At 53.2% G+C, this 55,443-nt stretch overlaps 1 protein-coding gene across 2 annotated transcripts; it reads right to left on the bottom strand.

Moving 5' to 3' along the window:
• Positions 1-2,276: 2,276 nt before the first annotated feature.
• Positions 2,277-36,519, bottom strand: GRAP (GRB2 related adaptor protein). Of its 2 annotated transcripts, none has more exons than XM_050967315.1 (5): positions 36,256-36,519; positions 27,107-27,204; positions 21,856-21,978; positions 5,304-5,580; positions 2,277-2,948 (listed from the first exon to the last, which is right to left on the bottom strand). In XM_050967315.1, exons 1-5 carry the CDS (start codon positions 36,331-36,333, stop codon positions 2,763-2,765), a joined length of 762 nt encoding a protein of 253 aa, XP_050823272.1. In that variant the 5' UTR covers positions 36,334-36,519; the 3' UTR covers positions 2,277-2,762. The 2 variants fall into 2 exon arrangements, with proteins under 2 accessions (XP_050823272.1, XP_050823271.1); XM_050967314.1 differs by having other exon boundaries at positions 5,412-5,580; positions 36,256-36,514.
• Between the last annotated feature and the right edge of the window lie 18,924 nt (positions 36,520-55,443).

The raw sequence follows: 55,443 nt of genomic DNA, 5'->3' as shown, positions 1-55,443 counted from the left end.
AGCCAGGTTTGGAGCCAGTTGGAGGGGAGGGGGGAAGTAGATGATATTTCACATTGTAGCACGATGCTGCGTCCAGGGTCCTGTGGCTTAGAAGCTCGGTGCCATCACAATGTCAGTGCAGCTGACAAGCCAAGGCAGTCTGCAGGTTTGGCTCAGATGCTTTCTGTGGCCCACACTTGTCATTCTTGGTTGCTAAGGAGGCCTGCTTCAAGCCTTCTTCAGCCAAGGCTTAGTTCAATAGCCTTTAACTTAAGTGCCCATGAATGAAGTAGCCTTTTAGTCCCAGGCTACCCTCTGGGTTTCAATTGATCAGCAAGTGAAAGACCAAGGCATTACTGCCAGTTTTCAGCCTGAGTTCAGCCCAACATAAAATTGCCAACCTGACATGGACTGCGCTGCAGCCTATTTTGTCTGGTGCCCCCTGCTGCCAGCATTGACCACGGCCTGATGCCTCAGAAGATGATCCCCCATAATGCACCTGACTGATCCAACCTGTGCCCATGGGGTGAAATTTCTGTGGTGCCCTGAAACACTTGGACTTAGGATGCCCCTTGGAAGCTCTGAAGCTAGCTACAAAACATTTTGCTTATACACAGAAGCGGCTAATCCTTTTTTGAAGCCAGTTAAACCAGCAGTTCTCAAACTTTTGTACTGGTGACCCCTTTCACACAGCAAGTCTCTGAGTCCAACGCCCCCCCTTTATAAATTAAAAACACTTTTTAATATATTTAACACCATTATAAATGCTGGAGGCAAAGCGGGGTTTAGGGTGGAGGCTGCCAGCTCGTGACCCCTCCATGTTATAACCTCGCAACCCCCTGAAGTATCCCGACCCCTAGTTTGAGAGCCCCTGAGTTAAAGCATTTGCCTGAATGACACCCTGCAGCAGTGAGTTCCATAGATTCATTACATGTTTCTTAGGCGAGTATTTCCAGGTTGAGCCCTTATCTTTCTTCAGCTCAGTTTGCTGGCCACTGTTGTGTCCACTTTTCCCTGAGGCTCAGGTGAGTATAGAGGTAGCACGTTTTACAAATCCCTCTTATCGTGGAGGCGTCTACGGTGCTATATGCTTTGTTCAGGCCACGGCCTTAAGTTTAGATCATTAATAGCATCTTCCTGAGCTCCCAGCTTGTGGTGAGTTGGAGGAGAACAAAAAGGGCCTCTTCCCCCTCTGATCCCCTTCTCTAACAGGTTTCACCAGTCTTTGCTTTTTAAATACACCAGTTCTTCTCAGGGAGCCAGCCTCCCTTCCCACTTGGAGTTTGACCTGGCAGGATTCCCAAGGGTGACGCTGGCTTTTAAAGGTGGCCAAAACAGCCTCCCCGCCCGCCCAATACACAATCCAAGCGCCGTTTCTAATCACTGGGCCGAATCCACACCTGGCATGAGGGCGTAACTCCACTGCTTTGACAAGGTGGGATCTGGCCCAGAATTTAGCCATCTCTTGATAATGGGACGACACTAGCTCTGGGTGGACACAGAGACATTTGCATAAACAATGAATTAAATCTCTCCACCCCGGGTGAGCGGAGGAACCCAGCTGGCAGCGTGTCAGAGTCAGCTCATAACCAGGTGCAGTAAAAGACGCACGGCCTCTTTGATCGTTTTGTGAAGCCCTATTAAAGGTGCCAGGAATGCGCGGTCCCCTCCCATGGCCTCCTCGTTAATCATTGTGGATTGCACTCGTGCTGATGGCTCAGGATAACTCCAGTGCAGAAAGCGTCCAAGCAGGTCCTCGCGGCTCCAAGCTGAGAAAGACGGGAGAAATGCCCACGTACAAAGATACGTCTGCTGAAATGGCAGCTGGGGGCAAACCCCTGTGAGAGTAGAAGTAAAACACCTCGCAGTTTCAGGATGCAGGGAGGGCAGGATGGAGGGAGAATGCCCAGGGACCCAGCAAGGGGGACGGGACAGCTGCCTCGAGGGCCCTGGTGCTCCAGAGTAGAGAGGAGGTTTGGACAAGGGGCAGGTTTGGGGCTGGTTGGGCATGGTGGCACCATGCCTACCTTTGCCCACCTACAGAGGTCAGTGTGCTTTGTATGAGAAACCCCACTGGAAAGCCCCTGGCCCTGGGCCTTCCTGTCTGAGATCTGGGAAGGGAAAGAGGCTGATTCTAGAAGGAGGCAGGCCAGTCAAAGGAAATACTTGTTGGAAGGGTTATTCTTAATCCTCTTGGCTCGACAGCTGCCTGGGGTGGCCAGGTCACCTGGCTGCTCACAAGCCCAGAAGCTGGGAAAAGCCAAGCTCCCTGTGCCTTGCCCTCAGAGAGCAGAGAGTGGGATTAGGATGCTTTATTGCGTGCTTGGCACTTAGCAGGAAGGTGTGAGGACAAAGGTCCCTGCCCCAAAGGGCTTGCAGTGCAGCTAGACAGAGGACGATGAGGAAGGGATACACCACGTAAGCAAAGTGATGGCACAATCAGGATTGCTAGGAGCCCCGTTAAGTTCACTCTGGTCACGTCCTTTTTATGCGCCGGGCTGAGTAAATCACCTCCTCTTCAGCGCACTGAAAACCCGATGTGCAAATGCCTAGCGCAGGCTGCTTCTGCAGCGCAGGGGGTTTCACCAGAGCACACAGTTCCCAGAGCTTCAGGTCTGTCCAGTGCAGCATCCCTCAGTCTGGCTTTAAGCCTGGGAAAGGTCCTTGGTGCTCTGGTAACTTGTCCCCTAAAAGCTCTATGGCATCAGGTGAAGGGGATTGCAGTTTATCTTGTAATGGGCAGCCAGGGAGCTCTGGCGTCCAGGCAGACACTGACTAGCAGGTCACATGTGAATGGGGTGGACGTAGTTCCGTGGAAACAGGCCGATTCGCCCACAGATCTTCCCTCTCCACCAGTTGGGGTCGGGGCAGTCCAGCACCTCGATGATGTCCCCTCTGTAGAAGGCCAGCTGGGACGGATCGTGGGAGGAGAAGTCAAACTGAGCCTGGACGAACTTCGGCTTCTTCACCTGCAGTGAAACCAAGCGAAAGAGGAGTCAGGAGGGAAAGACAGAGGAGGCATCAAAGCTACACAGGCAAATGCTGCTTCCCCCCTCTGCCCTCAACGGCTGACACAGGACACTGGGAGCCTCCTGGCAAGGAATGGGCAGGGGTGGAGGTGGGCGTGTGAAAGCTTTTGCCAAAGGGACCGTGCCCTGGCTGATGAGTACAAACACGGACGTGTCCATGACCCACCATCGCCTCCTTCCCCCGACTGACAATGTGGGGGCCTAGCCTCAGTTGGGGTAAATCCGCAGAACTCTTCAGAAGCCAAAGATTTGGGTTGATTTACTGAAAATATGCAAAGTCTGCGTCCCGAGCCGAATGTTCCCCTGTATCCAGCGATTCTGATCTGTTTGCTCTGGCTCTCCATCCCTGCAACATTAGCTGCCCACTTACAATCCATCGACTTCCATCGCATTTCCTTACCAGCCCGGGGCCTTGTTTATCTGAGCGGCCTCCTAGAAACCCTCGCAGGGCATCTGCCCCTTCAGAGGCAAAAGCAAGTCGTGCCCCCGGAAGCAGAGCTGCCTGTGCCCGATAAAAGCGGACCTAGGACCAGCGCTGTTCTGGTTGGTGGTGGACTGAGTATATTGCCGGTTCCCACCCCAGCCCTGAGTGGTGTGCTAGGCATTAGCCGTCAGCTAGCGTTGTTCAGATACACCGAATCCAGCCCCTTGTCAGGCTTCCTCTCCCATTTGCTTTGTTTTCTATTTCTCTGCCATCAGCACATTTAAGGAGAGCTCTGCATGTCTCGGGCTGCACCCCGCTCCTGCCATTGGCTTCACAACGCAAGCTGTGGGCCCAGAGCCAGGCTTTGCAGCTGGGTGGGAGGAGAGAGATTGGCAGAACACCCAGGGCTCTGCAAACCTGGCAGCATGCAAAGCTTTCACCTAGAACTGGGGGAGGAGAGAGAGGCAGGAACCCCTCCCCAGCAATGGGTTCAGCCTGAGTAACTAGAATATAGACATAAGAATGGCCACACTGGGTCAGACCAATGGTCCATCTAGCCCGGTGGTTGGTGGCAGATGCTTCAGAGGGAATGAACAGAACAGGGCAATTATCGAGTGATCCATCACCTGTTGCCCATTCCCAGCTTCTGGCAGTCAGAGGCTTAGGGACACTCAGAGCTTGGGTTTGCACCGCTGATAGCCACAGCTGGATCTATCCTCCATGAACATACCTAATGCTTTTTTGAACCCAGTTACACGTTTGGCCTTCACAGCACCCCGTGGCAACGGGTTCTACAGGTTGGCTGTGCGTTATGTGAAGAAATACTTCCTTTTGTTTGTTTTCAACCTGCTGCCTATTCATTTCATTGAGTAAATCCTGGTTCTTGTGTTATGTGAAGGGGTAAATAACGCTCCCTCATTCACTTTCTCCATGATTTTATAGACCTCTATCATATCCCCGCTTAGTCGCCTCTTTTCTAAAATGAAGAGTCCTAGTCTTTCTAATCTCTTCTCATTGGAAACTGTTCCATACCCCTAATCACTTTTGTTGCCCTTCTCTGTACTTTTCCCAATTCCAATATATTATTTTGGAGATGGGGTGACCAGAACTGCACACAGCATTCAAGGTGGGGGAGTACCAGGGATTTATATGTTGGCATTAGGATATTGTCTGTTTTATTTTCTATCCCTTTCCTAATTCTTCCTAATATTGTTCGCTTTTTTGACTGCCGCTGCACATTGAGCAGCTGTTTTCAGAGAACTATCCACAGTGACTTTCTTGAGTGGTAACAGCTAACTTAGATCCCATCCTTTTGTATGGCTAGTTGGGATTCTGTTCTCCAATGTGCATTACTTTTGTATTTATCAATATTGAATTTCATCTGCCATTTTGTTGCCCACTCACCCAGTTTTGTGAGATCCCTTTGTAACTCTTCACTGTCAGCTTTGGACTAAACTATCTTGAGTAATTTTGTATTGTGGGTAAACTTTGCCACCTCACTGTTTACCCCCTTTTCCAGATCATTTATGAATACCTTGACCAGCACTGATCCCAGACTAGATCCTTGGGGGAAGCCCACTGTTTACTGTGAAAACTGACCATGTATTCCTATCTTTGGTTTCCTGTCTTTTAACCAGTTACTGATCCATGAGAGGACCTTCCCTCTTATCCCATGACTCCTTACTCTGCATAAGAGCCTTTGGTGTGGGACCTTGTCAAAGGTTTTCTGACAGTCCAAGTGCACTTTATCCCCTAGATTGCCATTGTCCACATGTTGGTTGACACCCTCAAAGAATTCTAACAGCCTGTGGCTGTGTCCTCTGTGCCGGATATACCACGCATATTGTGAAGTGGCTGCACTGGGGCCTTGCCTTGCGATTTTGCTGGTGCGCAGTGGGCATGCTGGGCTGGGTGCTGCCCTCTCCTTCTTTCACAACCCTCTTGGAGTGACCTGTGTGGGCAGCCGAACAGCCCTGTACCTCATGGTTCTGCTCGTCGTCTCTAAGGAAGATCTGTTGCTTTTTGGCGATGGTTGTGGTTCTGTAGAAATCCACCAGTTCATTCAAGGAGTTGAACTTTTCTTCCCAGAGGAAATATTTGCCATTCCTTTCTCGGAGTACCTTGAAATGCTGGACGTGCTCCCCATAGCTGTGGACACATTCAGAGAAGAGAGTGGTTATTCTGAAAGGTGGGCTTTAAAGCAGGGGTGTCACAACTCCCCTCCTCTCCCCCTAGAACCAGCCTGTTGGGATATTTATCCAGCCCCTCTGGCAGGACCTGATTCTGCAGCATCTGAGCTTTTATTTCTGGCCTGTCTGTTGCAAAAGCCAGTGCCCTGGTTTATAACAATCGGAGCTGTGGTTCCAGAACACACGGCTCTGCAAGCTAGTCCCTAAGGCCACAATCCCCTGCGCAGACCCCTGCTCAACTTTACACACACGATGGGACCACTCGCACACACAACGCTCGGCGTGTGCCCAAGTGTCTGCAGAACGGGGGCCCAAGCGTGCAAGCCGAACCTGGTGGGGAGGAACGATAGGTTCCAAAACCCGGGCTTCAGATCACCCGCTTGGCGTCCTGCCTGCATTTGAATCTTCCCGTCACTTGCACAATGCTAATAACTAATAACCTGCCCTTCACCAGCTTCTTTCATCTGAGGCGCGCCGGGTGCTTTGTACCTGTTAATTAATTAATTAAACCTTACAACACCCCTAGGAGTAGAGGAGTGTTTTTCTAGCTATTTAATGGGTCAGGAAACTCAGGCAGGGTGAACATAAGTGGCTTGCCCACAGCCAGTCAGTAGCAGAGAAGGCAACACAGCCCAGATGTGGTGTCCATTCCTTCCATTGCAGTCCCCTCTGTTTGCAAGGGGAGAGATTGGTTCATGCTAACAGAGGACTGGTCAGTATCGACTTCACCGAGGTGCAGACAAGCCCATATCTGTTGTGAACTACAGGACAACAGGCTTGTTTCCCATGCGCCCTAGTAGTGATAAAGCAGAGTACGGCCAAAGATAACACATCTGGGCAAGTGTGTTACAAACACACTGATGGGGTTGTTGATAGACCAGAGGGTTGTATCAGCGCTTTTATGCCACCCAGCTTGTAATTATTCCTCATGCTTAATTCCTATGGATTGATGTTGCAGGCCAACGACGGCTGTGCGAGGTGCTGGGCATGACGATCTCAGCAAATATTCACTTCCCACCGTCAGCTAGATCTGCCCAGTGAGATTAAATGTATCTGCGGATAGAAGCAGGGGTGTATTCAAAAGTGGCAACACACGGCTTGATTTGCCTGAACTGGGACAAGCTTGTTTTTGTTTCGACACGAGCCCAGTGTCTACTCAGGGCTGTATGTACTGACACAGCTAAGGGGGAATGGAAAACGTGGGATTTATTGTGCTGTGACGGGACATTTGCATTAATACTACTGATGGGCTGATAGATGTTGTCAGCAATAAGTGATCAGAACTGGGCTCTACCTGTCTGTCTACTCTCTGCCTTCCATTAAGGCAGAGTTAACGTTGATCGTCAGTGTCTCAGAAGGCCAAGCAGGCCTAGGCTGCAACCTCTAAACACCCGGGAATAAAGAGTTAAGGTCCATACCTAGTGTAAACCGTGTAAGTCAATGTAAACCAGGGTAACTGAGATTGGAACCTGGGCTCCGGGTTGCTCAGGTGTGTAGGAGAAAAAAACCACAAAAGGTTTTATAAATCCAAGCTAACGCCTCACACTGCCCGGGGAAATGATCGGTGCCGTCGATGGAGTGCAGGTGTAATGTGCTCCCTGGGTGGTAGGGTGACCATATTCCCAAAGGGAAAACAGGGCACCCCCAGGCACTCGCCTGAGCACCCCCTTCCCCCCTGCCAGGCTGTTGCTGGGTGCTGAAACCTATCTTTTCCCCACCCCCAGCCGCGCCTCCCCTGCTGCTTAGGGCTGGCATGGCCCTTTGCCCCTCCTGCACATTCCTCCGCACCACACCCCACTTTTGTCAAAAGTGGGTATTTGTCCCTTTTGCTCTTGCCAACTGATCACCTTGGCAGGAGAAAATGGGACAAATGCCCTCTTTTGCCAAAAAAAGAAAAGTTGGGATGGCTGGGACAGGGCTTGAAAAAGGGACTGTCCTGGCCACAATGGGACGTGTGGTCACCCTATCCCTGAGAGATGTTCTGCTAAGCTACCAGCCAGCTGCAGTCTTTGCTCACCCTTGCGCAGCGGGCCAGCACAGTGCCTACACAATATGGCCTATCTTGCTGACTAATACGGTCTCATTGTGTCCTGGGGCTCCCACCCCTGTCTGTGTCCATCTGGTGTCTCAGACTTAGGCTGGAGGCTCTTGGGGCAGGGACTGCCTTTTTGTACTCTTTGTACAGCACCTAGCACAATAGGGGTCTGGCCCACAACTAGCGTTCCTAGGAGCGACACCACTATAAATAATCATAAAGCATCAGAGCAGCCAGTTGCACTTAAGAACTGAAGGGAAGAAAGGAACGCACCTTCCCAGAAACTATATGCAGCCTGGACAGCTGAAAGTCAGAAAAGAACAGCCCTGTTATGCCGCAGAGTCTGTGCTGCGGATCAGAACCCTGCCCTGGTGGCTAAAGCCCATAAAACAGAATAGCCACCTGGATGCCATGGGTAACACAATGTCTTTTTATGAAATGAGTCTCTGATTTTCTGTCCCGGGAGGCTGACGTCCCCAGGCATCTGGGATCACATCTCCCTTTTACAGCCCCGCTAAACGGGGAAGCTTTCGGCACAGGGGCGTGGAGCTGAGCATGTCTGGCCCTGCTTCCCTTTCCTGTAATGACGGCAGGGCTCAGAGACACAGTCAGAGCGTGGCCTGGATTTGCCGTGGAATTAAATACAGGAGCAGTACAGTCCCTTTGTGACTGTAAAAATCTCCCCCTGGATTCTCAGTTACTCCATGGGGCAGGACCAGAGGGCAGGGGATTAAGAGGGCTTTAAGCCACCATTACACTGCTGGTATTGTGGGGTAGGTTAGATTGGCTTTGGGGTGGCTCTAACTTGTGCTCAGCTTCCCATGGACCCTAGGAAGCAGAAAATTGCCATAGTGCAATGTGCTCCCACAGCCCTGAAAATCCAGCTCCAAATCCTTTATCCTTTGATTGCTAGCTCTGCAGTGGGACAAAGCAAAGCCCTGGCTCGGAACACCCGAACTTCTGGGAGATCTGGATCCGGAGCCAAATGCATCTCTAATCTTAAGGCTGGCTGTCAAATCCCTCCCTCTTTTTTGGCAAGGGTTTCTCCTGGCTTTGTTTCAGGGGGATAGAAAATCTCCAGATTTCGTCAGCACTGTCCCCAGGTCCCCCGGGGCCAGGGCAGGCAGATCCCTGGAATAACAAGGCTGGTGACTGAGCTGAACCAGGGAGTGGCTCTTTGTGGCCAGGAGACTTGGCGGGTCTGGGCATGCTGTGGAAAACGCTGGAGACCAGTTGTAAGGCAGGGGCAGCAAAGAGTTAACAGCTGCCTGAGCCTGGATTTGCTGCAGGTGTTCACCACAACAGGGGTGTGGCCTGGACTGCAGGTCACAGGAGGGAGGGCAGGCCAGGCCAGCCTGGCTCATTTGAGGAGGGTGGAGTTTGCTGAGGAAGGGCTAGTGTGAAGTGTTGTGCTGTTGAGGTTACAATACTGTGTGAGTGAAGGAAATGTTAAAACACAGAGACCCGTATAGCAAAATCCTTCCTTAGGGAGAGCGAGAGACATGTCAAAGCTACTCACAGTTCACACAGGACAAAGGCATTGTTACAAAGCGGTGTTCTAGGCAGACACAATGACTCAATATATCAGGTGCACACACACAGAGCTGGGTCTAGAGCCGTGGTTCTCAGCCAGGGGTCTGGGACCCCTGGGGAGCTGTGAGCAGGTTTTGGGGGGCCACCAAGCAGGGCCAATGTTAGACTCACTGGGGCCCAGGACAGAAAGCCCCACCGCCTGGGGCCAAAGCCTGAGCAATGTAGGTTCGCGGGACCCAGGCAATTGCCTGCTTGCTGCCTCCTAATGCTGGCCCTCGCTTTTATAGGCAGAAAACCAGTTGTTGTGGCACAAGGGGCCCATGGAGCTTTCATAGCTTGTTGCAGGGGGCTCCGAAAGAAACAGGTAGAGCGCAGATCGTTCAGTTGCAAAATACAGGCTGCTACTGTCTGAGCTGAAGGAGCTCTCCTCTGAAGTGGCATTATTAGGTCATTTATCCACGGTGGGTGTAGCCACTAGAGGGCGATATCACTCTCACACACACAAAGCCAGCCACTAAGTGACTGGCTCTCCCAAGGTGTGAGTCATAGGGAGTGAGCGACAAACTAGCTGCGCAGGGCTAGCTGAGGAGAGCATTCGCCCCTGAGTGCCTCCCTGTAGTGGCGGATGGCTGGTGACGGAGAGCTGACCACTAAGGGAGTTTGGCTAAGTCAGGAGACAAATTAAAACGCCACAAGGAGCCGTGTGAGTCTATCTGCTAGAGCCAGAAATGGAAACAGCAAGAGGTTAGCATTTGGGTTAGTGAAATGGAGATGCCCCAAATGCAAAGTGGAGATTAAAGGAGAAAGCCAGGGTTGGGCATTCACTAGCCCCCGACGCTATTTGCTGTGACTCAGACACAGCCAGAGATTCCTGCCGTCCCACAAGGCTGAAAAGAGACAGCAAGAAGCCAAGATCGACTGCTCTAGTCAGCTGGGTAGCTCCTGCCTCCTAAGAGTTGGTCTGTTCAGGCCCTCTGCACTATGGGAGGGTTCCACACGAGCCCCCAAGGTTTAATTGGATGGGCCATGAGGAGTATCAGGAAGATTTATGGATGGGGATGCTGGGCTTGGTCCTGGCTGGGGCTCACTGAATTCCAGCTGGGACATGGGAACAGAACTGGGGGTTTCTCTTGTGCCCCCTGCCCAAGGATCTCCAAGTGCTTTGCGAACAGCAAACTGAGCTTCGATGGACTGTTATGTATAAAAGTCAGCTGGGTCCATTTAAGTCTCCTCTGCATGACTGGGGTCCCTGCTGCTAACACACTTGGCGCTACTCGGCCTCTTGCATCAATACACCCACCTTCCCGCCCAGCAATGCCAGAAGGGCTGGTGGGGAGTTGAGAGGGGCAGCAGAGAAGCCTGCGGAGAAAGGTGCTCACTGTCCCATTACAACAACCCAGAGTGTAGCACGTGGCGGAAAGGCTCCTGTTTCTACCCCAGATTCCCCCAGCCCATCCCCAGAATGAAGGAACCTGCCATGTGTCAGGTACTTTCCAAAGCGAGCGGGAAAGGTGGCCTCCCAACAGAGCCTGCGAGCTACCACCCTGCCCCAAGCACTTGGGCCTGGGAGCAGAGCTTTGGAAGAGGCATTGATCCTGCCCAGTCCTGCTGTGGGGCATTCTATGAATATGTTGAACAGCACTGGTCCCAGTACAGATCTGTGGGGAATGCCGCTAGTGAATAATAACTATTTATTCCTACCCTTTGTCTCCTATCTTTTAACCAGTTACTGATCCGTGATAGGACTTTCCCTCTTATCCCATGACGGGTTACTTTGCTTAAGAGCCTTTGGTGAGGGACCTCGTCAAAGGCTTTCTGCCAGTCTAAGTACACTATATCCCCTGGATTGCCTTTGTCCACATGTTGGTTGACACCTTCAAAGATTTCTAATAGATTGGTGAGGCATTATTTCCCTTAACAAAAGCTGTGTTGACTATTCCCCAACATATGGTGTCAACTGTAATTTCAACCAATTTGCCTGGTACTGAAGTTATGTTTACTGGCCTGTAATTGCCAGGATCTCATTGAGAGCCTTAAAAAAAATCAGCGTCACATTAGATATTTGCCTCTCATCTGGTCCAGAGGCTGATTTAAGCCATAGGTTACATACCACAGTTAATAGTTGTGCAATTTCATATTTGAGTTCCTTCAGAACACTTCGGGGAATACCATCTGGTCCTGGTGACTTATTACAGTTTAATTTATCTGTTTATCCCAAAATCTCCTCTATGGACACCTCAGTCTGGGACAGTTCCTCAATTTTGTCACCTACAAAGAATGGCTCAGGTGTGGAAATCTCCCTCACATTCTTTGCAGTGAAGCCTGATGCAAATAATTCATTTTGCTTCTCCACAATGACCTTGTCTTCTTTGAGTGCTCCTTTAGCACCTTGATCGCCCAGTGACCATGCTGCGACTGCTGCCCGTTCTCCACCTACACTCTGTCACTTCTATCATCTGTGCTCTTGCGATTAGGGGATGGACACGCAGGGGGTGTGAGACATCTGTTCAGTATGGAGGGCTATGCCTAGTGCTTCTCTCAAATCCCCGTGTATCACCTGGAGTGCAACAACTGTGTCTGCTGCATAAAGGGCTGCAGCATGAAGGATGGGCTTTTCCAAAGCACTCTGTGTTGGCCTAACCCCTGCCCTCACTGAAGTCAATGGGAGTTTTACCCTTGGCTTCCATGGGTTCAGAGTTGGGCTAATGCTGACAGCTGTCAAAAATCCCAGGGACCGTGCCAACTAGGCTGGAGTTTGCTGATGCAATCAGAGTTGTCCTGAGCAGATCTCTCTGTGATGCTGAGAGGTGGTGTAGACTGTCTAGTTATCTTCCTCCCCAGCAGTGAAAAACATATGTGGACTGATCAGATAACTGCCTCCACGGGCCAGCTGTGAGGTCTGCGCTCCTTTACTAGCTACCAGGCACCATTTCCCTTCTTGATCAACACATTTTTTTTAAATGGGTAGATGGTACAGGAGAGAACAAAACACCAGTGTAGTTCCTAGCAGCGTCTCCGCCAGACACGCCCAGTGGAGCTGTGCATAAATACCCCTAGAAAAATAACAGCAAAATACCATGTCCCATGGCAGGCTGGGACAACAGAATGATGCAAAGTGTTTGGGAAGCATTGCAAGTATCAATCCCAGCAGCTGCACACAGCTGTCTCGTGGAACAGGGCATTCTTGATATCCTGGCGTGGTCTGCCATGTCATTCACGGGGCATGCAGCTCTCTATAGGGAAATAAAAAGACAGTATCCCTGCCCCAAGAAGCGAATCATCTAAATCAGACACAGCACAGCCAGGACAGAGACTAAACAAAGGAGGGTGTGTGTGTGGATCTTGGGAAAGGGTGGGGGAGATCATGTAATGAGCATATTGTATTGTAATGCCTGCAACCCAGGTCAGTTCCTGTTATGTTTTCAGCTCCTAGTAATATAATTAATTGTTAGGTGCTGACAATGTGCGTGACACAAACCAGACAGCCCCAGCCCCAAAGATCTTGCAGTTTATGTCCACGAGTCTCCAGGGAGACAGGATGCCCTGGGGAAGCCAGAACTAGGTTTGTTTATTGTTAATATCATTGCTGTGAGGGATGTGAGTGAATGGAGGGGAGGCTGGAAAGGAGAATGTGTTCCCGGTGGTGTGGATCAGAGAGGGGCCAGGTGCAGAGGAAGTTGTGGGAGAGCTGGAGGAAATGGGGAATTGATGTTGGTGAATAAAGGAAATGTGTGTGTGGGAGTGATGTGATAAGAGATTGTGTTGGGAGATGTAGGGTGAAGCCTCACCTGATTTAAATTGGGTGGCTCCATTGAAGTCCACCTACATTGAGCTACACCAGCTGAGGAGCTGGCCCATAAGATGCAGGGGGAGAGAACACTGCTGTGAGGACTGAATCTTGAGGGTCTTCATGAGTGCAGGGATCTGCCTGCATGACTCAGATTGCAAAGTAGAGACCAACTTTTGAACTTGCCTAGCCCCACACTAGCACAGTTAGAAACCTCACAGTTAGAACCTTTTTCTGTGGCTCTCTCAAGAACTAAATATTTGAAGTAAATCAATTTGAAAGTTTTAAGGTGATAAAAATGTGAAGTTTAAATTTGATATGTTTACATCCCAGGTGCTTTAACTCATGAACATTGGCACCCACAAAATTAATGAAGACAGAAATCTTAAACTTGTCTGGGTTTTCACTGATAAAACAACCCCTCAGGCATTTTTTTCACATTACATTAAAAAAAAACAGAAAAAACCCTGATTTATTTGCTATCATGAATTTTTCCTTTTTGTTTTCTTATTGATTTTTTTGCGAGTGTCTGCTCTGAGTTGATTACTGGAAAGTTAAACAGGGAGGGGGAGTTGTATAATGCAGTATTACAGCTAATCGCTTTGTGTGTGTTAATTAAGAAATAATTGCAAAGGAGAACAGTGATTAAAAAGCAAAACCAAACTGTTGCAACATAACTAAAGCTGCTCGGCCTTTACCTCATGGCCGAGTCCTAACTGTGTGTGAACAGTGAAGGGCTCCCAGCACCTGCTGGGCTCAGGGACACCCTGGCTGGCACACTGCTCCACACCAGGCTGCCATGGCATATACAGATCCCTTTCCGCATTCGCTCGCTTTGCACTGGGCTCTGGGGCAAGGACAGCAAACCAGCTCTGGCAGTGGGACTCTTTAGGGAGGAGGAGCAGAGAGGTGACAAATGTGGGGGTGGGTCTGATCCTTTCCCACTCCACTCATAGCCCCACGTCCTACTGACACCTTCTGTCTCAGCACTTGCTGGGTGGCTGGTCCCCACTGCTGGGAGGCTGGAACATCTAGTGACCTCTCAAATATCTGGTGTTCTCTGGAATATTGGTTTGACTTCTTCTTGCCTTCTCTCCTGTCCACCTTCTCTGGGTAGTGAAGCTAGTGAGGGTCACCAAACCTTGAGTACCCCCTCTTGCTTCTCAATGATGCTCCCAAAATAGTAACATTGCAGAATTCCAATCGCTTGGAAGGGGGATCCAGGCAAAGAGCCAGCGGCAGATGGTGAGGGATTCCCCGTTGGAAAGGGGCAGATATTGTAGCACCGGGTGCTACTGGTGCACAGAATGCAGGACCTGGCACTGCATGTCGTCCCATGGATTTCCAGGGGAGCTAGTCAACCTGCGGGAGGGTGGCCCAACCTGGCCCCAAGGATTTCCAGGCCTGGTTCTTGTCTCATGTCAATTTTACGCTGGTGCCCCTCCATTGATTTGGATGGAGTTATTCCTGATTTACCCCAGAGGGACAGGAGAGTCAGGTTCAGTGACTGTAGACTAACTGGGATCCCAGCCATTGCATTTGGTTCACCGTGGCTGTTTGCAGCCTAGCAGAGTATCAGAGAAGGTCAGGCTGGATTCTGAGAGAGGAGCTCTCTCTGCCCATGGCGACAGATGTTTCATGGACATTTGATGGCCTCTGCCTTCATGGCGTTTGAGTCTGGGTGGGTGCAGGGAGGGGCAAGATGAGGCCGTGGCACGAGTGGGAACACAGCCCATGTTCTCAGGTATAAGGGTTGCATATAGTAGGACAGGTGCCAAATGCAGACCTTTGCTCAGATCATATGTTAATTGGAATCCCTGAGCAATTAGCCTGCTGGCTGGGTCTCCCTCCTTTCTGGGTAGATGGTCAACGGTGAGTTCTGTGCTCCTTTCTTTTGATACATGCATCTCTGCTGGCCTAACGCATTCGTAAGGTGCTGAGATAAATGGTGCCGGGAGCTTGTAATTAATGCGCAATCGTCACTATAATAACACATTAGCAGTGCTGATGTAGGCTGTGGCTTTGGGTGATGCATGCAGAAGTGATCTCAGTGTTTTCTTAGCTACCTGGCTGGCTTTCCATCACCGGCTGAGCCAGAAGGCCGCCTTTGTCACCTCTATGTCAGCAGCGCTCCCCCTAGATTCCAGCGGGGGTCGTGCATGCATGTTCTGGAAAACCATCGGGCCCATAAGTAAATTAGAAATGTCCCCAGGCCTGAGTGGTGAAGAGTGAAGCTGGTTTAGCCAGGGGCTGATCTAGGGACATGTTGGAATCGCTGCCTTTCCAGCATGTTCTTCAAGGGGCCACGTTGTTAAAAGAGAGAGAGAATCCCTGAGTCTTTTCTTCCTGGTCCTAATTTCCCCAAACGCCTTTTTAGCAATTCCTAAAATTAAACCGTAAGCCCCGATCCTACGACTGGATTAGGATGCGCAGATCCCTGCCCCCAGAGCAGGTTCAGATTGCTGGACCAGGGCCACATTAGGCATGGCAGTTCCTTGGAAAGTCAGTTGCATCCCAGGGACAGAGGCTAGTTTGAATGAAGGCAGCAAGAACCCAGACTGAGAGACTCTTTAGAGGAGCAGACGTGTGCTGAGTCTGCCTAGGGGAAGCTGGGTTGATTCTTGCAGGGATGGCTGCTGTGTTTGCTACACGAGAGTGGAATGCATTGACCTAATTAGTGAATTCTCTCCCACGGAGCAGCTTGCAGCGTGTGCCCTGCGTGTTACAGCAGGCGAGATTAAACCAGCCTGACCGGCTGCCCAGTTCGCTAACAGGGAGCCTTTCCCGTGGCCAGGTTGATGGGAACTGTGCTCTAGTTTCTTTCTAGCAGCAGAGCTCAGTGGACTCCTTGGGGTGGACTTTCACACTTGATTGCACCGTTCAGTACTAATCCTAAGCACTGATGTAGCATTTATTGGGAGATCTCAAGCTGCTGTACGAAGGAGGAGAAAGTATCATTCTCCCCATTTTACAGATGGGGAAACTGAGGCACGGGGAGGGGCAGGGCTGTCAGTGCTCACGGCAAGCCCTGGAGTCCCTGGGCAATTAGTCCACTGGCTGGGTCGCTGTCATTTTTGGGTAGATGGTCAGTGGTGAATTCTGTGCTCCTTGTTTTTGGGAGACATCTCTATTGGTCTAAAGCGTTTGCAAGTACTCTTGCAAAATAAAAATGGAAAAGCAAAACCAGCAGGGAAGTTGGCACCGGGCTATCTTTTTGTTCTGTGTTTGTACAGCACCGAGTGCAGTGGGGTCCTGATCCGTGACCGAGGCTCCTAGACTCTGCCATAAATAATAAAAATAAAAATAGGACCTTGGCTTATGAGCCCAGCTGTAGGAATGGCTGCTGCAGCTCTGTGGCCTAAGCTATACGAGGGGTCGCTCTGGATGATCACAATGGTCCTTTCTGGCCTGGAAATCTAAGAATCCACAAATACATCTTCCAGTCGGAGGTATAAAAGAATTCCCCTTGGTTGCAACGGGTTCCCCCTGTTACTTTCCCTGCCGCCAGTGCCTGCCACTGAGCATTAATGCCGAAGTAAGTCATCTGCCTTATCTCTCCGATCTCGAAAGCAACAAGCAGAGCAGCTGCAGAATCAGGCATTGGGTTGGAGCTCTCTCCCCCCAAACCCCGCCTCAGGAGGGGGGTTTGTTGATCCTCACTGAGGCGCCTGCCTTCAAGAACAGCCACATGGTTCAAATACTTTCAGGTCATTTAGCTGGACTCAGTTTTGCTGGAGAGCAGAGCCAGCTGCATGGAACTGGCTCCTCTGGCTTGGGGGCATCCAGTGGCTGGCTGGCATGTGACCAAACAGCAAAATCAGCTCCTGCAATAGCAAAACACCAATCCACACGGGCGGTTTGGAGCCGGCAGCTTACAAAGCTTTACAAAGGCACCGCTGATAAGCTGCTTTGCCAAATGATTTCCTGGGCCTGATTTTTCCCACCTTGTGCTTTGCGCCTCGTTCTGAGTGCCCCCAGTGGGAAACGTGTGGGCAAACCTCAGTGCGTGAGGCAGGGGCAAGGCTGTGCTTTTGCAAAATCAACGGTGCGGCCTACTGACCTGGAAGACCTGGCTTCAGTTCCTCGGCCTGCGCGGTGAGCTTGGGCAAGACTTGGCCCCACACCGTGCCTCAGTTTCCCCATCTGTAAAATGGGGACAACGAGACTGCCCTCCTTTGTGAGGTAGCTGGAGATCTACCAATGAGCAGGGCTAGGTCAGAGCTAGGGATTATTGTTATTAAAACAGCTCAACCTAAAATTCATGTGTGAAGTGTCCCCAGGAAGACAGCACAGCTTGTAGTGTAGGGCAGGCTGAGAAAATCTCTGTATGCTCCTTATAATGGACATGGATAAGCCATTCCCCCAGACTCCAGCCCTGGGGTGGCTAAGCTGTCACAGGCTTCCTGTTTGATGGCCATTGGTCAGTGACTCTACTTTGTAAAGCCAAAGCTTCCACTGGGATTTCCGATCGCAGCAGCAGGTGCTGGCAAAGGAGACGCATCCCCGACAGTGGGATCCAAAGCGAGCTTGCCAGGGGGAACCGGAGCCAGCCAAACACTGGCTGTGGCAACAGAGAAAAGAGCTGATTCACCCCACAGCAATGAGGCTGCGATGGGGATTCCATAAGCTCCCTTGGGCGCCTGGTCAATACGCCTCAGGCATGATAAGGATGTGGGTATGAGAGGGACCACGGGCTAGTGCACAGAACCCCAACCTATGGGGCAGGACACCAGGGCTGGGGGTCCCGGTTTTGCGTGACCTTGGGCAAGTCCCTTCCTAGCTGTTTCCCTTCCCACCTGCTGTCTGCCTGGACAGTAAATGACATGGGCTGTGCTGTGTTTCATCCAGCTGGGAATCAAACTGGGGGCTGGGGGAGGAGGCGAAGAAGGGAAGTTAACAAACACTTGGGGGCTAAATTCACTCTGGGCCCATCCCAGAGCCTCTCCACTGACTCTTCTGGGCTTTGGATCAGGCCCCTGGTGTGTGACCGGGGCACTCCCCCGGGCTGAGATCTGGGATCCTCACAAGCAGCTTCACCAGATTAAGTCCTGCCCTGTCGGGGCAGGACTGAGCCTGCCTCAGCCAGACGTCACGCCAGGTGTGGTTTACAAACAGGACCAACGTTCTGTTAAAAGGAGCTGAAATCAGCGTGTGGGGCCCAGGAACCAGCCCTAGACTGTGGAACTCACTGCCACAAGAGATGAGAACGGCCACAGCCCTCACCTCTGTGGAAGGGATGCCAAACTCATTTCTGACATTCCCACCGCCAAGCACAATGCAAGCAAACAAAAACCGTTAGCTAATCACGCTCTTTCTCCTGCAGGCTGGGAAGGCAGAAAGAAAGAGGTTAGAATCCTAGAAATTGGACCATCGCTTGCTGTTATTTCTCCACTGAAATATTTACAGGGCACTTAGGGACTGTGGTGGCAGCGTCCACATAAACAGATAGACAATGGGAATGTCTAGGGGTGGACGGATCGCTGAGGAGTTCATTCCCCTTCCATCCCATCTTACTGGTAAATGGAGCCAAACATTTATACTCCTGTGAAACTGACATCCCAGGCCAGACGGAGGAAGAGTGGAGGGTTGGAGAAGGGGCAGGGGCCCTTGCAAAGACCTGCTCTCTTCTGCTTCCTCGCCTGCACATGCAGCCCGGGCAGGTTTGCAGAGCTGGGCTGGTGCAAGCGCCTGGGAGCAATTGCTTTTATTACCAGCAAGAGCCTCCTTAAACGCTTAATTAAAGATCCGTGGAGGGAGACACTGCCTGGCTGGAAAGCACCCAGATCGTCCTGGTGAACGGCCAAGCCAGGATGAACAGCGAGCTGAGAGCCGAGTGGTCCATGAGCCAGGCTGGGGTTTGGGAGACAGGGCGTTTAGCTGTACCTTACACTGGAAGGGGCAGAGACTCTTATTGTGTGTTGTTCGTACAGCACCCAGTACACTGGGGCTCTGATCTGACTGGGGCTGCCATTGTCAAGGCTGACGGGCCCAGGGGCAGCTTCGCCCTCTGGAGATGTTTGCAGAGCCATTGCACGGCCGAGCCTGGAGTGACAGGCAAGGCATACAGGGTGACTGACTTTCTCCTGGGGTTGGTGCGCAGTTCCTTTGCTGCTGCGCCTTGCTAGGCGTGTTATCAGTGCCCTGCTCTGGGAGCTACCGGCCGCCAGCTCCCCCACAGCTGCCTGGCGTGCTTCTAGCTGGCATGCAGAGCTGTGTTGGTGCAGAGATAGGATCTGATCACGTGTGGCAGATGGTTTCATACCCCCCTGCCGGTGCCGGGGTGTGCGTGGGAGGATCTGGGGCTGAGGGAAGGCCTGCAGCGAGGGAGGGGACAGGTTTGCAGAGCAAAAAATAAACACACTGAAAACCAGGGCTGGGCCAGCTGGCGTGAGATGAAGTGAGAAGCGGCCCACACCTTCCCTCTGAGTGGGATCTGAGCTGTCCCCTGGAGTCCTGGCTCCCAGTCCCCTGCTCCGACCAGTCACACTGCTTAGTTGTATGACAGTCGTGTCCCCCACCCCACCCTGGCTCCCTGCAGGGGATTCTTTATGGTCCCCCCAGCCCACTACAGGGCCTCTGAGCTGCAGGAGAGCAACAGCTGAACTGGTTTACGACTGGCTAAGATCCAGTGCAATAGGTCAGCTCGTGCCCTCTGGGTGCTGGCCAGAGCCCCCAAGGGGAGGGAAGTATCACTGAAACCCAGTAACTGAGAAGCTGAGATGCAGGGGCGATGGAGGAGCGCCACCCTGTGGCTCCTCTCAGCCACTGCAAGCGGCTGAGCTGGCTGGCTCTGGAGTGGGGGACGGGAAGGCTCTGTAAGGACCCAGAAAGCCAGAGCCCAGTTTCAGTGGGCCGGTCGGTCATGTGAGAACAAGCCGGGGTGCTTTCCCCACCAGCTGTCCTGCCTGGTGGGTCTAGGGCAGGGTGACAGCCCTCATGCGGCAGGGCACAGGGACAGGAAGAATTCTTCTCCCCCTGATCCTACTACGTTGTGCAATGAGCTAGCTGCTGTGCTGAGTTATGGAGGTGCTGGAAGCAGGATGCTATGACCAGCTGAACCGTGGGCTGGCTCTGCTCCCATGGCACCTCTCTTCCAGTGAGATCAGGCAATCTCTGAGCACTAGCCAGCTGCAGTCAAAGTGACAAGGCCCAGCACGGACACCAGAGGCCGGGCTGGCTTTGCTCATGTGCCTGGGAGCCCACTGAAAGCAGCAGCATTGCATGGGAGACCAGAGGGCTGGATAGCACCTGAGATGAGTGCCCCTTTCTCCTGCCTTGCTTGTGGCTTCAGAAGATCACACCTACAGCTTAAAGCCAGGTGCAGGTACCCAGTCCAAAGTGCCTCAGCGCATCAGCCATCAGGTGCTCGATCAGCCACCCTCTGTGCCTCTCCAAGGGGGAGCAAACAACGTGCAGATGGGCACAGGAATGCACCATCGGCCCAGCAGCAACCACAGCGGGCCGGCCCCTTGTTCTACGCCTGGCTCCCGTGAGCATGGCCTCCCTCTCTGCCCTGGAGCGCATCGCTTGACCGCTCTGTGCCACAGCTTCTCCACTGCACACCATGGCCATGACCCTGCCTGTCTCCCAGGGAGGGGGAGCTGGGAGGCCCAGTTCAGCCCTCTCCAGTGCTCGGCTGCAATCGAAATAATTAATGCTAATGAAGGATGTTTGACAAACATCAGTGAGCACAGTTAGTACAGACAGTTCATGGTGGCTAAGTCCATAAATGGCTATTAGCCAGGATGGGTAGGGAATGGTGTCCCTAGCCTCTGTTCATTAGAGGATGGAGATGGATGGCAGGAGAGAGATCACTTGATCATTGCCTGTTAGGTTCACTCCCTCTAGGGCACCTGGCTTTGTCCACTGTTGGTAGACAGATACTGGGCTAGATGGACCTTTGGTCTGACCCGGTACGGCTGTTCTTATGTTCTTATGACTACAGTCAGTATACCAGGCTCACTCAACCGCCACTGGGATGCAGCCACCTCTGGGGTGGGCTGCAGCAGCTGCTCGATGGTGTACAGCAACACTGCACAACCACTTAGCATAGGAAGCCACAAATAATACTGGGGCCAGGAGGGTGGAGTTTAAAGCCCTGGGGAGTCGGGGGTGCAGAGAGTGTTTAAAAGGAGGAAAATAGCCTTGCCCAGCATACCGGAAAGCAAATGTGACCTAAACGGCTGGAGCGTGCCGCCTAGAGAATATGTTGGCGTTGTGTGACCCTGCAGGCCTAAGCCCCAGGGCAGAAGGCAGTGAAGTGCAACGGGTGCTGTTCGGAAACAACAGAGGAAACGCGAGTGCAGAATTTCTGCTCTTTGGCCGGGTTGGCCTCTGTTCAAAAGTCAGGCACTCGCTGCCAGCTCCAAGGAGCCCTGGGCAGGGAAAAACCCTCTCACTGCTCCCAGGGGAGTGAGGTTAGTGAGCCGCCTGTGTCAGATAAACTCAGGCCGTAACCCAACGTGGTACAGGCGATGCTGCCTTGGCGACGCTAGACTGTGCAATGAGTTGGTGAAGCTGGGCAGACAAGACACCTTTAAATGTCAGTCTGGACACAGCGGTAGGGGGAGCCAGCTACGCCTCCATAAGGGAGTCTGAGCGGGTGTCATTTACCCACCGAGGGGCTGGAAGTGAAGGATCTAGCGGGGAAATCAGCTCCTCGGAGGGTATATAACCAGATGTACATTACCGCCAGCCTTTGACGGGTGGGACCATTGGCTCCCTTTAGTGTTCCCAGGTGCCAATTGCACCTGCTTACTGCTGCTCTATTCCATCAGCATTAAACACAGCGGCTTCATGTCCAACCCAGCAGGGCTCCTGCCAGGGGACTGGCTGTGGGCCTCAGCCGTGCGCATCAGAGAAAGGAACCAGCAACTTACTTGACGGAGATGGAGAATTCCCCCGGGGCGCTCTCGCTCTCGCGGATCAGGAAGGCTCCCAAGTGCTTGCGTTTCAAGAGGATTTCTTCGGCCAGATGCCTGGAAATCCTTCCCGCGTACCACCTGGAGGGGGTCACACAAAGAACTGGAGATGAGCAGGAGATGGCAGGCCTGTGATCGCCCCCCCCCACCCCTCCAAACCATCAACAACACAGGCCAGACCCAGATGGGGCAGGAAGGTGTGAGATGATGCTGGGGATTAGGTTATATTGAAGAGGGGGCCTTTAGCTGGACTGTGCAGAAAGAGTTTAATGCCAGCTAGTTAGCCCTCCTGCATAGCCCAGGCCAGAGATTCGTCCCCACTGACTCCCATATGGAGCCCAGTAACCTGGGGAATGGAGGTATGTGACATGGTCATGCAGCAGCTTGGTGGCAGAGCTCGGATTAGCATCCAGGTCTCCTGAGTTGTTGTTCAGTGCTCTACCCACTAGACAAGGCTGCCTCTCGGAGTCCTAATGCTCAGGCACCTGCCAGAACCTTGGCCACAAGCTGGTGTGGAGGCATTGCTCTAAAATGCAACCCTCTGGAGACTCAAAGGGTTGAATGGGACATGGAGACTGAACAACCTTCTTTCACCCCAGAGAGGGTCTCTGACTCTGTTCACCTGTCCCTGAAACGCAGCCACCTCTGGGGTGGAACACAGCACTGTGTGGGAAGGGCAGTGCAGACATGCGTCTCTGGTTGAAATGGTGGGGAAGACGTTAGAGCAGGGTGTGGGTAAAATGATCCCGATTTGTGCTCTTTTGCGTGTAATCTATAATTACAGCCCCATGAGCAGCCTTTCCACCTCCGCGGCACCATCACAATTGCCTGCTGGTGCACATGTGCTGATTTGTAGCCTCCTGGCCACAGCAACGGCAGCTTCCCAGTTGCTATTTGTGCAGCACCCAGCCCCGCTCGGCCCATTGTTTGTCTTTATCTTGTGGTTACGGTGGCTTGAGGCCTGGCCAATGCTGGTGCCTGTCATTGCAGGGCTCAATGACCTGCAGAGCCATGATGCTGGCTTGTCTGGCGAGGAGGGGACACAGGAAGAGGGTGGACAATTAGACAGAGACAGCTTGGCTGTGTCATCCGGCTACGCCTGGCAGGAGCACCCGGTGTGTCTTAGGTTGGATTCCACCTGGAGGGAGGAGACCGTGCGGAGGACAGCCAACGACCGAGCACAGGACGACCGCAAAGGATGTTGCCGTCATGGGGACGACAGGGTGGAGTCAAACATCTTGCTCTGCACAGAGAGCAGTGGGGAAAAGTGTTGCCTCGTGAGTCACTCGGCAGAAAAGACTCAAAGGGTATGTCCACGCTGCGCCCTAAACTTGGGGTCACTCTGGTGTGAGCCCAACCCCTTCTTCCAGCCACATGCAAATCAGTCTGATTTGGGTCCAAGCCCTGTCATTGTGCAGTGTGGACGCAGATCAAGCTGCAGGCCCAAGTCAGGTGTGCGCAGTGCGGTTAGCACAGCGGTGAGACCCGGGACCAGCAATTGTAAAGCCAGGTTTCCAGTGCAGTGTGGACACTCAAGCCCAGGCTTGGAAACAGTGAGCCCCACAAGCCTGGGTCCCCTGGTGGAAAGGCAGCGACCCCCCCCCCCCCACACACACATTCTCCAACCAGAGTCTTTTTTCTCCTGCCGCTTGCCTCCTTAGATCCTGCTTCCTGGTGTGTCAGGGAGGAGAGGGTGTGTCTGGGGATTGATCAAAGAAGGAGAGAAGGGGGGGCTTGTAGTGGTGGGGGAACCCCTTTGAGTCTCTGCCCCTAGCAGGGGGGTGCGAGGGCTGTGCATGCTGAGGGGACGGATCTGTTGTCCCTGAAGCTCTGAAGAGCCGGGCTAAGCCATCCTGAAGGGACGGGCTGAGCTGGGGAGAGCACAGGGGCAGCTGGGGTGGGATTGGTGGGGAGGGCACCGGCGGGTGAGTGGCCCGGGTGGGGACCCTACGTAGCAGTGAGCAGGGAAGAGAAGGCGTCCCTAGCTGGGGCAGTGTATGGGGAAGGGGCACCACCCTGTGCTATTAGCTTTAAACCCAAGTGTGGCTTGGGCCCTCACTGCAGAGATTTGACAGCCACTGACAGCACCTGGGATGATGGGAGCCCCAGCGATTTTGACAGGCAAATGTGCTGCTCACCAGTTAGTTTCACTTCTCTTTCTGGTCTGTTTCACTCCCTGGCTCGGGAGCTAAAACTGTCCCTGAGGTTGAGGCTGCAGACGCTGCGGAGTGGGTTAGATCTAGACAAAAGCCTTTGTCCCGTGGAATGAAAATAGCTTCCTGTCTAAGGGGACGTGGCTGTGGGGCCTCGGGTTTGCAAATCCTGTGTCTGCTCAGTTTTTTAACCAGTCCTAGAACGGGGCCTCGATCGGCCCGAGGGCGTCCCTGCGACTCAAGCAATAGAGAGAGAGTCAGGATGGAGAGAGCAAGAACCGACTTAAGCCCACCCCTCCCAGGGCAGGCCAGGCTCTGGCTGGATCACTGGTGACCCACTGCCATTGGCTGGCCAGGTCCTTTCGATTTTATCGTGCCAGGCCGCAGCACTGACAGGTGACCGTGCCCGGCCTGGGCCTCATCATTGAAACCCACACGCAAAATCCCTACGCCCATCATGGAATGTGGGCGAGGGGTGTGATGGAGGAGGACACGGTGACTTCGCGGAGGATGGGAAGGCCTGGCTGCCTGCAGCTGTGCTGCCTGGCAAATCATCCTGCCATCTCAGCTGGTTACCACCCTGCCCGCTGCCCGGCCAGAGACCGGGAAACTCAGCCACAGAGGGAGGCCGGGCCAGGGGCTGATTGCTTCCTGCATGAAACACCCCCATTGACCACAGCACTGCCCGGGGCGGCCCCTACCAGTGGGAGTTAGGCACCCAGTGAGGATCTGGGCCCCAGCTCAGAGAGGCAGTCGGAGTCTGAGCTGCTCGCAGGCCAATAGGCCGTGCCTCAGAAGAGACGGATGGAGTCTACTGGGAGACTCTCACGTTTCAGCAGGTGCCGGGGTGACACCAGCACTAACGCTGGGCCTGCCAAGCGGCCCTGGGCTGGCGTTATTGAGAGGCACAGCGTCTTCTGTCTTCCCCCAGCTCAGCATACGACTCTCCCTCTCCTCCCCAATGCACTGAGGAATCGTGGCCCCCTGACCCCAGGATGCAAGGAGAGAAGCGTGATCCAGCTTCCCCACAGGGGCAAAGTTGTTTGCTTTTCCTGATCCTGGTCCAGTCTGATCCTGGCTGCTAGACCCAGGCCAGGCCCGCGTGGTGTTGCTGCCCAGCCCCAGTTGGCGTCGTCTGAGAGCCAGAGAGAACCACAGGGTCCCATGAGTGGGGCAGGTCCCCCAGCCCCTGTTACTTCCCTCCCCCTTTATGTCCATCACAGCATAACCCCTGGCTCTGCCGCAGCACGGGAGATGGGCCAGGGAGTGGACTGGGTGCTCGGCTGCTGCCGGATCCTGGTGATTTTGCAAGGCTGTGATCGTGCTCCCGGCTGAGAGAGACGAGCTGTGCAAGCCCGCTGTGCAGAAACACTGACAGCCTCAGCCACATCCTGTCGCTCATCTCCCACGCTGAGCGCTGTGCCCTCTCCTTTCCTGTGGTGGCTGCTTTATCTGGGTGGCACATCCCCCAGGGTTGGCAGTGCAGGGGTGGAAGTGGTTCCCAGGGCCACTATGCATATTGGGGGAGCAGGCGGCCCCCCTGTCTGGGCAGCGTTGCACAGCAGTTTGGGGAGCACTCCTTCAGCGCCTCGGTTCCTCTCGCCCCTTGTCACTCGTGAACATCCATGCACATGAGTGCTGGTGGGCTGGGAAAATCCCAGGGCTCACAGCCGCATGGGGCATCAAGAAGAGCCTTCCCAATTCCTTTACAGCACAACCGACATCCAGTCAGGGAGCGGAAATGACACTGTATTACTCAGGTGCCCAATCTCACGCCTCAGATGAGGACAAACCGATAGTGGAACAGTCCCCGAGGCCAGCACGCACGGGGGTCAGTTGTTCATGGTGCAAGAGGGAGTCACTAGTACAGGTGTGAAAAGCAAAGCTGGGCACAAGCGACTTGCAAACAGAAAAAGGGGCTTAATGCTTCAGATTCGGCCAGCTCGGCTGAACAGTTTAGAGGAAACATCCTCTGGGCCAGACCCCAACTGATCAGTGCTCACACCTGGGCAGTGGGGGGTAAAGGTGCCTCATGCCAGGATGCAAGGAGAGAAGCGTGATCCGGCTCCCCCTTATCCCCGCAGGGGCACAGAGATGTTTGCTTTTCCCGATCCTGGTCCTGCCCTGAGTCCCAGCAACTGCCAGCGGCTTAATTAGCCCCAGGCACAAGTTAGAGTAGCCCCAAGGTTCCTGTAGTTTGCACCAGTAGAGAAGAGCTCCCAAGGAGCTGCTCTATTGGCCAGAATTGCCAGAGTGCAGTGTGCTCCAGTCCCGCCCCAGCCCGTTCCTTACACAGTGGGAGCTAGAAGCAGCTGCATACAGTTGGTGACGGCAGCCCTGGGCCAGCTGAGAATTAACCTGTACTGGGGTAACCCCAACTAGCCTCTTGGAGCAGCTTTCACCCCTCTTTGTGGTGCTGGAGCAGCACGAAGGGCCGTGGATCTCTGGGCTAGTAGGAAGGTGGTGTAAGATGCGGTCGCGTTAGTGGGCGTTGTGTGCCATTGGCGAACGAGTGGTACCTGCCGTTCTGCCAGGGTCTTGGGAAGGGAAACCTCTGTGCCAGGGGATGGGTTCTGGAATCTTTGTGCCAAAGGTGGCACATCGCTTGACGGGTGACTTTTAAAAGGACAGCCCCTCAGAAAGAATACTTCACCTTAGCATAATGTGTTTTCCAAACACAGATCACAAAACGCTTGATGAACGAGAGTGTCATTAACCCTGGGTTAACATTGGGGGCAGGGAAGCTGAAGCACAGAGACATAAGTGACTGGCTTGGTCTCTGCCTCAATTTCCCCTTTTGTGAAATGGGGTTCATGAGTTACTTTACAGGCTTGGCGGGTCACAGCTGCCAATCTGTTTTGAGACCCTCTGAAGGAAGAGGACTTGCACAGAAGTACTGAGTCCTATTGCTTGTTATTTCAGGAGGGGAATATGGTCACTTCATTTTGCACTCAACTGCTACCTTCTGAAGCGGAGTTGGCTGCCTGGTGGCCCAGAGTGGGCCTGCTTTGAACCCTCCAAGGCCTGTGCGAGGTGGAGCTCAGGAAGGTACTTACGGGTGTGGCTTGACTTTAATGTAATTCTTCGGGATGAATCCTTCTGAGCCGTACAGCTCGGCTTTATACCAGTTCTGATCATCTTCCATATTCAGGATCTAAGGACACAAGGGAAGAGAATGAATGTGCTTTTGAAATGTTGATCTCATTCTGAGCTATTCCAAACAAAGAAAATGACTGCGACCTCTCAGTGCTGTCAGCTCCAGGAATCGAATGGGGCAGGATTGGAGCCGGCCCACAATGGAATATTTTTTCATAGGAAAAATGAGGTTTTGTGGAAAACAATATTTTTTGTTTCTTGCAACGATAATTTGATGAGGTTGTTTGTTGGCTGTGCCTGTCTTTAAAACAGGCTTGATCCAAGTTCTGCGGCTGAACTCCCCTGGACTTCGGCACGTTCCGAATCCAGATCCAAATTTTGTTAATCATGTCAATTGCTAGGTCTATGGCTGATGAACTCAAACAGCAATCTCTGTGCTGCTGCCCAGGCAGATACAAGCAGGAGGGAACATTATGGGCAGCCATGAGCGTTGATTTGGGATTTCTAGGAAGCCTGTGCAAATTGCATACCTAGCCCTTTAAAATCCCCCCTGTCTTGTTGGAAGGGAGTATCCTTTTTTCTTTCTTTACAGGAACTCAGAATTATTCAATGGAGTGCCTCCTGCAGGCAGGAAAACCGTTGGAGGACAAGTGGGATTTTTAAAGAGCCAAGACATTAGGTGTGGCCCTGGGGTTACAGGTTGCCAGCGCAGCAAAGTTTGGATACTCCTGCAAGAGACTGGCACAAGTGCCCATGGGGTGCAGCTATTCTATGCCAACACCTCACGTGACAGACAATACCTTACATAGGCATCTGAAGAAGGATAAATAGATCCATAGATGGACAGACAGATGTGGAGTTAATCTGGGCATCTCTATTTTACCCAAAAGGAAATGTCCCCATATAAATAGAAGGGCCGCTGCCCAGTTCAGCTTTCACAATATTTTCCAGTACTCCTACGCAATGGGGAGCTCTGTTCAGTGCAGCTGTGCAAACAGGATTTGAAACCGTTCACATCACGCTGGGTATGACCTTGCTGCTGCTCAGATCGGCTTGACCCTGGGTGCCAGGTTTGTATAGTTTTTGGCGGCGCCCAGAACGGGTCCAAGCAGAGATGGGGGCAAACGCCCTGGGCCCCACACTTTGGGGGCCCCTGTGCTTCACGGGGACACAGGGTCCAGGGCGGTTTTGGAGGTTAGCGGGGAGCCTGGTGTCGGCGGTAGCCAGTGACCTGGCCCCAGCCCGTTCCACTCCGCCCCGCAGGCTCCAAGTGTTGCTCCGTGAGGGGGCGGAAGCCGGAAAGAGGCGGGACGGGGGCTTGGGGAAGGGATGGAATGGGGTCAGGGAGGGGGTGGAGCAGGGGGTGGGCTGGGGCTGGGTAGCTCGCTACCCCCCACTAATCCCCCAGGCTACCCTGGACCTCGCGTCCCCTTGAAGCGCGGGGCCTCACTGGTCTGTCCTATGGATGGGATGGCTCTGAAAATCTAAGCCCAAACATTGGTGGAGCCGGACCCACGTTCCTGAATATTGGTGGAGCCTGGGCCCCACGGGCCCATATAACTCGCCGCCTGTGGGCTTGCCATAGTTTCAAGGCTATGGGAAAGACGACGGGTGTGAACCTGGGGCCATACTCGAGACGACGCCGGGGAGGGGAGTGCTGGCTGGAGCCAAGCCCCGAGCGGCCAGGCACTGTGCAAACGTCGCTTACATGGCTACCCCAAGGCACTAGCTCTGGGCTCCCTCCCCACCCCTGGACCTCTGCTGATGAATCTCAGCCTCCACTTGCAGCCCCCTGCCATTGCACTCCTGGGTTCCCTCCCCACGCATGCAGCTCCTGACCCGCTGCCCCTTTGCCATCCCCATACAGAGCTCTGCAGCTGCCCCACCCGCAGCCCCCTGCTAGCTGAGACATGGCTCCTCCCACAACAGAGGCTGCCACGGGTCGGGCTGAGCTGTAGCAGCCTGAGTCTTGGTTTTGGTACTGATGGCGACCTGTGTTTGCGCCCGCGACCTGCACCATGTCTGCATGCCGGACTCGAGAGGCGAATGGGCATTTTAAACAGCCATGTGCTGAACAAACACAAACCCCCAACCCTGCCGGCAGCGCTCAGACCTGCAGAGGGGGGCCAGGCCCAAGGGCGGATGCCGGGGTCTCTGGGAACAGACCCAGGGCTCCAGACATGCTTCTGAGCAAGGCAAAGGGGTCAGGACCTGGGGGGAGCCTCGTACAATCAAGGCTGTGCCTGAGCAAATGGACCAGGCCAGCCCCCTGTGGATAGGTCAAGGAGCTGAGATCTGGCCCATTCTTCTTCCAGCTGGGGGCACCTGGCTTACAACCAAGGCAGCCGGCTCAGCGCCCCCCTTACTCTCTAGTGACCCCTTCTGGTTGATGTGAGGAGCGGCATTAACGAGTGGCCATGGAGACACAGACCTGCAATGGGTCTGGGGGGTACGAGTCCAGCACCCTGCCATGGTAGCAAACTCACCCACTCCAAGCCTTTAAAAATCACGTGTCGCGCCCCCTCCCGCCCCTGACAAATCCTGAGACTGGCCTTAACACCGTGAGATTTTAAACATCCTGCACGTGGGGCTCTTTGCCTGCTGGTGTTTGTGCTCTTAGCACTCATGTTTTCAACCTTTTCTCAGCAGCCACAAGAGCTAGACGTGTACCGGGTATGTTCTTTCAAACACAGGCTGAGATTCTCACATGCTCCCCTAACTCCAGGAGCTGAGGCTTTAAGAAAACCACCACATATCACAATACTTGTGATCCAGGCACAAGACTTGGCGATGCTGAGGAGGGCACTTTCCTGTGGCACGTTTTCTATTGCTGTTTCCTGCCTCGTCGTAACTGGGAATTCCCCTATGGCCCTCAGGAGCCGATTCAGGAGACTTGCTGACCGTGGGAATCACAGAATCATAGAGATGTCGGGCTGGAAGGGATCTTGAGAGGTCATCAAGTCCAGCCCCCTGTGCTGAGGCAGGACCAAGCAAACCTGTTCTTAAAACCCACCAGTGATCCTACAGCCTCTGTTGGAAACCTGTTCCAGAGCTTGAAAGTTAGAAAGTTTCTCCTACTAACCTAAGTCCCCTTTGTGGCAGATTAAGCCTAATCCTTCTTATCCTACCTTCAGTGGACATATTCCCGTCCTCTTTAACCGCCCTTAACATATTTGAAGACTGTTATCAGGTCTCCCGCTCCCCAGTCTGCTTTTCTCCAGCTGAAACATGCCCAGATTTTTTTTAACCTTTTCCCAGAGATCAGGTTTTGCGAGGGGCGACTGTCTTCTCCTGGGAGGGGGTGGCCCTCTACGCCTGACACCAGCAGCCAGAAACATTGGGCTGAATCTCAGCTGCATTGACAATGCCCTGGTGGATTCTGGGACAGGGAACTGCTTTAGCAATGGCGGAGGAATCCCCTTCTGTCTGGCTGACTGCGTTTTTTCGTGTCTGGATCCGTGGGTGGGGCAAGAGGGGAATTTCCACTCTAGACTCTGATTCATGCATCCCTTCCAAGAACGAGGCGTCGTGCTCAGAGTCCAGAGCTACCGGGGTGGAGCCTATTTCACTGCCATGGGGCTTTCAAAGAAATCGCATCAGTGGGGAAATTCCACCCTTCTCATCGGGGCTACGGGTCCAGGTGGTTCGCTCGTTGCTGAAGCTGGGGAGCTCTCCAGGCAGGGGCTGCAGCAGGCTCAGCCCTTTTGCACACTTCCTCATGAATTTAGCACTCGTGCACATAAGACGCTTGTGACAGCACTGGCTTGAACCAAACATTACGCTTTCCAATGGCTCTGCCAATACCCCAGCCCCTGCCGTCCTGACCCTGGGCTGCCGGTGCCTCTCAGTCCTGATCTGGCATGAACCGGCTGGTATGGCGATGAGCTCTCCTGGCATCAGCAATGGTGATGGTTTGGGGGCTTTGTACAAATAGGGTCAAGGCTGGGACCCGTCGGCCTCCTGTTCCCATCTGACCTCCTCCAGCATTTGAACCTGAGTCTCTAGAAGGGAAAGGCTGGTGCAGTCACACACCAGCCCTCCTGCAGCCGTTCCCGCCCGCTCCCACCAGCCTGAGCCCCAGTCACTGGGCTTGTAGCAGGCTGAGTTTCCTTGGGACCCTCTTCCCTTCTGTCAGGATTGTATCAACCCAGCCACACAGGAGAGACCTGGATGGGAATTGGTGTCTGACGTTATTCCCCAGCCAGCTAGAGGGGCCACTGCGGAGCAGAATCCCCTGCTCCCCTCAGGGCTCCAGAGTTGCATAGCAGGGGAAGTAGCTGTTTGTAGCAAAGCAATGCATAGCTCTTGCCTTGCATGAAGGGGCAGAGTCCTGTCACAGCCCAGCGGGGGGACAAGGACACTGCTCCCCACCTTGAAACCAGACCAGGCTGCGTCTTTCCAACCCAGCGAGGGCTTGACTGAGCAACGTGTGTCTGCAAAAGCCAGCGCTGCCTGCAAAGCGAGCACCTGCCTCTCCGGCAGTGCCCAGGCCCCTCTGCTGTCCTTTTGCGGCCTGGCCCAACGAGAGCCAAGTCACGTCTTAAATGCCTGCTAGCAAATGAGCTGGCTGGCTAATGGCTCGGCCACCAGGTCAGACACCCAATTCGTTAGGGACCATGGATGGCCCTGAGCTGGGTACTGAGCGTTGTCGGGGATGGAGGGTTATGTGGTTACTGCCAGGCGGTGCCCTGGGGACCTGGGTGTGAAGGGAGACACTGATGGAATTGCAGTTGGTACCACAACCTAGTCCCTCCCCGGACCAGCTGCAAGGTCCTCAGCTGGGTCTCTGCTCTCCAGAGGTGCCCAGGGACAGCCGGGGTGGTAGCAGGGCAGATTTGAGGGGCGTCAGCAGGGCTGCATGGGGAACCAGGGCTGGAACAGCAGGGGAGGTAGAGGAATGTGCCACAGCTGCGTGGCCCCATGCCGACACACGTGAGCGGCCATTAGTCTCGTGAGCAGTTCTGCAGGGCCACCCAGGTGAGCAAGGACTGCCAGACGCCCCTGGCGATGGGGCTTGCAGTGAGTTCTCCAGGCACTGCTTTGCAGTTCAGAGGCAGACAGACCTCAGGTGCGCAGGGAACGGCTCCCAAACTGGTCTTCTCTGCTTAGTCCAAGGCAGGATCTGTCCTCTCTCCCTGCCTTTGGGCCCCTGCCTCATGGCTGATCTGACTGAGGAGTCAGCCAGGAGCCCACCAGGCCTAGGGCTAGAGGAGACCTGTGACAGCCTTGCCGAGGCAGCATCTGCTCCGTGCCCCTGTTGCACGGCGGTTCCCAGCTGACTTAGCAACAGCTGAACGCATGGAACTGGCGGGCGGTTGCTTTGTTATTTCCTGTACTGACAGTCGGCGCTGGTGCTACACTCCCAGCCATTTCCCACCTGCTCCCCCGCACAGAGACAGTCCCTTGGCTGCATGGCTCTATCCATAAATGACTCTGGAGAACGCTGGACGAGGAACAGGCAAAGCACCCGGCCTGACACCAAACGACATTGATACAAGGGGTTTCCTTCCCACACGAGGGTTTGTGCTGCAGGCATGTACCCAGAGACCTTGGTTCTATTCCTGCCTTTCTGCAGCCTGGATGACCTTGGGCCAAACACTCCCTGCTGCTGCTTCCTCCTTGGTGAAATGGGGATAATGCCCCCAAAGGCTAAATCCAGGCTGGGACTGGTAAGAGAGTCTACAGAGACAGGGTTAGGATTGGGCAGCTAGGGAACCGCCCCATGGAGAGAAGAAGCAACTTGCCCAACATCACCCAGGAAACGTGGAGCCTTGCTGGGATTTGAACCTGGGCCTCCTGAGTCCCCTTCTACTGCCTGACCCACCCGCCTATCTCTCAGAGGGCAGTGACGCTGACACTAAAAACTGCAGCTGTTAATCTGCTCAGCCATACAGGGCACACAGAGAGGCTATTGCATGGTACGAGTGCTGCCCGGTTTTTATTGCCACAGGTCTGAGATGGCGGCTTTGCTCACAAGGGGCGGAGCAGTGAGCTAGTTTTGCAGGTTATCCTGAGCACGAGGCAGTCGTTTTCGTCAGCACCCTACCCCTTTCTATTCGATCGGCGCTGCTCTTGGAAAATCCTGGGGAACAAACCAAACACCCAACCCGATGGAGTGTGGGTGCAAAATTACATCTGCAAAAAAGGGGGCTAAGCTGAAAATCTATCTATCTATCTATCTATCCTATCTATCCCCATACACCCCCTCTATCTATCTATCCCCATCCACCCCATCTATCTATCTATCTATCCCCATTCATCCCCTCCATCTATCTATCTATCTAGCCCCATCCACCCCCTCTATATATCTATCTAGCCCCATCCACCCCCTCTATCTATCCCCATTCACTCCCTCTATCTATCTATCTATCCCCATCCACTCCCTCTAGCTATCTATCTATCCCCATCCACCCGCTCTATCTATCTATCTATCCCCATCCACCCCTCTATCTATCTATCTATCTATCTATCTATCTATCTATCTATCTATCTGTCTATCTATCTATCCCCATCCACTCCATCTATCCATCTATTTATCTATCTAACCCCATTCGTATCTAGCTCTCTAGTTGTGTTTATATCTCACTCATAACCATGATAGCTACCTCTATAAACTCAGACCAGACCAGCCCTGCTATGTCTCCAGAGACATTATGTGATGTAGGCCGTGCAAATGTTGTTACGGCCATGATTTCGGCATGCTGGCATGATTCAGGAGCGATCGAGCTCGGAGTGGGCCCCATTATTTATCACGTAATAATTTGTCATTTGCAAATGGTACTTTAACAGAACTGGTGTCAACTTTCACATACAAAGTGCCTGGAAATATCACCACGGTATATGGAGAATTTCGCAAGCACAAGCCTGGGGAAGAAAGACTTTTGGCTGCTCCTACAGACTTTCTTCTTAAACAGTAGGTCAGAGCTCTACTGAGATCAAAATGTTGGGGCCGTGTATTAATTCAGATCTAAAGCACAGGAGTAAATAAGTGTTCAGGTGAATCAAACATCTCTTAAGAGATTTACTGCTCCTGTTTGTATACCAGGTATGTCTAGCGGCCCCAACTGAGATCACAGAAATAAGATATGTCGGGCTGGAAGGGACCTTAAGAGCTCATCCAGTCCAATCCCCTGCACTGAGTCAGGACCAGGTAAACCCAGACCATCCCTGGCTGGTGTTTGTCCAACCTGTGCTTAAAAACCTCCAGTGACAGGGATTCCACAACCTCCCTACATAACCGATTCCAGAGCTCAGTTCTCCTTAGCAAGTTTCTGCTGATATCCATCCTTGATCTCCCTTGTGGTGAACAGAGCTGATTCCTTCTTGTCCTGTCCTCGGCGCACACGGAGAGCCCTTGATCACCAGCCCCTTTATGACAACCTTTTACATATTTGAAGACTATCGGCCCCCCCTGCCTTCTCTTCTCTAGACTCATGCCCAATGCATTCAAGCTTTTCTTTCCAATTTGTCCACATCTTTCCTGAAGTGTGGCACTCGGAATTGGATGGCGTAGTCCAGCTGCAGTTCCACTAGTGCCAAGCAGAGCTGGACAATTACAGCCTGTGTCTTACTTACAATGCTGCTGGCAATACACCCCAAAACAACATTTGCCTTTTTTGCCACAGCATCACAGTGTTGACTCATGTTCAATTTGGGATTCCTTATAACCCCAGGTTCTTTTGAGCAGTACTACAACCTAGCCAGCGAGTCCCAGTTTGCAGCAGCGCATTTGATGTGTCCTTCCTAAGTGTAGTCCTTTGCACTTGTCTCTATTGACTTTCATCTTGCTGAATTCAGGCCAGCTCTCCAATTGATCAAGATCGTTTTGAATTCAAATCCTGTCCTCCAAAGTGCTTGCAACCCCTCCCAGCTTGGTGTTGTCCACCAATTTCAGAATTGTCCATTCTAGTCCATCCCCCAAGTCATTAATGAAAATATTGAATGGTACCAGGCCCAGGACAGACCCCTGTGGGACCCCACTTGGCACATTCTCCCAGTTTGACAGTGAACTACTCATAACTACTCACTGGTTTCTCAACAGCTGCACACCCACCTTACAGTCATTTCACCTAGATCCCATTCCCCTAGTTTGCTGTTTGTGATTTCAGGCCCACACGTAAGAGATGGTTTCTGCCCAGAAGAGTTCACAGTAAAAATGAAGGGTGGGAGAAGGGAACTGAGGACCAGAGAGATAGGTTGGTTTGCTCCTGGTTACAGGGGGACCCTTCCACAGAGCTTGCAACCGAACCCACATCTACAGGTCCTACTCCCGTGCCTAGATTGCAAGCCTTCCTCTGTCTCACTTTACTCGAAGGAGCTTAGCTGTGTCGCATGACGCCTCATTCCAAGCTCATCTGCTCTTTGCAATCGGCCCACTGCCAGACCAGGTCTCTTTACAGATGTCCTGGGGATCCTCCTTAACCCACAGACACACACCTGAAAGCTGCACGGGCAGGCTACGGGCTGGGGCTGCTCCCCTGGAGCAGCATTGGGCCCCATCTGTGGAGGACTAAGCTGCTCCAAGGGCCAGATCCTCTCCCCAGTAAAGTCCTCAGGCAGCTTGGCCATGGACATCCGTGCAGCTAGGATCGGTAGTGGCAAGCAATGCCTCCTAGTCCTCCCAGCCCTTCGAGGTGGTTGGGTGCCAGGCCATGGAAGGAACAAGCCCGTCCACATTACAGATGATAGTAGCTTGGGCTGAACACTGCTTTTGGGCCCTGCTGTGTCCTCAGTCAGGGCTTACCTGTCTCTCTGGGCCACTGCATCTAAGGCACAGTTTAACCCCCACCCAGCACGACCTCTCCCTGCTGGTGCAGCCAGTCTCAGGTGCTTTCTAGCTCTCTTCTCGGGCTCGATCCAATCCGAGCTTCTGGGTCAGTGCATTTCAGAGGCATCCTAGAGCCTCATCTGCCCCCAGATCTCCCCACTCCCTAGCCCTCCCCTGCACTGGGATCCTCCAGCAAGAGATGCTGGACTCCTACAAGTGCTCTGAATGGGTATGCTGCGTTTAGGCCATCAGTCTGAGCTCCCAGGGGCAGGTGGCTGTGCCTGGGGGAGCCTGTCTCCCTTGCTGGGGCTCCCTTGATAAGAAAACAGGGGGCAGAGGTACCTTCAGCGTGTCTCCCTTGCGAAAGGGCAGCTCGTCCTTCTCCGTCGCCTGGAAGCTGTACAAAGCCACAGACTCCATCCTGTGCCAGAGCAGCCGGTCTCCCTTCGCTCCCTGGCTCGGCAGGGCTCCTGGCAGCCGTCCCCTGTCTCTCGCCCGCAGCACTGCCCTCGCTGTCGGTGTGAGGCTGGAGAGCAAGGATGCAGCTGCGGAAGGGAGGGGCCAAGCTGGCCCCGAAAGACCTGGGGGCTGTTCTGAGTGATGCTCAGGAAGAGGCGATGAAGCCCTTGGCTTCCTGTTTCTCTGCTCAGGCTTGCAGGCAGGCATTGCTGCTTTGATTTTTTGTTTTCTTTTGTTTGTTAGTTGAGTGAGAGATTCTTCCTCGTGAGAAATCAGGCAGGAAGCCACTTGGCTGTTGTTGGGCAGGCCAGGAAGGGATCCCAGCCTCTGGCGGGAAGAGGAGAAGTTACATGGAAACCGATGCCCCTGGAGATAGGGAGATGGGGAAAATGTTCTGGGGAGGAGAGAATGGGGCTGGGAGTCAGGACTCTTGGGTCCCTTTCCTGACTCTCCTGCTGCCTCAGAGTCTGACTTAAAGCCCATTGAATTCAAGGGAAAGACACAGTCTAATGTGATTGGGCACTGAAGCAGCTCAGTATGCAGCTACCTAAGGACCAGCCATTTGGCTGATCTGTGCCTCAGTTTACTGTTCTGTAAAATCGGGTGATAGCAATGAGCTACAGTCCCTCGAGGGAGGGTGGCTACAAGTTTGTAAAGTGCTTTGAGATCCTCAGACAAAAGCTCTTCGAGATGGGCCAGGTGTTACCAACAATGGGCCACGTCACAGGGTGGCTGGGGCTTTAAGGGGAGATGGGCCCCACTCGGCTCCCCTGGTGGATAAATCAGGTCAATGACTCAATCAGGGAGAGGCCTGGGTATAGGGATTGCAGCGCGAGCGCAAAGCTCCTGCAGGAAAGATCCTGAGACACTGGGGGAGTTGCTCCAAGTAGGCAGGGCTGGGAGTGGCCTGCTAAAGCAAGGGATTGATTTAAACTTTGTACACTGGGGATTTTGACTTTTCTTTTGACTTTTGATGGGAATCAGCCCAGACCCTAAGGATGGGTGTTGGGAACAGAGCAAAACCTGGGTTTGAAGTTGATCTAGGAACCCTGAAGAGAAGGAAACCTACAGTGGGTTGCTGCAGAGCCACCCCTGGCCATGAGGGGACGCTGTTGGAAGTGGTGACCCGTTTACAGACCAATGCAAAGCACATTCAAGAAAAGGGAAAGACTTAATGTTCTGAGAACATAAGTGTCCAGCACCTTCTAGAAGAGAACTTGTTGGAGGCAGAACAAAACATCAATGTCTCACATATTGCGATGCGAAGTACTTTAGAAACGCAGACATTAGTTTCCAGGGTTTTTTTTCATTTCAATGTGTAGCCCTAAGTTTGCATTCAGAAAGTTTTTTACATTCTATTTCCTTAGTTTATTTAACGTTTATTGCCTTGTGAAAAAAGGCCATGAGGTGACATAGGAAACAATAAAAGGTTATTATTACTGATAACAATAATAAGTTATGGCAGCATCTGGAGGACTCAAACTTCTGTACCCAGAAAGATAATGGAAAAAGTAATGAAGCAATCAATTTGCAAACACCTAGAAGATAATAAGGTGATAAATAACAGTCAGCATGGATTTGTCAAGAACAAATCATGTCAAACCGACCTGATAGCTTTCTTTGACAGGATAACAAGCCTTGTAGATAGGGGGGAAGCGGTAGATGTGGTATATCTTGACTTTAGTAAGGCTTTTGATACTGTCTCGCATGACCTTCTCATAAACAAACTAGGGAAATACAACCTAGATGGAGATAGTATAAGATGGGTGCCAAATCGTTGGAAGAGATACTATAAGGTTGGAAAATCATTCCCAGTGAGTAGTTATCAGTGGTTCACAGTCATGCTGGAAGGGCATAACAAGAGGGGTCCTGCAGGGATCAGTTCTGGACCAGTTCTGTTCAATATCTTCATCAATGATTTAGATAATGGCATAGAGAGTACACTTATAAAGTTTGTGGATGATACCAAGCTTGAAGGGATTGCAAGTGCTTTGGAGGATAGGATTAAAATTCAAAATGATCTGGACAAACTGGAGAAATGGTCTGAAGTAAATAGGATGAAATTCAATAAGTACAAATGCAAAGTGCTTCACTTAGGAAGGAACAAATCAGTTGCACATGTACAAAATGGGAAATGACTGCCTAGGAAGGAGTACTGCAGAAAGGGATCTGGGGATCATAGCGGATCACAAGCTAAATATGTGTCAACAGTGTAACCCTGCTGCAAAAAAGAAAAAACATTATTCTGGGCTGTATTAGCAGGAGTATTGTAAGCAAAACACGAGAAGTAATTCTTCTGCTCTACTCTGCGCTGATTAGGCCTTAACTGGAGTATTGTGTCCAGTTCTGGGTGCCACATTTCAGGAAAGATGTGGACAAATTGGAGAAAGTCCAGAGAAGAGCAACAAAAATGATTAAAGGTCTAGAAAACATGACCTAGGAGGGAAGATTGAAAAAAATGGGTTTGTTTAGTCTAGAGAGGAGAAGACTGAGAGGGGGCATGATAACAGTTTTCAAGTACATAAATATTCTCTTAACCTTTAGGACAAGAAGCAATGGTCTTAAATTGCAGCAAGGGAGGTTTAGGTTGGACATTAGGAAAAACTTCCTTACTGTCAGGGTGGTTAAGCACTGGAATAATTTGCCTTGGGAGGTTATAGAATCTCCATCGCTGGAGATTTTTAAGAGCAGGTTAGACAAACACCTGTCAGGGGTGGTCTAGATAATACTTAGTCCTGCCATGAGTGCAGGGGACTGGACTAGATGACCTCTTGAGGTCTCTTCCAGTCCTATGATTTTATGATTCTATGAGATCAGGTCTAGGGGAGTCAGCTTATCAAGGTTTTCCCAGGATCATCCCTTTTTCGAGGCAGCTGAGTGTGTAAGGGTGCTCAGTACACACTATCAGCTGCCCAGTTTTGGGGCTCAGGATCATTCTGGATGTCCCAGAGTGTTGGACATCAGAGGTGGCATGGCAGCCCTAGTCATGCATTAGGTGCTGTACACACACACATGTAATCCAGCGGAGCCTGCTTCCACTGAAGTCAGTGGCAGAACGCTCATTTATGTCAATGGGGCAGGATCAGGCCCATTGTGAGACACAGCCTCTGGCCCAAAGAATTTACAATCTATACAGTTGAAACAAAGGGTGGGGAAATGTTATGAGCTCAGCGTGCCAGGGGGTGACAGGACCGCAGAGGGTATGGGAAATGAGCCCCAATATTAAGAGGACTGCAAACCCAATTCAGCGGCCTTGCTGTGAGAAAGGAGCGAGTCATTCAGCCAGCCATTTATTCTGGGAGTATTTGTTCTTTTTTTCTGCTGGTGGATGAGGCAGGGCAGATGATGGTTTCCTCCCATTTAGCCAATTTCTATTTGGATTTTTCACCTTGGGAAGCAGCTGTGAATGTTTGTCATTTGATCTCTCTTGGCTTGCTCGTGATTGGCTAGACAAACCACATGGTACTTTTTTCTGTTCCCTGATTGGATGAGGGTAACTATATTTGCCCAGCAGAAAAATTCATGCCCAGTGAACCCAGAAGGGGGCAGCAGGAGCAATGTCAGAGTCTTGGGAAATGCTGTCTATGCCCTGCCCTTCTGCACAGGATGTGTGGGGAGCTGGGCCCTGAGCTGAAGCCTGGGCAAGTTGCAGGGGATCGGCTGAGACCCCCCTGAGTGGGTGCACAGAGTTTGGGGGAGACGGGGGTTGCTGGGGTGCTGCTGGCTGAAGAGACACTCAGCCTTGCTGGCAGGCTATCAGGGAGGAAAAAACAATATTTACCTCTTGTTTTCCCCCTGTCTGGCACCATCTCAGGAAGCACTTCCTGCAAACAGTGGGAAAATTTACTCAGGGCCAGAAGAAAAGGGAAGCAAGGGGGATCAGCGAGGCATTGGGCCAGACGATGATGGTGTCCCCTGGGAAAGAGGATGTGACCTGAAGAATGATGAGTCAGGGCGAAAGGTAAATACGCTGTATGCTCCAGCCCCTGCCCTCTGGGCCCCAGGGAATTAAACTGTGCATTTCCCTGGCTCCTGCTGCTTGAGGAACTCAGAGCCTGGACACCAGATGCCCTGAGGGTTAGGGCAGGGTTACAGTTCCCATTTTGCAGATAGGGAAACCGAGGCACTGAGCGACTGAGTGGCTTGCCCAAGGCTTCAGAGAGAACCAGGGGCCGAGCTTGGGTTTTTCTGCTCCCCACCCCTGTGCCGAATCATGCCCACTCTTCTATGCTTCCTCATCTGGCTGCTGCTCATGTCACCCCTGGCATCACCCCAGCAATGGGCAGCCCCGGGCTGGAATCGCAGGGCAGGTGCGGATGGTGGGGCGTTGGCAAGGCTAGAGGGGAGAGGAGGAAGCTTGCACTGCCTTGTGTGTGCCTTCGCTCTCCTGGGTTGGGAATCTCCTGGCAGCTTAACTAGAAGGCTTTTTTGGGGGTTAACCCTCACCTAGAGGCCACAAAGATCCCTTGTTCTAGCTTAGGTGGAGCTTAAACTCCTGGTTTTAGCACCAATCCCTTTGCTCTACCCTAGACTAGGCTTTAGCTCATCCACAGGCTTTGCTGGGACCGGAGTCCCCAGCTCCTCTCTGGCGGCCTTCAGCTAAGTGCGGTTCAAGGCTATAATGCAGTTGTCCTGCTGCTCTTATCAGGCGTGACCAGGGGTCAAAGGAAGCACCTGGAGCAGGCCGAGAGGATGAGGGGCAGGCAGGGTGTAATATGGGGCGAGGGAGGCCAAGGTGACCCTAATCACACCCCACAGTCCTTTGTCACCAAAATCCGGCAGCAGGGGGACGGGCAGTGTTTGTGGCAGGTCTGGGCCAAGCGGAAAAGACAACGAGGAGAGAAGCACGTGGGCAAAAACGTTCCTGGGTCCAAGGGACGGATACCGGAACTCCGGCAGCTTGTTGTGAACCACTGGGAAGGTCACGTTAGCAGAGGTTGCTCGTATACTCGGCTCTTTATCTGGGGAGGAGAAAGTAGAAGAGTCAGAGCCGAGCTGCTCAGCCTGGGAGGAGAAGGGGGTGTGCAGAGTTGCCCTATGGGCCCCCCAGGTTAGCCAATATTTGGGGTCTTGCTGGGTTGTTTCCTTTAGGAGGACAAATTGAAGATGGAGTCAGGTCTCTTCTTGGGTCCAGTCCTGTTTGTTTACAAAGGATGGCCACCCAGTCCCGCTTCTCAGAACACACCGACCACGGCCAGCAGTTTCCTGGCTCAGCCCCCACGCCTGCCCCTGCTGGGCCTTCCGGGAGACTGGCTTAAAAATCATGAGATATTAAAAAACAATGAATGTCATTTGCCTTCCACTTCAGGGCCTGGAGGGATCACAGCTTCATGCTTCCCTCTGCAACCCCGAAGGCTGGGAACGTACTTTTGAAAAGCTGAGATTCTCACGGTGTCTCACAGCTCCAGCCACGGAGGCTGTGAGAAAAGCACCACATATTGTGAGACTCATGGTACAACCGTGGGAGTTGGCAGTGCCACATTATCTTAGGGCCTGGCCTTCCTGTCCCACCCCTGTAACACCGCAGACTTACGCCTGATCTACACCAGTGCATGAATGTGGCTCGCGGAGGGTGGCATTTAGGGCTCTAATGGGCTAGCCAGCGTGCTGCTGAATGATGTCAGCGCACTGTAGGGTTGTGTTGTCTGCACAGCCTTGGCCAGGATGTGCCAGGGTTGGCTGGTCTGGACCTGTCCTGGTGTTGTTCTAATCCCCAGCGGGTCACGGCAGGTCGGTGCCAGGCTCAGATGCATCCAGCAAATGTGCTTGTTTGTAGTGAAACCACTTCCTGAGGCAGCCAGGGGCATTGCAGGCGACAGACTGAACCCCGGGATGTGGGGCCTGCAATCGCTCTGAATCTTGGGCTGGGCTTTCACACTGTCACCAGATCCAGCTCGCTTGATACCATGTAGAACACTGCTGGGCTGGGCTGTTTACAAGCTGTACACCCTACACGCGGGACTCGGAGACACGGGAGGCTGCTACCCTCTGCTGGTTGTTGGTCTGCAGTGCAGCATCGTTGGTTCGCTGGGAGGCAGAGAGGCTGCTGAACCAAATCTGCCTTCAGCCAAATCTGGGGGGTTATAGGGTAAAATGCCTGTGCGGGACAGGAGTCTGTAGATGCCGTCCAGTCATCTGATTTTTAGGTCTCCGATTCCTTCCAGTCTTGACAGCCAGGGGCCGTGTTTCAGTGTGCAGATCAGGATCCCGACCGCCGAAGCGTGGCACAGCTAGGGTGACCAGACAGCAAATGTGAAAAATCAGGAGAGGGGGTGGGAGGAGGGTAATAGGAGCCTAGGTAAGAAAAAGACCCAAAAATCAGGACTGTCCCTATAAAATCAGGACATCTGGTCACCCTAGGCACAGCCTTCGCTTCCTTTCTCTCCTCAGTGGGGCAGGTGATGTGCGAAAGGCATTCCCCATTCGCAGCGCCGGCTTCGAGTTCCTTATCGCTGCCACCCGAGTTCTCCACAACAGAGTCGAGGTTGGGGACACCGCTGACAGTTTCAACCGAGTGGTTTTGCCTGCTAAGAGGTTGGCAGCATATTCAAAGTCATCCACCAGAAGAATTTGGGTTTTACCCCATTTCATTTTCAGGCTCGCTTTTCCACTGAACTTTCCAGGGCTTTACGCACCGCAGCCTAATTGTACAGGGGCAGAACCCTCCTGCCAAGAGTGGTGTCTGTAATGAACTCCCCTTAGCCCAGCCAGGGGCCTGGTCTGTAACTGGTGATCCCAGCTGCTCTGATAATACAGATCATTAAAATAACACCACAAAGAGGAGCAGTTCTGATTCCATCCACTAGAGAACAGTGGCACTCAGACACACTAGCCCAGGGGTGCTTTGGCCCGAGGGCCACATCGGCCCTCACGTGAAAGTGTATGGAGGGCCGGGTAGGGAAGGCTGTGCCTCCCCAAGTAGCCTGGCCCCTGCCCCCATCCGCCCCCTCCCACATCCCGCCCCCTGACTGCACCCCTCAGATCTCCCGACCCATCCAATCCCCCCGCTCCTTGTCTCCTGACTTCCCTCTCCTGGGACCACTGCCCCCCTGGGACCCCATCCCCATCCAATCCCCCCTGCTCCCTGTCCCTCGACTGCCCCAACCCCTATCCACATGCCCACTGCCTGACAGGCCCCTCGGGACTCTCATGCCTATCCAACCCCGCCTATCCAATGCCTCCTGTTCCCCGTCCCCTGATGGCCCCCCCCGAACCTCTGCCCCATCCAACATTCCTCTGCTCCCTGTCCCCGGACTGCCCCCCAGAACCCCCTGTCCCTTATCCAACCCCCCCCCGCTGCCCCCTTACCATGCCGCTCAGAGCGGCAGGAGCTCGCATCCCCGTGGTCCAGCCGGAGCCAGCCACGCTGCCCAGAGTGCTGGCAGTACAGCGAGCTGAGGCTGTGGGGGTGGGGGGGCAGCAAGGGAGGGGCCGGGGACTAGTCTCCCTGGCCAGGAACTCAGGGGCCAGGCGCGATGGTCCCATGGGCCACATTCAGCACAGGGGCTGTAGTTTGCCCACCTCTGCACTAGCCAGTTCAGAAGGTCACTAAACAGCCTGGGAATTACCCCACCTGGCTCCCCTTCTCTCTCACTTAGGTTTATAACTAGCATCCGGGAGCAGCCCTGGCACTGCCAGCACATGCAAAGTCCCATTTCAGAAGGAAAAACTGACCCAGGCCAAAGAAAATAGGCAAATGCTGCTGCAGCCTGACTCCCTCGCCCTGTGTCTCTGGCAGGCTCTGGACAAGGGAGTGCGGAGAACCCAATACCCAGACTCTGCTCAGTGAGAGCCAGGGACCAGTTGCCGAGGAGGGTGGTTTTTGGAGGTGGCAGTTATTGGTTTGGTCACCAGGGGGCAGCCAGCATTTGAAAAAAGTGGTGGCTCATACAGGACCAAAGCTGAAAAGTTCTACTCAAGACTCAATCGGGGGTGCCAACCGCCCCCAGCCTGCTATACAAATCCCAACCCCCCTCTCCCCCTTGGGAGGGTGGCCCCCACGCCTAGGGCTGCATCAGAGGGAAAGGAATGAAGTTGATACAATTCCCACGGAGATTCCTAGGAACAGCTTCCAGAGCTTGTCTCTCCCAGGGGAGTGAGGGAGTCCCCCTGAGGGAGTCCTGAGGCCCACCCCACAAGTGCACACTCCCACCCCGGGAATCCTCCAGCTCCTTCCAGTACTGTGACCCCGCACGCGCTCTTTGCAGCTGGCCCCCTCAATCCTTAGAGTGTCCTGTGGGTCTGCACTGAAATGAGGCCGTGAGCCCCAGAGGGCTGTGGGGTGTTCTGGGTGCTCTGATCACTTTTCTGCCCCTCACTAGTCAATCGGTGATGGTAAATCCCCACCCCTGTCCTGGGATGTGAACACTCTGTGCAGTCTCAACAGCTTTCATTTTAGATGGACCAAATCCTGAGGCCATGCCTCAGTCCTCACTCGGGCAAACCTCCCATTGAGATCCGGGTGGCAGGAGCTCTCATGTTGATCTTGACAGAGCCCCTTTAACGGGCTCGGTTGCTCTGTTCGCGTGGCCCTGCGTTGCTGCCCTAAAGCCTAGAAAGTCGGGAAACGTACCCCCTGTCAGCCCAGCCGTGTACATTCCTGCTGCCGGACATCCCAGCCTCGTTTTCATTTCGTTGTCCTGGCCTCTGGTTTCACACGGACACAACGACCCTGGAGACATTGGCTTGTACACGTCATGTGTGGGTTCGCCCTGCCAGTGCCCAAGGAGCAACTCCCAGGGACTTTTTCCTTGGGGATTTCCACCTTCCTCTGCAGCGGGGGATGCGGTTCGCAGGCTGGGGCCATCCGGGAATTTCTCACCCACTCAATTCCCTGCCACTGCAGGGGCCTGGAACACTGGTGGCACCTTAGCCTCACCTGTTCTCTGCTGGTGACTGCTGACAGTGGTCTTCTGAGGACTCCCGTCAGGGGCTCCGTACAGGGGTCTCGGGGGCGAAATGTAACAGCCTGTGCTGCACAGGAGGGCAGACATGGGCGGCGGGAATAATAGGATGGGGAGGCTAAGCCTCCCCAACCCAGGCTGTGGCTCTGCCCATGCTCACCCTGAGACCCCACCCTTGCTCTGCCTCTCCCCCAAAGCCAGCTTGTTTCCTCCCACTGGCTTTTTTGTACTAGCTGGAGATGGAAGAGGCCTCATGCCTCCCCTTGTCCGTCACTCGGTCATGGCTGTCGAGTGTAGTTCTTCTTTAGAGTCATCTGCTGATTCATCTGCCTCCCAGCCATGGGCTGATATTGCTACAGCCTGGGAGAAGAATGCAGTAAAGCAATTTCCAAGACGCAGACAGGAATTGACAATACCAGCAGTCCAGTGCTCTGTACATTGGTCTTGTGGTTTGTTGGTTAAGGGCTCAGGAGATCTGGAGTCATTTTCTGACTGTGTGACAAGAGGCAAGTCACTTCATTGCTTCTTGGAACCCAGGGAGTGATGGTTGAAAGGACATGCTGTTATCCCCATTTTACAGATGGGGAAACTGAGGCACAGGGACTAAGTGACTTGCCGAGGTCACACAGGGACTCTGTGGCAGAGAATTGAAATGAACAGGCATCCCCAGAGTCCCAATCCGGTACCTTAACCACAAGGCCATCCTTCCTCTCTCCCAGAGATGTTGGGATATGTCCAGCTAACAGTAACTGCTGTGAAAGGAAGCCTGAGAAGCAATTAGCAGGGCCATTCTGTGTGCGCCTCCTGGTGTCACATCCCTGTGGGACTGCAGGATGTTTCACATGCTGGAGCATGATAAAAATGGATAGCCTGGCCTATGTGACTGGCTCAGTTTCTGTGCATTTCCCCCTAGTTCCTGTCCCTTAGGGCACGCTGAGCAATCGCTCCCCGGCCAAGTGAGAGTGACCCTGTCCTGCTGGGAGACTTGCTGGGTCTGAGAGTGGACAGAGGGTCTGGGGGGTGGTCTGGGACTTGGGAGGCCAGCGCTCAATTCCCTGCTCAGCCACAGAGCCTCCGTGTCGCCTTGGGAGAATCACTTAGTGCCTCAGTGCCGCAGGAGAGCAGTTGCCCCATGGCGCAATAAGACAGAACCTAACTGGAGAGAGGAGCTGGCAGGTTACAGAGCCCACCTGCCCCAGCTCTCCAGAGATATTTTCAGCTCTCCTGCAACCAGCCCAGGGAGTGGCTCATTCAGCAAAGTTCAGATCAATTAATGCTGACATTTAGCTGGCAGCTCAGAGAGGGGGTGGATGTGTGTGGAGGGGGGTGGGGGACCCTGCTCACATCTAGGGAGAGCTGGGGCACAAGCTGTGACGTTCGGGTCTAGATTTGGCTCAAACTTTGCCACAGTTTGGGAGAAGGGGGGGTGGAGCTAGGGTTCTGGTTTGGACTCATTTCTTACCATAGGTCCTGTTCACACTATGCAGGTGCTCCTTTCGCAAGACTTATTCCTAACTACTACGGTCCCAACGAGATGGGCTCCTGCTCCGCCGTTCTGATGGGTTTGATTTTTACAGAAACTACCCTGGGTCGAGCCCAAGTCAGAAGCATTCATCCAAACTCCCCAGACAACGGCTGTTTGGACACAGGGACCCCGGCTCAGCGGGGGTAATATCCTCACAAGCCCAAGGGCACTTCCGTCTTGTCCGTCTCCCCTCTAGGAGTTTCAGATGCATCTGCCGAAGTGTCTCTTTGGCTGGCTAGCTGGGGAGGGCCAGCGCTTTCAGGGTTAAAACCGTGGCCAGGTTTACACTACAGACCTAGATGGGTACAACTATGAAAAATCCACACCCCGAGCGACGTAGTTACACCAACCTAGCCCTTGTGTAGACAGCGCTACGTCATTGGGAGAGCTTCTCCATCAATAGCGGCCGCCTCTCAGGGAGGTGGATTAATTACGCCGACGGGAGAAGCTGTCCTATGAGTGCAGTAGTGTCTTCACGCAAGTACTACAACAGCGCAGGGTGAAGACAAGTGTGCTACAGCCTCTTGGCTGGGCCTGTACAGTGAATCTTGCTGGAAGTGGTGGGCTGTGCCTTTAAGAGACCAGGCAGTGGCCCACATCAGGAAGTGCTGCTGGTGGAATCAAGGTGGGTGACATGTGGCTGACTCCAGACTCAGGTGCAACCGAGATCTGTTTGTGGAAAGCCTCCCTGGGTCACATCTCTCCTCTGGTACCAAACTGAGGATGCCGCAGTGGGCAGGCGATTGCTGTCTGAGGGTCCTGGCTTATTACAGCTTATGGGTATGTGGCCTCAGAGCGTGAAGGGGCTGCTGGCTGGGGACAGACCCTGAAGCCACTGGCATCTGAGGCTGATCCCAAACTGAACCGAGAGCAGCAGCAAGGCTTGGGCTGTGTTTTCAGCCTCAAGATGAGTCTGACTCGATAACCCCCTGCTCATCTGGAGCCACCCCAAACTTTGTGACCTTTCGGGCCCCCTCTCTACATTGGCTGAGCCAAGACTCTGGATCCCAGCAGTCCTGAACGATGGGAGAGTTTGGGTGCAGCCCAGGCCTGGCCTGGTTCCCCGGTGTCCAAAAAGGGACCCTCCCCAGCCTGGTGAAAATGAGCAAGTGAGAGAGGGTGAGGGAGAGCGAGCAATGGAGGGACGGGGGATGGAGTGAGTGGGGCTTCAGGGAAGGGGCAGGGCAAGGGTGTTTGGTTTTGTTCGGTCAGAAAGTTGGCAACCTGTGTGGATCCCATTGAGGTCACGGCCAGGGCTGCAGAAGCTTGTATTGTCACAGGCAGATCAGTCCAATCTGGGCCTTCTCTGTTCTGAGACGGCATTGGTGTGGCTGCATCAAGCCTTTATACTGAACCTCCCAGTGCTGCTCCTGACCCCGAGAGCTGGCATGGCGCTGCAGTGCCCCATGCCCCAACTGCGGCCTCCTGAAGCGCTTTCCACTAGGTAACTCCCCGCTAGCGCCCGAAGGAGAAGTGGCTGAGTTTGCATCCACCCAATGTGAAATGTACAGGGGCCCAGAGATCATAGCCTAGGGCCTGACCCAACCGCCTACGATGTCGTCTGTGTGTGTGTGTGTGTGTGTGTGTGTGTGTAAGTAACAGCAAAGGCGCCGACTTCTGCTCCCGCCGGTGAGTGCTCGACCCTGCCCCTGGCCCTGCCCTGACTCCATCCCTTCCACGAGGCCCTGCTCCTGCCCCGCCCTCATTCCAACACCTTACCCAAAGTCCTTGCCCCAACTCCGCCCCCTCCCTGCCCCTATTCTGACTCCTTGCCCAAATCCCTGCCCCGGCCCCGCCTTTTCCCCACCTCCTCCTCTGAGCGGGTCATGTTCCCACTCCTCCCCTCCCCCGGAGCGGCCAAACAGCTGTTTAGCGGTGGCTGCGCGGGAAATGCGAGGAGGTAGGCGGAGGAGTGGGAACGCAGTGTATTCAGGGGACAGGAGGAGGGGAGGAGTGGAGCTTGGCTGCCGGTGCTTGCAGAGCACCCACTAATTTTTCCCTGTGAGTGCTCCAGTCCTGTTGGTGTATAGGGGTCATTAGTTAGCAGGCTATTTTGGAGGTGAGGGGTCTGGTTGCTTATACGGCTGACGACAGAAGCATTCAGTGTAACTCCATACGTATTTATGCACATATCAGGCCCCTGAAGCGTACATGTGGGCTGTTAGCCCAGCTAATTGCAGAAGCTAATTGGATCATTCGCCTTTTTGCATACTGAGTTGAAGTCCAGCTGCTGCCATCTGCAGTGCAATTGCTCTGGTTAAATGTGTGGTGGTGGGCTGAATCCATCCATCCATTTTTGATGGGTTCCCTGGGCAGACCCTCCACAGGTACAAGCATGCTGCTTTGTCACAGAACCTTGAGGAGGGGAAGGAAAATGAGAGATCTCTCTGTGCCTGGGTTCCCTATCGCGCCCATTCCTCTAGTATTTAAGCACAGTGAAATCCTGGCCCTGTTGAAATCAGCGGGGATTTTGCCATTGACCTGGGTGGGGTCCAGATTTCATCCAGTGTCCTTAGAGCATGATAATAGATTATAACTAATCTTCTACTCTTTAATCCCAGGATTTCAAAGTGCTTTACAAAAGTATTATCTTCTCTTTTCTAGATGGGGAAACTGAGGCATAGAAAGGCAGGCTAAGGCCCAGCTCCTCCAGGCTATTTAGGCGCCTAACCTCATGAGAATGAAAATGAGTTAGGGCTAAAATACCTTGGGGGATCCTGTCCCAGGTCACAAGGTGAGTGAGTGCTGGGGCTTGAAACTGGGTATCCCAACTCCCAGCCCTGTGCTCTAACCGGAGGACGCTGTGCAGAAAGCAGCCAGCTGATACGTAGAACTGGTCACAAGGAGAGCTGGTATTTAGCAGTAATTACATGCTGCTGAAGGCTGTGGACTTGCATGCACGTTCTCAGAGCACGATGACCCGCAGGGACCACAGAGGAGAACGTCTGGCAAAGCTGCACAGATGGCCCTGTAAGTGCAACTGGCTGCCCCAGGCAGATCACGCCGGCTTAGTGTCGAAAAGGGAATCCCTGCTTGACAGGCTGCCCTTGCTGTGGCTTGGGGAGATCCAGCCAGTGTGGGGAGAAGCTGGGGAACAAGCCAGGCTGGAACCTGCTGTGCGACGTGGGAGCATCTTGCTTTACCTGTCAGAGCCACACTCGCTTTATTTCGTGGCCGCCGTGTGGGCATAAACGACAGCAGGGCCTCAGCCAAAGCAGGTTAGTGTGAGGTGTTGACATGGGTTTGCTTTAACTGAGTGCATCCCCTCCACTGAATAATGCTGTAGCCAATCTGGGAGCACTGTCCTTGTGTCTGCACCTGCTTGGAGATCATCAGGAGCCTGGGATAGCACAGTCACAGGTCAAATCCCAGACCATGCTGCAAATCTGGGGTCCGTAACATATCACCTTCAATTCCTGAGTCATCTGTGAACATTTCAAAGTGGTTGATTGCTCAGAGGGCCTAATTCTGTTCCCAGAGGCCCTGGTGTAAATCCACAACACCCCTGCAAAGCGGGCGTGAGTCAGAGGAGTCAGAGGACTCAGGAATCCACAAGACCTGATTGTGCCTCTGATGAACACAGAAGTCTCCAACCATGGCCGGGGTGGAACTGATGCAACATCCTCGCTGCCCAAACCGCCACTGCTTGGGTCTGTGACACTCCTGGATAGGGGGAGGTGGGTGTCAGTGAGGTCAGGGGAGCTCTTGCCTTGCAGAACTTGCTTAGCAGAGTTGCAGAAACATGCCCCAGTCTGCACCCAGATTTCTTGGGCTCTTATGGGAATGAAGAGCTCTATTCCTGAATCCGCCAACTCGGCGCATTACAGGAACGCCACCCCCGCTGTGAAGCTCCAAGCTTATCTGGCTTGGGATAAAGCTGTTGGGCCGGGGGCGGGGGGGAGAGGAGCCGGGGGGTTGATAGATGTTTTGGGTTTTCAGCTCCAAACAAATATGCTTTTAAAAATACCACCAAGGCGCACATCTCAGCAGCCCGGCATTTATGAGCAAGCCTACAGAAACAGAGCAGCGTTCCCAGCCCGGCAGTCCCAGGTAACCCTGCAAAAACAACCCCTCCATTGTCTGGGCCATCTCTAGGGAGGTGCAGGGCCCGGGACAGAAGTGACAAATCCATCACTTCTGGGACTGACTGCGCCAGTCAATCGCACTGGCCCATGAAGCCCCCCAAAGTGCGCGGTCTGAAGCAGTTGCCCTGATTTGCCATACCCAAGGGACAGCTCTGCCCGTAATGCAACCCTATGATAACCGGCCTGTGCGCACATGCAATGGAGTGAAGCGATTTCTGTAAGGAAATTAGATCCCAGAGCTAAGCTTCCAGGGGGCTATTAGAAGCCAGAGGGGGAACTCGAAATAACATTTAAGAAGTACTAGAAGATACGTGACACTGGCCTTTTACCTTGGCTCGCACCTGAGTGTCAACAGCAGCTGCTGGGCATAGAAAGAGATAGGACACGACTGCTTTCCAGAGACCCCTAAATACAACGCAGGCACTTGCCCTCGAGCTGTTCGAGGGCTTGGGGCCAAGGAATCAGGAAACCTGAGCCAGACTGGTTCCATCCAGCAGTTGCCTGCCTGCTAGCCAGGAAGATGCCCTTGCCAGGACTGGGAAGGTGGGGGAGGCAGCACCTTGCAACCAGGGGGCACTGGTTTCGAATGCCCCCTCCTGTGCCCGAGGGAGGGCTCTGAAGACTCGCCCTGGGGGTAGGCGCTACAGTCCAGTGACCCATTGGAAAGGATTGCTGTCCACGCGGTGAGGTGCTGCCAATGGCCATCTTGGAGGTGCCTGCGTGGCAGGATTGCCGCTGGCCTCTCCTGATGGCCAAGGATGGGAGCCACAGCTCTGCTGGGTTCTCAAGGGGACACCGGGACCAGAGAGGCCACTGCCATCTCCGTGAGGCTGTGGCCTCCCTGGGGGACTCCTCCTGGCCATGGCAACTCAGACATTTTGGGCCCTTGGGGGATTCCCAGGAAGCATCACAGTGTCACTCGCCTTCTGAGCCTCCTCCCCGCTCCCCCATCATCTCCCAACCTTGTCCCCAGTTCCCTCTTCTCCCATCACCCCCTTCTCTCTCCCTACCTTGCCCCCTGCCTGGTCCCCTCTCCTCTCTCTGTCATCCCACTCCCCGCCCTCCATACCCAGTGCCCTCTCTCCCATTCTCCCCCATTCTTGAGAGTACCGATCACTGCTTTGTTCCTGCTTTTCCAGTCGGCAGGCTGTGAAATTCCCCCAGAGTCAGGAGCAGAGCTGGGACGTATTCAGGAAGGGGACTCCGAGCTCAGAACTCAGAGCTATTTATTGTCTGCCTGGATTCTCCATCCTTGCTGTGATGGATACACCCACTTCCTGGGGATTTTGGTCCTGTCTGGGTGGGCCTGTTCCTGCACGTGTTTGTTTTTGCCTGTGTGCACCAGACCTGAGGTCATTATTCTAATTACAAGGGCAGCCTGTTCATTACCACCTCAGATCCTTCCATTAAACCGATGTACCGTGCTCTGGAACAAAGGGATCAATGCAGGGAAGCAGCCTCTCTGCTCCCCGGGGGAAGATTAGACATCACATTTCAAGGATAAAAAAATCAAAGATTCATAGAGGTTCGAGGCAGGACATAAAACGCTATGAGCTCATCTAGTCCCAAAGCAATGCAGAACTATTCCCTTCAGGGCTTTCTCCAGTCCAGCTGCAATGGCCTCCAGCATCAGGGTTTCTTACCCTTACTGTAGGGAGGCTATTTCACAGTCTAATCAATTTCACCATTAGGAAACATCTCCTCATCTCCAGGCAAAGTTCCCCTGGGCTTAATTTCCTACCATTATCGGTAGTTAGACCTTCTTGGGCCACCCTAAAATATTCATCTCTTCCGCATCCCTCAGCCACTGGGGACAGTTCTCCGCTCCCCAAGAACGTATTTCTTTTCATATCTCCTCACCAACCTTCCAGACCCTTCCTCCTTGGCCTGTCCCTCCCTGAGACCCAGTCATCCATCATTTGGTGCCAAGAGCCATGTAAGCACCTTGTCAGACAGACGGATTTGACAATGGTGTCCCTAGCCTCTGTTTGTCAGAGGGTGGTGATGGATGGCAGGAGTGAGATCACTTGATCATTACATGTTAGGTTCACTCTGTCTGGGGCATCTGGCATTGGCCACTGTCGGTAGATGGGATACTGGGCTGGATGGACCTTTGATCTCACCCAGTATGGCCGTTCTTATGTTCTTATGGTTCGCCAATGGCATTCAGTAGCACAGTTTGTAAGGAGGAGACCGTCTCATGGACCAATATCCCCATTCCTTGTTGCTTGATTGTCAGAATGGTTCATCCAGCAGCCCGCCAGGACAGGGTCTACAAGGTATTGATGGTCCATAGGCCGCAGTGTGAGAACTGCTGCCCTAGGAGATCCTGAACTGTGCACATAAAACAGGCTGAAGCAAAGAGATACAATACTGTGTGTTGTTACCAGCTGCCTTGTTATGTGCAGCATGGCCTCTCTGTTACTGTCCAGCGTTTCCGAAAGCGTGACCTGTTTTCATCCAGAGAAGACATGTGCCCTGATTCTCACAGGCCAGGCCCAATTTTGATGGGAGCTGCTGTCACCAGCTCCAGAGCCAGAGCTTCCAAGGCCTTTAAAACAGTCCTGAAGTATTTGTGGCGGTTGACACCATGTCTGTGCACCGTGACATGTCTCCCTGGGATGGTGCTGCACCATGTGGCAGTGACCCAGATGTCATGATCACGTCCCAGCAAAGACGTTCTGAATGGTGATAACCTAAGGCCTTGTCTTCGCTGCCTCACTCTGGCACCTCAGGGTAACTAATGCACGTGAGCTCTCCTGAGGTAAAAGCATAGTGAAGACACGGCACTTCAGTTTTATTGTGAGGTAAATGAGGCAAGGTCAGCCACAGACCCACACCTGGGATTGACCTCGCCTCATTTACCTCGCAATAAAACTAGAGAGCCTTGTCTTCAGTATGTTTTACCTCAGGTTAGGTCACAGATATTAGTTACCTTGCTGAAAATACCCTTTTTTAGCAGTGAAGAGAAGGACTCTGTCTCTGGGCCTCCGTAGGGGGTTACTGATTGGCCCTGCCACACGCTGTAGGAGAGGATTGTGTAGCTGTTCCCCTAACAGGATTGGTGGTTGATGCAAGATCTCAGAGATTTGAACCTAGGCAAATGAGACCATTTTGTAGCTGGACGGTGGAGTTCTCATCAAGTGGAGATGAGTGCCATCGAATAATCTGGCACTAGTAGGATCCCCTTCATTCTCAGGACTTGCAGGGACTTGGGAGTAGAGTGACCAGACAGCAAATGTGAAAAATCGGGATGGGGGGTGGGGGGTAATAGGTGTCTTTATAAGAAAAAGACCCAAATATCGGGACTGTCCCTATAAAATCAGGACATCTGGTCACCCTAACTGGGAGCACAGGGATTCCTGTCTCTCAGGATTTGCAGGGACTGGAAGCGGGTTTTTCCCTGCCCATTGGCAAGCCCCCATGGAAATCAGCTGCTTGGAATGGTGAATCATCTGAAGAACTTTCACACAACATTTGGCTTTAGGAGCTAGCAAAACGTACCACCGCTGGAATATTTGACTGATCGACGGAGGCCAAGCCTTCAGAAAATACTGTTTTGTGCTTAGCACAGTGACGAGTTTCTATATTTTGCTCATGCACACGCTGTACTAGGATGGAAGGAAATGTCCTGTTGATGAAAGAATTTGCTCTTGCTGCAAAGTGGTTAAGTTAGCAGAATCACCAACAGTGAGGGCTCCCAGATCTGCCTTTAATTCGTGGTAGATGGTCATCGTAACGGAAAGGGGCTGATTCGTAAAGCAGAAGTGATTGTTAAAGACATTGGCTTGAGCTAGTGTACTGAAAATAGCAGCATGGATGTTCTGGCTTGAGCTGGAGCAGGCTTGAGAGCTGGAACATCCACACGGCTGGTTTTTAGCTCGCCAGCTCAAGCCCCGTTAGCGTGAGTCTGTCTACCAGGTCTGAGACACTCCCTCCCAGCTGCAGTGTAGACATACCCAAAGCGCTTCTGGGACACACCCACTGATACTAATAACTGGCCAGCATCTCTCCTTATGGGTCCCCAAACCACTTTGAAACTCCACTGAGTATCAGGAGCAGGCTGTGAAGTCTGGCAGCTGGACTAGGGATCAGATGGGTTATGCTCCAGTCTGTGTCTCTAGCAGCGTTTTCTCCATACCACAGGAGAGCCAAGTGGTCTGTCTGTGTCCAGTACAGAGCCCCCTGTGAATTGATCACAATCCTGCCCTGGCTCACTTCTGCAAGGGCCTGGCACCACAGATTGACTGTGTGGGCAAATTGCCGAACCTCCCTGGGCCTTTTCATCATTGCCCAGTGCTGTCTCCACAGGAGCCCTGAGCACAGGGGCATTTGAGGGTGGGCCAGCGAAGGAGTTGGGGAGGATCGGGGGGCTGGGAGGAGTTTGAGTCTAGGGCAAACCTGCATCCTGGCTATTTTGCCCCATAAGAGGCACTGAAGCCCCTGAATGAACCAGACGCCAGTGCAGGGATGAATCTGGTGCTCCCTAGGTAACCACATCTGTGGTTTGGGGATAGTTCTCCATCCCCACCTCTGCAGAGGCACTATCTATGTTCAT

The sequence above is a fragment of the Gopherus flavomarginatus genome, chromosome 9 (genome assembly GCF_025201925.1).
Source record: "Gopherus flavomarginatus isolate rGopFla2 chromosome 9, rGopFla2.mat.asm, whole genome shotgun sequence".
Classification (NCBI taxonomy): Eukaryota; Metazoa; Chordata; order Testudines; family Testudinidae; genus Gopherus; species Gopherus flavomarginatus.
Note: the sequence above shows the minus strand (reverse complement) of the source record. Positions and strands in the feature narration are given on the sequence as shown.

What these genes read in the sequence shown, in the direction of transcription:
- GRAP (XM_050967315.1), bottom strand. Translation starts at nt 36,333, where the DNA reads ATGGAGTCTGTGGCTTTGTACAGCTTCCAGGCGACGGAGAAGGACGAG. An exon ending in GCAAGGGAGACACGCTGAAG is followed by an intron (nt 27,205 to 36,255) that starts GTACCTCTGCCC and finishes TTGTGTCCTTAG; the next exon opens with ATCCTGAATATGGAAGATGA. An exon ending in CGCACCAGCAAAATCGCAAG is followed by an intron (nt 2,949 to 5,303) that starts GCAAGGCCCCAG and finishes GTTTCACTGCAG; the next exon opens with GTGAAGAAGCCGAAGTTCGT.